The sequence below is a fragment of the Hibiscus syriacus genome, unplaced genomic scaffold (assembly GCF_006381635.1).
Source record: "Hibiscus syriacus cultivar Baekdansim isolate YM2019G1 unplaced genomic scaffold, ASM638163v2 tig00110450_pilon, whole genome shotgun sequence".
NCBI classification, from domain to species: domain Eukaryota; kingdom Viridiplantae; phylum Streptophyta; class Magnoliopsida; order Malvales; family Malvaceae; genus Hibiscus; species Hibiscus syriacus.
The window spans coordinates 1,338,190-1,410,278 of NW_024062743.1; the positions used below are offsets into that span (position 1 = coordinate 1,338,190).

General features: G+C 35.7%; 1 pseudogene; it reads right to left on the reverse strand.

Annotated features, from left to right (window-relative positions):
- Positions 1-9,402: 9,402 nt before the first annotated feature.
- On the reverse strand, positions 9,403-44,813 carry LOC120126122 (annotated as a pseudogene).
- Between the last annotated feature and the right edge of the window lie 27,276 nt (positions 44,814-72,089).

The following is a 72,089-nucleotide window of genomic DNA, read 5'->3' on the forward strand; positions in this document are numbered from 1 at the left end:
AACGGTAAATAAAGACATTAGTAAATAAAAATATATAATAGTTAAAAGATTCAATAAACCACTAACTTCTATAAATCACATTTCAAGACATATAAAATAAGCATATAGCACATAGGGAACACATTAGAGGATCTAGTTATTGTACTTGGTATTTATCAGGTAGGAAGCCACTAAATTTCTATAAACTGATTGAATTTTAGAATGAAATCCCTATAAAAAGAGGATTTGATAGCTAACACATTCATCAGTCATTTACGAAGTGATTTATGAAGATCATAGTATTCAGATATATCAGCAGGGTATTCAGAAATTATTGCATCAAAATTTATTTAGGATTCAGACATTCCTAAAGTGATTCCATCAATCATGCTTATAAGGGTATTTTAGTCATTTGATTCGTGAGAAATTTGATAAATTAGTTTAATAAGGGTATACAACAATTTTATAGAATTCCATAATTCAAGTATCTTAATAGGTTTTCGATTCCAATCGCACTATACAAATCCAAGCAAAGCGATACTAATCAAGTATGTATATAGAGAAAAATTCACGACTATTCATTTCTTAAAACTGACTGCACTGTAGAATCGAACTGATCACCTTCAGAACCATCTTTGGATGGATCATGATAATACGAACAAGTATTTAAGTGGTATTTAAATACTTCTCGTATTATAACAGTATTAGGGATGATGGACCTACTTAGGTCGTACTCTATAAACCTCAAGGGCATTTGAACATTTAAAACTTCATTGGTATCTTCAGAAATTATTAAAAGCATTCACTTAATCCAAGTCATGAGCGTATTTAGGTCATTTTTGTATTCTAGGTTGATTTATTCATTTTGGAGCTTGAGGGTATTTAGTAATTCCAAGGCGTAGAGGTACTTTTGGTCATTTTACACTTTAGGGCGTATTTTGGTCATTTCCTTCAGTCCATTCTTTCCATTTAATTCAATTTTTGAACAATTCAAACATAAATAGTAATCATGATGTTTTAGTCTTTAGTTGTTTACTGATAAATAAAAAATTCTTGGTCTTGTACCTTCTCGATGTTAAGATCTGATTATCAATGATTTTCCAAACAGATCAGGAATTTAACAGGTGAATTAATAATTTGTCGGATTAAATATGAATTCTCAAGGTATTTTCACTATCAGGGTCAGCCTGGACCAATTTTACCTCATCGGGGTAATTTTGAAATTTCTAAACCAGGTGATTTCAGTATTCAAACTTTTAACAAAAATAATTAGAATTTAAAGATTCTGAGGTTTATTGCCTTATTGATTAATCGATGAACCTAAAATTATTTCTTATCAGTGTTCTAGTGTCTTATACGTGTCATTTGAATCTTATTCAGTTTAATTACTTTTCATCGCATTTGGATAGAGTTTAGAATATTTTAATTTCACACATGTAACCAATCATATTCATCTATGCATTAACCAATTTCGACATGTTCCATAAAGCAAAAATAATGTAATATTATATTACCTCAATTTTTGAGTCATATCGGTTAACCAATTAATCTCTATTTGATCACCCTCGAAATTTAATTCTACGCCCCATAATGTGTCAGATACATTGTAAAACCAATTACATTAGAAACATAACTTAAACGTGAAAATTCATATTGAATTGGGAGATAAAATTTCGAAAAACAGCTTACTGAGTTTGAATTTGGTGAAACAGACATCAAAAATGGACTCAAAACGTTAAAAATATAAAATGTGTCTTTTTGGTAAAGTCAAAGGTCAAACTATCAAAGTCAAAGTCAAAGGGGCTATAGTCAATGGACAGGTCAACGGCCAGGTCAAAGTCAACGGTTCGGGTCAAGGATAACGGGTTAGACCGATTTCATTGACTCGGGTTGGTTCGGGTTGACTCAGACGTTTCAAATCAGTTCGGGTTAGTTCGGTCCACCTGGATCATTCTAGAAGGTTTTTCTGGGCGAGGACGAGAACCATCCGCATGCGGCTGCGCATGGCAGCACTTGATGACGATGACGGATTGGGAGATGGCAGCCGACTACTCCGGGAGCTTCCACATACCAAAATCTATCAAATTCAGTCCAACAATTCAACCAAAGTCCATTCAATCACGAAATATATTTAAACGGAGTGAGATCGGACTTACCCGTATAGACGATGGGGAAAACAGCAGCGACGACCCAAGGGATGGGTTTTGAGCGAACGGTAATGGAGAGTCTAAAGACGCCACGGTGCAGCCAATCGGTGGATGAAACGGAGATATCGAGGGAAAAAGAGGCAGTGATAAGAGGGTTTTTCTCCCTCGTTTAGAGATGATCGGTGACCGATTAGGGCAATCTAAGAGTCTGGGTAATACATTATTACCTCTTTAAGCTTTGATAATGGAAAAATGCATGGATGTTTATGATTGGATTATTATGTCTGTTTAATTATGGATGGATTCGAACCAAATATAGTTTAACAAGAAATTATGAGAATACATTGATTAGGTAAAATTACGAAAATACCCTTATAATGTAAAATGACAAGAATTAACTCTGAAAGTTGGATAAGAAGCTTTAAAGACATATTGATCTGATGAAACTACTTATATGTTATAGAAAATACTAGCTTTGCTTAGAAAATATGGATAACCGATTTCTAAACCAAAGATGGCTTGTACAAATTACTAGAAGTTTGATAAGGAATAATTTCAAGTTCAAAGATTAACCGGGAAAACAATTAACCTTAGGATCTCCAAATTATATTATCCTTGTTAAGAGTTTAACACCGAAATTATCTGGTTAAGAAATTATGAAAATGCCATTGTGAGGCAAAAATAGTCCAAATTGACCCTGAATGAGAAAATACCCTGAGGATTCTTACTTAACCGATAAAGTACATATTTAATTGTTAAGATCTTGTCTTTGTACAAAAATTCCTGATATTCCGTTTGTAAAAAAAAACTGAGAAGGCACTTAACCTGAAAATCTATGAGTTATGAGTAAACACCTAAAGAATAATTTATCGAGGGTTCTCTTTTGTCAGAATTGTTCAAAGGGACTGAAAAAAATAATAAGTTTGAATTTAATAATAAGATCGAAAGGAAGGAATTTATTGTAATACATTGGATCTGTAAAATAACCAAAATACCCATAGAATGAAAATGACCAAGAATATCACCAAGTTCAGGAATGATTGGATATCCTCGATCTCTAAAATGAATGGAATAATATTGAGCACCAAAATGACCAAAATCCCCTAATGATATGTCAGTACATGAACAGCATAATATCACTTGAATGCGTGTTCGTTTTCTCAAGTTTGGCTCGATGATAATTTTGGAAGTACTCAGCTCAACTCTAGATCGTATTTGGTACTAAGAAGTGAATATTCGTTAGACAAGTCAACCACAAAGACCAAATTGAACTGAGCAGAAGTACAATATGTATATGAAATTCAGAAATGTCTAAATTACTCTGGAAAACCCTGAAGTAACTGGAATGGACTTGACTGCTAAATGAGCTAAGTAACCTCAATGACTGACGATTAAGTAAGTGATTTGGATAAGTCTGGAAACTCTAATGAGTTTACATAGTGTACCATTACTATGGGTTACGGACCAAAAATCAAGTACGTCAGCATTTCCTGATATTGAGGAAGTGTGGAAATGAAATAAAGACCATTGGAAGATCTATTCAACGATGATTCCAAAGATAGTCCATGGATAAGAATTTTTTGTATTAAAGAGTACATACCCTGAAGGGTAATGAATTGATCAGTCAACAAGTATCATTTCTAGGAGTTGTTCGATAATCCGATCTATCGACTTAGATTGTAATGTTCTGAATCTTTGTCTTTTCCTTATCAGCTCAAATCACATTCTGTATAACTGATGATTTCGTCAGTTAATGAACTCTTCCAATAGTGATTCTAACTTCCTGCATTCTATCGGTAAACTGAATATCCGTGTTTCTCTGTCTGATAAGATTATCCATTACCTCTGAATAATATCTATAATCACTATTGTGTTCCCTAATTACATGAATGTTTTATCTGATTTTCGATTTGAATTTTGTTTTGATTTCTGATCTGATTTCTGTTCTGATTTCTGATCTGGATTCTGTTATTATATCTGATCTGAATTTTGTTTTGATTTCTGATATCCGTTTACTGACGGAAAAATGTTTTATTTGGGGGTATTATAGGAGGAAGTATTTCTGCAGGTTCCTCGTCTTTGTGCTCAGGGCCTTACAGGTTGTGTGGGTTGGGTGTATGGTTCTGGGGAACCTACACAAATAGATTGTGAAAGGATAGGGGTATTGTTAGGTTTTTAAAAATATATTTTAAAAAGATTCGTATCTTTTCACTGGTTTTACGGGAACACACTAGATAACCTATTCTGATCTCCTAAACTCAGTCATCCAAAATATTTCTCTGAACTGAAAGCTCAATGTATGTTACTACCTAATATATTGTAGGATTTCCACTCAACATAAAGATTTGTAGATTCTGAACCGATAAGGAAATATATATTTATTTGAATCTGCACGTTCTTCAGCATCATCAGGTAGTTTTGTATTACTGAGCTTTCCAAAGCTCACTCTGTTACTCACCTTTTCAGGTTAAAAGAATCGCATCAGTGCATCTATCGACATCAATAAAGAAGTACTTCCGGCGTTGGTTGAGAGTATGGTACATGGATTAGGGGGTATGTAATTGTATTTTGTTTTATATATATGAGTCTAAAAATCTGTTTTATTTCTAAATATTGATAAATTTTATTTTTTATTAATAAATCATTTAATGAGTTACATGTTTTGACAAAAGTTTTAAATTTTTTGAGATTTTTACAGTGGGTCGCTCGGTGGCCTTAATGTGACACTCTAGATCGGATCGGGTTACCCGCATCAGTCTGAGGAAAATCACTCTGGCTTCACCAGAATTTCAGAGAATTGATACTGAATGTTGGATTTCGATACTAAAACCGCTAGCGCCTCAAAATCCACTTTTATAAGTTCTAGGACACTCCAAATTACTTACCACTTTTCTAGTAGTTCAAATTAACAAATATTTAACATCAAATTACACTCATCATGCACTTGTTAACCCAACACAAACTAAGTGCAGGTTTAACATACCAAATCAACTTATCTTGCATCATACACGAGTTTATTAGCATATAGTCATCACAACCCATATCCAAGTGTCACCTAGACACTTCATGCAAGATTTGTATGTACATTTTATATTCTAATAAATCATGAAATAATCTTATTCATGTATTAGTTAATGGAGTCAATCTTTCATGCGACTCAACATATCAAATTAACATGATTCATGCAATATGAAATCAATGACCATATCTTTTAGCATTCAAGAATCATTTCATACTAGAGTGTACTTACCTTTCACTCCCATGACACACATATGACTTCACAAATATAAAATCATGCACTTATAACCAATACATCAACTAAATGATGTTTTGTCTCTCTATTTGTTTGACGTGAATGGATATCTAAAATGGTACAAAAAAAGTATTTTATTTAAATTAATAAAATGGCTTAAAAACCTCATTTGATATTTGATGACGCCTAAATGATGAATCATCAACTAAAGGAAATTTGGTAAATTAAGAATATGGTCCTTTAACAAAAACATACACTTAAAAGGGTTTCTAAACTTTACTTGCTTTCAAATGCTAATTTTACACTTCTTTCTTTTGGGTCCTTATTCATAAAACTTCAACATTAACCCATATTACTTTAGAATTTATTTCAAACTTAATTGTATTTATTCAAAAGCTTGATTCGAATAAAATAAACATAATTTTTCAATCATCAAAAATAAAAAAATTACTAGATTGATTTTAGGGCTGCTACAGGTTATTCCTTTAGTTTCAGGTACAATTGGCATGTCAAAAGGTCTATAGCAATTCTTTACGATTTTTTAAAGACTTTATTCTTAACGAGTATGATGAATGTTTTATATAAGGAATGTGTGTCCCGACAATGATAAGGGATTTTATTGTATTTCTATTGTATCAATACTTGGTGAGGAGTTGAGATTTGAGTATCTATAGACTACTAATAGACCATCAAGCTACATTTACTGAAATGTCACCCATTGTTTTACTTTGCATGTGATAAATGGAATATTACAAATGTCATGAATGGTCATTGAATGCTATTCCTACTAATCGAGAGGAAATAATTGATGAACTTTTGTATTTTTTTTACATTTTCGCTAACAACGATCGACAAAGAGTGGGGCGTAGTTAACACTTATGATTAGTTATAGAAAATAGGTAAATAGAATAAATCTGGAGGGGTAAAATAAGAAAGAAAGAAAGAAAAGTTTGGGATAATTAACCTTTTCCAAATGACATCAATTTTGGAAGGTTCATTTTATAAAAAATGATGTTATTTTAGACATGACTCGATCAAGTGGATCTAAAACTATCACATGACTCGATGGGTTTTTTTGTCTCTTAACTAACAAGCTTCGAGATCAACATCATCGCGCCGACTTTCCAACACTCGTAGGAATAAGAAACCAGTGAGCAGAGCACGTTGGTCATTCTCTTCGGTTTTCATAGATCCGGGGGTGAAGGTGATTGTTTCAATTTTGGGGTAGATCTCAAATAATTCTCTCAGTTGTCACGTTTGTTCATGCTCACTGCACCAATTGTGACCGGTGATCCTCTATAAGAAAGGGATAATCGTGAGAAGGAGATATGTTGTCTAATAGTAGAAGGCTTCGTTATCAATCTTGGTCAGGGGTATTTATAGTGGTCTTCAATTGACAAAGCCATATATAGGGCTATTAAGAATATTCATAGGTTAACAAACTCAATAGATTTAATAGTTAAATCTTAGATTTTGCCCTGATAGATCACGTGAGAATGTCAGTAGTCCTGTTTATAGGTTTTTTATCCATTTAAGCCTATTTGAAGGTTAACGGTATTGTTATATTCCCGGAGGTTAGGGATCCTTTAGTAACTATAGCAAGCGAAAGGGTCTAACTAGGTCTTTCGGATGGTAAAAAGCTAGCAATTTATAAAAATCATCTTCAGAAGTATAACATAAAAAAATATTATTTTAATTGAGATTAGATCAAAATTAAATTATATCATTAATATATCAGGTGGGTTCAAAATGACAAAAAAATCATCAATCTCGCTCCATTGTCATCCTAAACTTAAAAGATAGTTAAATTTAATATTTAAATTCAATTAATGTTTTGGATTGAAACGTACTTTTTTAAGCATACAAAAAACAAAAATATATCTTTTAATTATAAATAAACTACAATCAATTTTTTAAAGTAATAGAATAAATATTTAAGCATAAAATATTAGTGAAAAATATTTATATATTTTTAAAGTTTTTATATAATATCAATGAAAAATTAGGGTACATATTTAGTATCCAACTATTATTTTTGTTCCACTTTAGTCACTCGAGTATTATTATTTTTAAAATATTTATATAATATTGGATGGGAACACAAAAATTTCAGTGTAAGCACAATAAATGAAATAAATCACTAATGGAAGAAATTTCGTGTTTCGAGATGAGCACATAATATACATGTGCATCCGTTATTGTCGATTAGAATGTATTGCAAACCGATTCAAATTTAGAAAAACATGTTTTAAAGCTGTTAAAATTTGAACCGGGTCTATCAATAGAATGAGTAACCTGAACGTGTCGAATCTTGATTATTCAAGAATTTAAAAGACACCTACGAAGAATTTGCATTCCTATGAATCTTCTTGTCGCTTCATGAGGGAATCTAAGTTTACTAGTTGATTTTATTTTGATTATCCATTAATAAAAAAATAGTAACAAAACAACTGAGGTGACATTTTTTAAAATAAAATTTTCAATAAAAATTGTAGCCAAATAGATAACTAAAATTGCAAACAAATATCAACTTATTGAAACTATAATTTTCAAGCAATCAAACACTACATCATAAACACGAGCACTCTAAATAATTGTCAAATAGTGGGTTCTGTGATATGTGTTGATTTTTCATGTTAAATCAAGACCGTTGAATTAAAGTGACTAGATTATGATTTTTGGAAAAGTGCAATGGAAAAGATGGAAACTAATAAAACATTATTTTATATTTACATGTTGAGGTAAGAAATGATGTCATGATAATGGAAAAGTGAAAATTATCATGTTTCATTAATGGTGGTTGAAGGGGAGTGCAAATTGATGATTTAAAGATGAATTTTTATGTTAGTGATGCTATAGAATTGTTTTCAAGCTTGTATAATGATTGGAAACACTTAGAATCCTACTATATAAGATTCGACCACAATAGAATTCAATGGGTAAATATTGAAGTTGATTAGTTTATGCTATGGAAATGATTAAGATTGAATGGAAATGATGTTAGGAGCTTGAAATCATGCTTGAGCCAAAGTAAAAAAAAAATTAGAATGGATATAAGAATAATTCTTAAAGCTTTAAAATGTGATTTGGACCAATTTGAAAGTTTTGAAAAGTATAGGGAATTTTTCACACATTTTAGGAAATTAAAGGTCTAAGATGCAATTTTTTTAAAGTTGATGTGATATGCTGGAAATGAATATCAGAATGTCGATTTTGATGTTAGAAGGATGGATTTGGATCGATTTAAAAGTTTGTAAAAGTTTAGGTACCGAATTGCAAAGTACATAAATAATGGAAAGTTTGGGTTTGAAATAAGAATCGTATTAAGGTTGATATATTAAGCTTAAATGAATTATTTGGATACTTGATTATGTTATTTGATATTTGAATTTAAATTTAATGGCAATGGATCATTTTGAATAAAATGGAAAATTTTAGGTGAATTCTAAAACAATTCATAATTAGTAGTTAAAATGTGAAATTGAAAATGTTATTTCAATTAGTGATGAATATGGATAAAAAGAGACTTGAATGTTCAATATGAAGTGTTAAGGTCAACATTGATGTTGTGACATGAAATTAATATCGAATGAGCATCGAAATTATTTTAGGAATTTATTGTAACCCCCTAGACCCGACCTAGATGGTCGGCCAGAATCTAGACGGTCACATATCGTATTCAGAGATCATTTTCAGATTCAAAACGCAATTAAAATCCATTTTAGTAAATAAATACAATTAAAGGTAAAATACGAAAAAAATATAATCGCAAATCTATATACATATCATCAGAAGTCCGTACGAAAATATGTTCAGAACAAAATATCGATATATAGATACGTATAGATCAAAGTAAAATATACAGTAATTCAAAAACTAAAGAATGAGCTAAAAAGCCCCACCGTGTTCCTTAATATGTATAAAATATTCAGACAAATAATTTCGTAAAATTTATTTTATAAAAAAATACTCTTTAAAACATGAGCACTACCCCATCCGAACTCCCCAAACCGAGTGAATCGCCTAACTTTTATTTGTAGATATGCAATTCTTGCGTATTTCTCCTTCTTTTCCTGTTAAGACATCCATATTCCCCATTCGACTCATGAAAAGAGCAAACAATTTCCTGAAATCTTCAAGACCAGCAGCGAATTCTTGAGTGATTTGTTTGGTATCTTCACCATAGAGTAGCTGCTGATCAACTCCGATGACAGATTTGCTGGCCAACACTCTGGAGTAGTAAGAGTTGGTGAATGAAGATGCCTGGTTTACGAACACCAGTGGATCGGTTTGGCCCTTTCTACGTTGGGGACACAACTTTCTCATTTCTCCCAAGGATAATGGCTTCATACTTGGATCTGGCTTCCCTGTGTTGTTGAAGTTGTAAAGCCTGTCCACAATGAAGCTGCAGTGTGTTCTCCCCATGGAATGTGCTCCTGGTATCAAAGAATGGTGACAAGTCAAGTACATGAAGAATAGGGATGTGCATGGGTCGAGTTGGATCGGGTTTTCGACCATCCGACCTGACCCAAAAAACACACCTTTCACCCAAAACCCGATCCGGTCAGGTTTAGGGAGATTTCACGTAATTCAAACTCGACTCCTTTTGATAAAAAATCTAAACTGACTCGACCTGAAATAAATAAATTTATAAAAATATTAATTTTTATAACCCATAAACCGATGCGGTTGGCCCAATCTGATCCGGGTGTCACATTAGGCCACCGGAGCGACCCACCGTAAAAATCTCATAAAAATTATTTTTTTATTAAAACGTCTAAAATCATAAAATCAATTTATAAAAAAAAGTAAAATTTATCAGTATTCATAAATAAAACATATTTTCACACTCGTATATATAACAAAATACAACCTACATGCCCCCTAATCACCTGCACTGTACTCCGCAAGCAACACCAGTGGAACTCTCCTACTGAAGTCTATAGCTGCACTGATACGATTCTTTTAACCTGAAATAGTTTGTAACATAGTGAGCTTTGGAAAGCTCGGTAATACAATACTGCCAGTTGATGCAACAGGACATGAAGATATATGTAGAACAATAAAATTTCCTTATTGAATCAGACATATATAGGTTTTCGGGATAAGCTGGGGTTCCACTGGTAGTTCATCGAGTAGAAGCCACGAAGATTTCAGTTCATAGGAAACATTCATAGTATCAATTTTCAGGAAATCAAATAGGATGTCTAGTGTGTTCCAACCAAAACCAGTGAAAAGATATAAATCTTTTCAAAACAGTAATTGTTTACAACATATTTTCAAAATCATAGTAGACCCTCCAACCGAACACCGTTATGCAGTTCCCCAGAACTGCATTCATAAGGGTTTACCCTAAGCACACAACAAAATGAGCTAACCTAAGGGAATGCCTTGGGGCTTGAGAGCCTACCAAAGGTTCACCTTAGGTCCGTAAGGATTTACCAGTTAGATCAGGGCTGAACCTCTATACTCCAGAATCCTACCTATATAAAAATCCAGTAAAAATCATTTTAATCGTAAACCGTAATATATGAATCGTGATATAGTCATATGTCATAACCGTGATAATGAAATAAATTGTATACCTGACTCCACCTGTACGCCATAAGTAGTCCTATGATTAACCCAAGTGAGTGCCTTGGGGCCAGAGAGCCTACCCAAGGATCACCTTAGGTCCGTAAGGATTTACCAGCTTGATCATAGCTATACCTCCATACTCCAGTCTACCCAGATATTGTATCAATAAAACAATTCAATTAATAACCAATGAAACAGGAAATCATAGTTCATAACTCAGTAAATTCATGATTCCTTAAATCATGAACAATTCATATTTTTCGGTGAAAACCAAAATCGGAGAACACATACCATGTTGTCATGGTTCATAACCTAGTAAATCAATAATTTCATTAAAACACATTTCAAAACATATAAAATCATCATGTATTACACTTGGAACACACTAGAGGATCCAAGTATTTTTCAGAAGCACATAATAGTTAATAGGAAAACGTGAAACTTATATACTTTGATCGAATTCCAGGAACGAAGTCCAATTGAAGCAATCGATTGCAAATGGATCTAATCAGACATTTAAAGTTGATACTTTAGAATCCCGCTATGATCCAGGTGCATTATGAAGGTGATCATGAACCTTTATACAAAATAATTCTAGATTCAGATTTACTGAGAGTAATTACATTACTCAACAATCAGAGATATTCTGGATTATGAATTGAATTATCAGGATTTTAAGTCCAATTGAACCAAATGGGGTATTCAACATCCTTTGCATCTGAGTTACTAGTGTGATCAGATATGACCAAAGTAATTTGAGCTGGTAAGGGAGAAACGAAGATTTTGGACATTTTCATTATGTGTCAATCTATCGGATTATCGAAATAACTCGAGCTAACAACTCTCAAAACTAATGCATGACGACCGATCAATTCACTGCCCTTCCAGGGTATTCACTTTTTAATACCAACAATTCTTGACCATAAATCATCTTCAGAATCACCTCTAAATAGATCTTAAGGAGACAAACATATATTCCAATAGTCTTTATTTCATTTCTACATTGCAACAATATCATAAATTATTGACGTACTTTAATTCATGGTTCATAACCCTTAGAGACAGTACAACATATAAGATCGTTAGTGTTTCTAGACTTATCCAAGTTATTCACTTAATTCAAGGTCATCGGGGTACTTAATTCAATTAGTGTTTAAATTTATCCTGGTCGTTTAGGAGTTCTGATGTACGCTGATCTACACGCTTTGATGGAAGAGAGTAGATAGCCTTATTGTGCCCTGATCTAGGATTGACAAGTACTGATGTCCTTGAATTATAAGACTGGCAACAATGAAATTAAGAAAGAAAAATTATATTAATGGTGGAATTAATAAATGGATAATAATAAAAATAATGGAAATAGAAAGAAATAAAATAAAGATAGAAAGGAGATGGATGCGGAATAATGAAGTTGGTATGGTCTTGTTGAAGGATGTTGATGATGGTTGATGATGAAATGAAGATGGTGGTGATGTTGTATCTCAAGCATGCCAAAGATGAAACAATGCTAAGGAGCATAATCCCGATCTTCACAAACTTGCTTGAGGGGTGGTGATAGTGTCTTCAACCCACTAGATATTAATCTAGGAATTTTGGAATCAGGATGGAAGGAATAACGCCACAAGTATAGGAATTATACTTGCTTAATCGATAAAGTTCACAAAGAACTTGAAGAGAAATTAACTCACAAGAGTAATTTTTATATATGATATGAGATTAGTACAAATGATGGCAAGCCACTCTATTTATAAGAAATGAGAGGGCTTGGCCGAATGGTTACATAACTATTCGGTTGATACATGACTTTTAATGAAAGTACATAATGCTTAAAATGAATGATTGAGTCCTTTGGGTTTCTGATGGTTCGACTAACCCTTCTTGAAGGGGCTTGATGATTCGGCTAAGGATGGGAAGACATCTCCCTTAGCTGAATGGATATGCTTGTTCATCTTGGTTCCATTATTCTCCCCTTGGCCGAATAGTGATGTATCTCCTCATGTTTGGCACCAAAGGCTTTCATGTGCATGGCATGTGTGTGGCCGAAAAGGCATAGAGCTCTATCTCATGTTTCTTGATGATTTAAGCCTCCAATGGTTGCAATTTCTTCACCAGCATGCTCTTAGATGAAAAGGCATCTTAATGGGCAGCATCATTCATGAAAGGTCACAATGTTTGGGAAAGGTAATCCTTCATGTTTGAGCTACTTATGGTGTGAATGAGCTAGAGGTGAGCTGGCCATGGGTGACTTGTAGCATGGTGAAAATTATGGTAGCTCCTTATGAAAAGGTACCTCTTGAGGTGGCAATTATTCACAAAAAGGTACGATTTCACAAATTTTGACATAGGACATATTTGAAGTGTCCCAAGAGGTGATGATGATGGTGCAACTCCCCAGCTGAAATTAGGTCATCTTGTAGCTCAAATCTCCAGCTCAATTTAGCTATGAGCTCACGACCTCCGGACAACTTTTCACCAATTGCTCCTTATGATCTCCTAATCGTTCTAATGTAAGATTCCTTGTTGTTGCATTCTCCATTTAGCTCCAATGTAGCTCCCAAGTGTTGGCTGAATATGCCTACATGCATAACATAAAGAAATAAACTAAGTATATAAACTTATATAATGTATAATATAAGAATGTGAACTATAGTATATTATAATAACATATATCTCACATATTAATGGTTAAGTTATCATCATAATAACTATAGATATAAAATATATATTTGAAAATAACTATAAAACATTTGAAATAAACATATATATGTGTAAAGTTAGAAAATTTCTTCCCTTGTAAGGGTGGAATAGCCATTGTAAACATAATGTTGAATTGGATCACATCAAGTTCCCTGAATAATGCGGCCGTTTCCGTAAATTTGAATACATACAATACTTCATCCCATTTAACTTGCTCAAATAATATAGTTTTATTAGTATTCGAGGTTGATTTATTCATTTCAGAGCTTGAGGTATTAGTTATTCCAAGGCTTGGATATACTTTAGGGGTATTTTGATAAATCCAATATAGACCCAGAATTAAAATCGATGAATTTAAGCGTCAAGTGAATCGAGATATGAGTTCTTAGGTCGTCTCCATTATCATAGACATCCATATTACATTTTACTTTTTAAGGGTATTATCGTAATTTCATTCAATTCTGTTAGTGACATTACTTAATATACTTAGGCTTGAAAGTATTTCAGTTCCATTAAAGTTTAGAGTACTTTGCTCATTTGCTCACCGGAGGTTAATTTCACCACTAAGGAAAGTCTTGGTCCTTTTTCAGTATAAGGGCATTTTCATAATTTTACCCTTTAGGGTTATTTTGGGTAACATATTATCCAAATATTCCTGATATTTAACCTTAAAATAAATTAATCAAAATTCATGGATCTTGAACCGATTCATTTATTATTGTATCACTTAACTTATAATTATTTTCGATTGATCTTCTAATTTCTCTTTATCGACCCATCTGAGTCTTATACCGTGTTCTGTCCTTATTCCAATTTACGTCTGAGTCCAATGATAATTAAATACATCTAAAGTATCAATCAATTTCTTTCATGCAATTACCACCAATCAATGAGTCCGAGAAGCATACAAAAAGTAGTAGAGTATTACCTCGGTTTCTATACCATATCAATCGACCCTTAAAACTCCATTCGATCACTCTATAACTTGAATTCAACGTCCAATAATTCCTCGGATACAAAACAACCAAATTTACGCCAAAAATGAACTTAACTTAGAAACCATATTAAATCCGAAACTAAATCTCTGAAAAACGGATTACCATGTGCAATTTGGAAAAATATACTTCATATTCGGACTCAAGACGTCAAAAAACATAAAATAGGGCTTTTTAGAAATTTTGACTTTTTTGGTCAAAGTCAACGATCAACAGTCAATGGTCAAAGTCAACGGGATGAATCGGATGAGTTGAATCAGACGGGTTGACTCAGACCGAGTTGACTCGGTGACTGGACCAGACCAGGAGGGTCAGGTCAAGTTGGGTAGGCGGGTCGGGCAGACCTGGTTCTAGAAATTTACTTGGACACAAAACAAGCCCCACTCGCAAACGGCACGTAGGCCGCATGACAGGGATGGCGGGCTCGGGGTGAACGGCCGAACGCTCCCTGTTCGATCCTAACATCCAATTCATCAAAAATTAATCCAACATCTATTATTAAATACCAAAACCAACCAAAAAAAAAGACCCAACTTACCCCAACGCGATGAATGAGGAAACAGTGGTAATGGATCGACCCAAGGGTTGGGTTTTATGCGGGCTAAGATGGGAGCAAGCTAGTGCAGGCGGTGAGTTGAGCCGATCACTGGTTCAGTTGGAATAGTGAAAAACTAAGGTGCGATTTGAGGATTACTACCGCATATTCAAACCTTGATTGGCGACGAACGGTAGTGTGTAATGACATAGTGTTGCTTAAGTTATGGTCGTCGATCGAAGACGCATCGAATGTGGGTGGTGGCGATGGTCAAAGATGGTTGGATGCACTGAATAGGTGTGAAAAGGGGATGGATGGCTAGGGTTTGAGGTTTAGATAAATTTGGTGAATTTGGGTTCTAATTTTGGGGGAAATTGCTCGATCGGGGGGGAATTAACCGATTTTGACTTCAACAAAGAAAAATGGTTTAATTCGAGTTTGGGTCCCTAAATTTTCATCAAGTTGCACCGTAGTCATCATATTAAAAAATCTTATAATTGGACCCCTAAATCGGGGTGTTACAATTCTCCCCTCCATAAAGAATTTTGTCGTCGAAATTCACATGAAGGCACATATATGCAGAAATGAAATTTCCATCAATTCTTCCATATCTTCATGTAGCTTTTACAAAAGTACATGTCCTTTACAAATCTTTAACCAGATAAATATGCATTTCTGTCAGAGCTCTACCTCATTCCAATAAAAGAATCATAAAAAAATTATCCTCGTCGAATCAATTCAACTTTGGCAACGAGGTTAGGTTCATAGAGTGGTTATATCTCCCAATTTTATTTCTAGAGTCAGGTCAAAATTTCTCGGATAAGTAACTCTCACATTACTCGTGAGGTACTGACCAAACATCTTTTAACATTCGATTGGCCGATCTATATAGAAATATTTGACACAACCTAGGCTCTTGTAAAACTAAATGTAACCCCCACGAACCGATGAGGTTAACCTGATCTGATTTAGGGTCTAAAATTAGGGCCACCAGAGTGACCCACCGTAAAAATCTCTTAAAACTTAATTTTTTTTCATTAAAACATGTAAAATCATAAAATAAATTTATAATACAAAAGTAAAATTTATCAGTATTCAGAAATAAAACATATTTTCAGACTCTTATATATAATAAAATACAACCTACATGCCCCCTAATCACCTGTACCGTACTCCGCAAGCAACGCCAGTGGAACTCTCCTATTGAAGTCGATAGCTGAACTGGTACGATTCTTTTAACCTGAAATGGTGAGTAACAGATTGAGCTTTGAGTAATACTATACTACCAGTTGATGCTACAGGACATGCAAATAAATTTAGAACAATAAAATTTCCTTATTAAATCTGACGTATACAAGTTTTCGGAATAAGTTGGGGTTCCACTGGTAGTTCATCGAGTAGAAGCCATGAATATATCATTTCATAGGAAACATTCATAGTATCAAGTTTTCAGGATATAGAATAGGATGTCTAGTGTGTTCCAACCAAATCTAGAGAAAATATATAAATATTTTTAAAACAGTAATTGTTTACAACATATTTTCAAAACCATAGTAGACCCTCCAACCGAATATCGTCATGCAGTTTCCCAGAACTACATCCATAAGGGCTTACCCTAAGCACACAACAAAGGATCCAACCTAAGGGAATGCCTTGGCCTGAGAGACTACCTAAGTTTCACCTTAGGTCCGTAAGGATTTACCAGCTAGATAAGGACTTAACCTCCATACTCCAGAATCCTACCCATATAAAAATCTAGTAGCAATTAGTTTTAACCGTAAATTGTAATATCTAGATCATGATCTATTCATATGTCATAATCGTGATAATGAAATAAACCGTATAACTGATCTCCACACGTACACCATAAGTAGACATATGATTAACCCAAGGGAGTGCCTTGGGGCCTGAGAGCCTAACCAAGGATCACCTTAGGTCCGTAAGGATTTATTAACTTGATCAGAGAAGTACCTCCATACTCCAGTCTACCCAGATAATGTCTCAATAAAATAGTTCAAGTAATAACCAATGAAACAGGAAACCATAGTTCATAACTCAGTAAATTCCATGATTTCTTAAATCAGGAATAATTCATATTTTTTGATGAAAACCAAAATCGGAGAACACATACCATGTTTCCATGGTTCATAAACTAGTAAATTAATAATTTCATTAAAACTCATTTTAAAACATATAAAACCGTCATGTAGTACATATGGAACACACTAGAGGATCCAAGTATTTTTCAGAAGCACATAATAGTTATTAGGAAATCATGAAACTTATATACTTTGGTCGGATTCCATGAACGAAGTCCAATTGAAGGGATCGATTACATATGGATCTAATCAGACATTTAAAGTTGATACTTTAGAATCCCTCTGTGATCCAGGTGCATCAGTAAGGTGTTTAGGAACCTTTATATAGAATAATTCTAGATTAAGATTTACTGAGAGTAATTTCATTACTCAACAATCAGAGATATTCATGATTATGAATTGAATTATCAGGATTTTAAGTCCAACTGAACCAAATGGGATATTCAGGATCCTTTGCATCTGAGTTACTAGTGTGATCAAATATGACCGTAGTGGTTTGAGCTGGTAAGGGAGAAACGAAGATTCTTGAAATTTTCAATTTGTGTCAATCTATCGAATTATCGAAATAACTCAAGCTAACAACTCTCAGAACTAATGCATGTCGACTGGTCAATTCAATGCCCTTATAGGGTATTCACACTACTAGAAAAACCCCTTTAATGACGCTCATTGCGTGTCATCTATGGGTGCAGATGACACACATTTGCCTGTCATTGAAGCCACCGACATAAATCTCAGATGACACGTAATTGTGTGTCATAAATCTATGACGCGTATTTATGACACGTATTTATAACACATATTTATGACGCTCATTTATGACATGCATTGAGCGTCATTGAAGCCCCCGTCATAAATAAAGATGACACATATTTGTGTGTCATAAATTAATGACACACATGTATGACTTACATTGCATGTCATTAAAGCCCCCGACATAAATTAAGATGACACACATTCGTGTGTCGTGATTGTATTTCGTAAATATATATATATATATATATATATATATTGTAGATTGACAAATAATCAAACTAAATCACATTTAATGCCACATAATACTAAATATATATATCATATTATATATAAGCAATCTATTTTCATACAATATATTCATATTAAGTTATCAAAAATATTGTAATCATATGTCGATACAAAATATCACGGTATAATAAAGTTTGCCACATAAGATACCCATTCTTTGCGAATATCATCTATGTCATCATCCGTGTATTCTTTCTTCCCATCGCCAACCTAAGTAAAAAATATGAAATAAGTATATAATTTATACTTATTTAAAGTTAAGTATATAACTATCAAAGAGTACTAAAATGACCAATTTTCCATATGCATTATTTGAAGCATATATAAAAATAAATTTTACACATTTAATTAGTAAAACTTCTCATATAAATTATATACATTATCACGACACGAATTCACAGTTTTTAGTCTTGCTAACAAGTACTAGCATTAATTTGTTTAGAATAGCATCCTACTTCAAGTCCATATGATAGTTGTATGACTAATGTGTATGTATGATATGACAGTTGTGTATCAGAAAAGTTTGCTTACATTCTTATTGCCACATATGATATGATAGTTGTATGACTAATGTGTATGTATGATATAAAATGACTATTGTTTTTTCTTTTTTAATTTCGGTAAAATCCAGAACAAAACAAAACAACACAACACAATGTGAACTAGACAAGCTTACCTTATTCAACTTAGAAGGGAGTCTCAATCGATTCATTCCAAACATCTGCACTTCCATTAGAGGCGTCTTCAACACCATCTTCCATTGAAAGTCTAATATATATACTGTATGTGAAAATCGGTCCCACTCTGTCAATATAGGGTTCTCACACACATGTTTGTTTCGATACAAACAATGTTGTTATCCGAAACTTGCATAGAAGTATGATGATTTGCAATTTTGGTAATGGTAATATTAAAGGAGCTAACGTAACACATTTACCTGACGAATTAGGAATGGATCACGAGTCTTGAAGGCCATGAATTTGTTAAGATTAAAAAGGATGTTGAAAACACTTCTAGAAAGTTTAGAGCCTTTCAGATCACGCAATGTGACATCGCTCTCATCCTGCAAATGTGACATAGTTGAACATGTAAACATTCTATCTTCATTTGTAGTGTATAGGAAGGAGCATTCAGTGAAAAGTGCTCATATTAAGGAGCATTGCAGTATATCAAGTAAAAGTGCTCATATGAAAAGTACATGTATATATAGTATAGAAGATGAGAGATTGTAAAGTGAAAATAATCAGTATCAGATAGAATGTATTAAGCATGCATCCAAAAGTAATTACTTATTCCAAGCCAAGTCTCTACGTCAATCAAGTTTCCACGTTTCAACTCCCTAAGAGTAAGGTGACCATTCTGAGATCTATTCATGTAGTAATATATTCTGTATATTACAGTTTCATCTGGTCATGTGAAACAAAATTTATCATAACAAGTAACATGAGACAAAATTTGCTACATATTTGAAAGTAATAGAGCAATCTAACCTTGCAAATAATTGAAAAACACAGAAGTAGTAGTTTGCGCTAACCGTTTGAGCAATAGTAAACAACCTATATAATGGACAAGAGCCTGGCATATTTAGACATGTATTCTTTAAGTTGAAATTCATGACTTGGTTTAAGATAGTTTAGTTTCACTTTCAGTCACAATATACACAATATGTTTTAATGTAAACCCTCTCATATGCTCGTTAAATTGTCAATAATCAGTCCCAATTATAAACAGAAAAATACATGATTACTCAGAATTAAACTAGAAAAAAAAGGATGAATTTTTAGAACTTGGTGCAAATTCATCATCTTAAACCTACACATTTTAGAAAATGGAAGCATAGCCATTGAAACTAAAGACTACAATGAGAACTATGCTGCCAATCTTTCTTACTAACGATAACTGACCAGCATTATAAACAAGAATGTGAATCCCTGTTTCATCATTTTAGCTAAATAGTAAAAACGTGAAAAGATGGAAGTTTACCCTCCATGTCCTTTAATTCCGAAATCTTCAGAAAATATCAATTGTACACTTCTAATAAACTGCCTCGACCACAATGGTTCAAAAATAAGATTGGAGAACAGAAGAACCAATAGATTTTCCACAAGTTCCTTTCCTAGATAGTGATCTATCATGTAGAAAGAGTATCAATCAGATCAGATTGAGGTTCAAATTCTTTGCACATCAAGCCCAAATGAAGGCAGGAAAATTGTACCTGAATATTTGGTCCTCATTTAGGTATTGTTTTAGCGCTTTTGTTAGTGCGACAGAAGCTTCTGAATCTCAACCGAAAGGTTTCTCGACAATGACCCTGGTCCAACCATTACCAGATGAAGCTACTGTGCTTGCACATTTTACGGTATCGATAAAAATGTTTGGAGGGATAGAAGATAAAAGAGGCGATTAGAAACCCTCTCGCCTTGCACGAGCAGTTTATAGTCACCAAAAAGAATTGAATTTTCACATTATGATAAGAACGACCAAAAAGAACTGAATTTTCACATTATAAATAAGGTGCGTGCAGAATCCCCTATGGTACTATTTTGAAGAACACTTGCACTTAAAATACCATTGCATGGCCTATAACTAAAAAACGGTCGAAACTTGAAACTCTCAATATCCACAAATACATTCAATTGTAAAGAGATTATAAATAACAAGTCGGCATTAGCTGACTATTCCCGTTAACCGGATCAAAAATTAATTACCTCATGCTCCTTGAGCTTCTTGTCCAACTATGCAAAATTTTCCCCGGAATCATACTGACCAGAGTGGTATAAACATCTTTTAAGAAATTCGTCCATCTTTTCACTGCAATTCTCCCTGGATTTACAAATCACACCCATTTATAAGTTCAATAATCAATTAAAAGAAACAAACAATGAAATCTGCAATCGGATGCCTATGAACTTGAAGTTGCAAACAAAATATAGGAAAACAGTTCACCTTTTATCGATCCTACAAGTAAGGGTCTTTCTCACCATATTCCTTAGTTCCGCATCAGTCATCTTACTCCTCGAATATCCATAGATGGTAAAGTGTTGCAACAAAATTAACCCACATTTTTTCGAGCACAAATTAAGTTACATCAATCTCGGGATCAAAGTTTCAAGTAGTTTAGAAGACGATACTAATGCGAAACAGACCTCAGGAAGACAACCTTCATAATAAAGTGCAAAAAGTGTAGGGAATATCTTTTTTTTCGCAAGATCCCCGGAAGCTCCGACCACCGTGATACTGAAAGTCGTCTCGTTTTCATTGATATCAAAACCTGCTTTTTCATCCCATTCCTTTGAAGATGTAACTGACAACAAGTCGCTTTTTGATTTCACCATAGGGGTTTCTTTTGCCACAGGTGACACTTTTGTTGCCACTGCACCTAAGCATGTAAATAATATCATATACATACATACATGCATACTGTAACAACCCGACTATTTACAAAATAATATTAATTGAAATTGGAGGTAAATTGTGAAAATGGGTGAAATTAAGTGACTAAAGTATAATTTATGAAAACTTGTATGTCATTTTCGAAGTAAAAGAAATTCAGGGACCAAACCCTGAATTTCCCCTAAAAGTGTCGGCAGGTTTGGTTATAACTTAACGTGTTTTCTGATTTCAATCAGAAAACACAAAAGCTTTTCTTAAACTTTCACTCCTCCCGCACCTCGACTTTCAAGTCCGATTCTGACGCCGTTCGACATCCGATCATCAAATTGAAACCACCATCGTGTTCGTTATCGAGTCAGGAACAATCCCCTTAAATTAATTGAAGCGAAACGCTGCTAAACGTCGGGAATTTCAAGTCAAAGCATCGACGTTTTTTTTAGCTCTATCGCCGAGAAAATCTCAAATTCACCGCCGATCGTTGCTCAGTTTACGACACCTCCTGCACCATCGTGTTCCTTGTGTCGTTTCGAGTCCACCGGTGTCAACCTTGTCCGCCGTCGACGGCGGCGCGTGAGGAGGTGGTGCAGTCAAAGATTCGGCCGATTTGAAATCGAGCTCTCCGCCGTTCAAAAATTTGAACCGATCGTTGTAAATATCTCGAAATCGCTCAAAATAATTTTTAGAAATTTTTCCAGGATTTTTAGGGCCCCAGAGAACGCCTCACGCGCCACACGCGCCGCCGTAGGGAGAGTGGCTGCTGGAAACCGGTTTAACCGGTTTTCAACCGGTTTGACCGGTCCGAACCGGTTTGACCGGTCTGAACCGGTTTGACCGGTCTGACCCGACCGACCCAACCCGACCGTTGACCTGACCCGACCCGACCGTTGACCGTTAACCGTTGACTGTTGACTTTCTTTGACCAAAACTTAAAATGGCTTTGACCGAGCATTAAACGACCGTTAATCTTTTCCGAGTATACCTATCCTGATAGTTTTCGACGTGCCGAATTCGTTTCCGCTGTCCTTTTCGTCAAATTCAAACCCGAATGGCCTCCAAATCGACGGTCAAATGGTTGACTTTGACTTTGACCAAGAATCTGAATTTTCAAAAAGTCATACTTTATGTTTTTCGACGTCCTAATTCCGATTCCGCAATCCGTTTGGCCAAATTCAGACTCGAAATACCCCAAATTGATAGTCAAACCCGAAAAATGCTTCTATACTTAAGAAGTCTAGTTTTGAACAATTAAATAGGATTTGGGACTGATAGATTATTATTGTTTGAAGGTACAAGAGACTATCCAGATCGTTCGACAGCTCGACCCTGCTCTTCTAGATCAGTTAAACCACGTGTGCCATTATTCACGCGTTCGAAAACTGTAGCAGAGCGTGGTGAAACCAACAATCAGTAGATTTGCTATTTGAACCTATTGTTGAGGTGTGTTCCCTACTTATTACTGAACTGTTTTATTGGTTTTAATATGTGGTACACCGAATTCATTGGTTATTGTTTTATGGATGCACCAATTTTATGTGACAATTTATGGAATATGGCTGCTATCTAATTTTTGTTTTGAAATGGTATATGATTACCATGTTTTTGGATTTATGGAATTTATGTCACGGTGCAATTGAATTTTGGAATTGAATTACGATGGAATAGCTCTGATCAAGCTAAATGGGCCTAATGTGACTCTTGAGGGCCCCAAGATGTTTCATTAGGTTGGCTTTCCTTTGCTGTGTGCTTAGGGTAAGCTATATGGACTTATTGACTTGGGCTTAAGGATACAAGCTTCAGAGCCTATCCTTAAGTCGGCTTTCTTTTTGCTATGTGCATAAAGTAAGCTATATGGAAAATAATTTTGGGAACTACTGATGGTGTACCAGAAAAGGGTTTAAACTATGATTTTCAAAAGTTAAACTCTTTTACGAATTTGTGAGATTACTGGACTATGATTTGTACCTATTGTGATTTTATGGAAATGTTGGGACACACTGAGCCTAGCTCACCTTTTGAAAATGTTTCCCCTTTCAGATACTGTTGGTTAGATACCTCGGTTCGAGCACTTGGAGGATCAACATATCTCTTGAAGTAAATCAGATTGTAATGTTTTTATCTTGCAAGTTGACTTTATTTTAAAATATCGGATTTTATAATGATGACTCTTTTGCTATTACTGCTCGGTTTAATGTGATTTTGAATTTGAAGACATGTTTTAAATTAAATTATTATTTATTGGTACTATATTTACGGGTTGGATTTTGATAGTATAATTTGTTTATAATTTCATGTTATTTATAATGTGATTTTATATTGATGGAATAACGGTTTCGGAAAATGTCTTTAATAATTATAATGTGATCCACTAGACTTAGTCGAAACGCATAGGCCGGGTCTAGGGGGTTACATTTATTGGTATCATAGCTTTTGGTCTTTAACCCTCGGACTGTGTATGAGTCCACATTGAAAATACAGTTTTGAAATATTTTACAAAACGAGTTACTAAGGCCATGTCACAAAGTTATTAAGATTTTAACTATGTTCGAGACTCCAAGTGCTTATCTAACCTTAAGTTTATCTTCTGTAGTAATCTCGAGATCTACCAAAATGAGTGCTAGACGTGGTCTTCAAACTAGTCGTGGATGAGGTCGAGTGGCTAGATTTGCAGATCCGATTGATGAGATACGAGTAGATCCCCCACCTCCAATAGGTGATCTTGCTCCTACGACCCCAACGAATATGCCACCTACCGATGGTATTGGCATGACTACACCGATCATAGGAGCAACCGATATTGAGTCAGAGTCTACTGGAGTTGCATTGGATGAGAATTTTAGTAGACAGTTTCTGTAGTTAATACAGGGAGCAGTTAGAGCTACTGGTGTTGTATCTGAGGTTCCTATTTCACAGACGTTGATTGCCAATGGAGTTAGAACTTTTGGGGGACAGATTGGTGGAGCTCCTACTGAAGCTGAGGATTGGCTTCAGGATACAGAGAGACGCATGGATCAGTTGGGTTTGGACTCAACTAAGAGATATCTGGGTGTTGTAGCAATGTTAGATGGTAATGCCTACACTTGGTGGGAGTCAGTGATCAGTAGTGTTCCTACCGATCGTTTGACCTGGAATTTCTTTAAGGATCGCTTTCGGAGTCATTTTCTGGAAGAGCGCTACTTAGCTCAGAGACGACAACAGTTTCAAGACTTGGTTCAGGGAGACATGACTGTTTCTGAGTATGAGATCAAGTTCTTGAAGTTGCTGAAGTATGGATTCAGTATGGTACCTACTGAGAGAGATCGATGTCGTAAATTTGCCCTTGGACTCAGATACGAGCTGCGTAGACAAGTTGTAACCCATCAGGATGAAATATTTGATGTGCTGGTGGGCAGAGCCAAAGATGCTGAAGAGGTGGAGGTTTTAGCTTCTGGTAGAGAGCGTGTTGATCAGGAACGATCTAAAAATTTTTTAGGCCCGATGGAGTCATCAGCACAGTCCGGGAAGAGGACTCGTACTTCAACCCCTCAGAGAAGCAATACACGTTTCAGGCCTGCAGCATCCTCACCGTTAGTTGGCAGTCGAAGCGGTTACTCGTCGTATTATAATGGGCCCCTTTGTGAGTATTGTGGTAAACAACACTCAGGATAGTGTCGTAAGAAGATGGGTCTTTGCTATCAGTGTGGATCTAGTGGTCATTATCGGAGGGATTGTCCTCAGCTAGTTTCGTTTGAGCAGACCACTACCCAAACTCCTGTGCGTTCGTAGACTACAGTACAGACCCCAATTAGAGATTGTAGTCAAGGAAAGACTCAAGGATCAGCGTCCAAGACAGACAGTAGAGCCCGACCTCAGAAAAATAGAGGTCCAACAGCTTCTGAGGCTAGACAGCCAGCTTTGGTTTATGCAACTAGACGTCGTGATGACAGAGATGAGCCTGAGGTTATTGTAGGTACATTTACTATTTATTCTACCCCATACTTTGCATTATTGGACAATGGCTCCACTCACTCCTATGTATCGAGCTCAGTATCTCGAAACCTTCAGATTCCGATTGAGAACACTGAAAATACTGTTACAGTTACAAGTCCAGTAGGACAAGCGGTATTAGTGAATAAAGTATTTCGGCATTGTCCTCTCGAGGTTCAGGGAGAAATTTTTCTCGCTGATCTTATGGAACTTCCTTTAGGGTAGTTCGATCTAATTCTTGGAATGGATTGGTTGAATAAACACAAGGTAAAGCGGGATTGCGAATACAAGCGGGCTACTCTGAAGACTTCAGATGGTCGGACTGTTGTGTTAATTGGTGAACGGCGTGGTTATCTCTCCAATATAGTTTCAGCGATGGAAATTGATCGTATGATCCGGAAGGGATATGAGACCTTCGTTGCTTGTATTTTGAACACCAAAGGTGCATTGTCCACGATCGAGGAGATTCGTACAGTTAGCGAGTTTCTTGATGTTTTTCCGGAGGAGTTGCCTGGGTTACCTCCTGACAGAGAGGTAGAGTTCGAGATTGAGACTTATCCGGGATCTTCACCTATTTCTATGGCACCTTATCGTATGGATCCAAAGGAACTTAAGGAGTTGAAAGTCCAATTGCAAGAATTATTCGATCGAGGATTTATCCGACATAGTACTTCACCATGGGGAGCTCCAGTTCTATTTGTGAAAAAGAAGGATGGGTCGCTAAGATTATGTATTGACTATCGGAAATTGAACAAGATGACGGTCAAGAATAAATACCCATTACCCAGGATTGATGACTTATTTGATCAATTGCGAGGAGCTACTGTATTCTCTAAGATTGATCTTCGTTCGGGGTATTATCAATTGAAAGTTAAAGGATCTGATGTTGCAAAAACGGCCATTCGCACTAGATATGGTCATTATGAATTTTTAGTGATGCCTTTTGGTTTGACGAACGCTCCTGCAGCTTTCATGGATTTCATGAATCGGGTGTTCCGACCATATTTGGATCAATTTGTGGTGGTCTTCATTGACGATATTCTGATCTATTCTCATACTGAGGCAGAGCATGACGAGCATTTGAAGATCGTTCTGCGGACTTTGAGAGAGCATCGTCTATATGCCAAACTAAGCAAGTGTGAGTTTTGGCTTCAAGAAGTTTCGTTTCTGGGGCATATTATTTCTGCGCGAGGTGTTCAGGTCGATCCCAGCAAGATAGAGGCTATTATGAATTGGAAACGACCTAAGAACGTATCTGAGATCCGCAGTTTCTTGGGCTTGGCTGGTTATTATCGACGTTTTGTTGAGGGCTTCTCGATCATTGCTTCTCCTTTGACAAAGTTGTTAAGGAAGAATGTGCCGTTTGACTGGGGCGAGGCACAACAGGAGAGCTTTGAGAAATTAAAGGCGGTTTTGACTCAAGCACCAGTGTTGATTCAACCAGAGTCCGGGAAGGATTTTACAGTGTATAGTGATGCTTCACATTCAGGACTTGGTTGTGTTTTAATGCAGGAAAGTAAGGTGGTGGCTTATGCATCCCGTCAGCTGCGGCCGCATGAGAGTAACTATCCTACTCACGATTTAGAGTTGGCAGCAGTAATTTTTGCCTTGAAGATTTGGAGACACTATCTTTATGGAGAGAAGTGTTACATTTTCACGGATCATAAGAGCTTAAAGTATCTTCTGACCTAGAAGGAACTTAATTTGAGACAGCGTCGCTGGTTAGAGCTTCTAAAGGATTATGATTGCGTGATTGATTACCACCCTGGTAAAGCTAACATTATAGCGGATGCTTTGAGTCGAAAGACGGTATCGGAGTTGAGGTCTTTAATGGCCAAGATGAATTTATATGACGATGGCACTTTGTTAGCAGAATTGCAAGTTAAGCCGACCTTGGTTGATGAGATCAAAGCTAAGCAGCCCCTTGATAGCTCCTTGCTTTCCATCTTTGAGCAAGTAGAGCAGGGGACAAACTCAGATTACGCAATTGATCAGGATGAAGTTTTATGCTTTAAAGGTAGATATTGTGTGCCTGATGATGCTGAGTTGAGGCAGACTATCCTTACTGAGGCTCATAGTAGTCCATATGCTATGCACCCCGGAGGAGATAAGATGTACCGGAATTTGAGAGAGAGGTATCATTGGATTGGGATGAAGAAAGACATATCTGACTTTGTGGCTAGGTGTTTGACTTGTCAGCAAGTTAACGCAGAACATCAACATCTATCAGGTTTGTTACAGCCTATCAAGATTCTTGAATGGAAATGGGAGCGTATTACTATGGATTTTGTTACTGGCTTGCCTATGACTCCTTCGAAAAAAGATTCAGTTTGGATGATTGTTGACAGACTTACAAAGTCAGCTCACTTCATTCCTGTGCGAGTAAATTATACTTTGGATAAGCTGGCAAGATTGTATATTTCTGAGATTGTCAGATTGCATGGTGTTCCATTATCTATTATTTCTGATCGAGATCCAAGATTTCGAGATTTTGGAAGGCGTTGCATACGGCTTTGGGAACAAGATTGGATTATAGTACATCCTTTCATCCATAAACTGATGGTCAATCTGAGAGAGTAATTCAGATTCTGGAGGATATGTTGCGGGGTTGCGTAATCGATTTTCATGGTAGTTAGGAGAACTTTTTGCCGTTGGATGAATTTGCTTACAATAACAGTTATCATACCAGTATTCGTATGGCACCCTATGAAGCACTCTATGGGCGTAAATGTCGCACTCCGATCTGTTGGACTGAGTTGCGTGATAGGAAAACGTTGGGACCTGAGTTAGTGCGAGAGACGGAGGACACAGTCAGATTAATCCGTGACCATCTGAAAGAGGCATTTGATAGGCAGAAATCTTATGCAGATCAAAGAAGGAAGGATATACAGTTTGAGGTGGGAGATCAGGTCTTTTTGAAAGTTTCACCCTGGAAGAAAGTATTGAGATTCGGGCGTAAGGGTAAATTGAGTCCAAGATTTATTGGACCATTTCGTATCTTGAAGAGGGTAGGACCTGTTGCATATCAGCTTGAGTTGCCTTCTGAGCTAAGTCGTATTCATGATGTCTTTCATGTATCAATGTTGAGGAGATACCGTCCAGATCCAGGTCACATTATTCAGGTTGAAGAAGTAGAGCTGAGACCTGATTTGTCATATGAAGAGGAGCCCACTCAGATCTTAGAGAGATATGAACAAGTTCTTCGGAATAGGCGAATTCCAATGGTCAAAGTTCAGTGGAGTAATCGAGGCCCCTCAAAGCTACTTGGGAGACATTGGAGTCAATGGAGGCTCAGTTTCCTCAACTATTCTCATAAGGTAAATTTCGAGGACGAAATTTCTTGTAGAGGGGGAGAATTGTAACAACCCGACTATTTACAAAATAATATTAATTGAAATTGGAGGTAAATTGTGAAAATGGGTGAAATTAAGTGACTAAAGTATAATTTATGAAAACTTGTATGCCATTTTCGAAGTAAAAGAAATTCAGGGACCAAGCCCTGAATTTCCCCTAAAAGTGTCGGCAGGTTTGGTTATAACTTAATGTGTTCAATCAGAAAACACAAAAGCTTTTCTTAAACTTTCACTCCTCCCGCACCTCGACTTTCAAGTCCGATTCCGATGCCGTTCGACATCCGATCGTCAAATTGAAACCACCATCGTGTTCGTTATCGAGTCAAGAACAATCCCCTTAAATTAATTGAAGCGAAACGCTGCTAAACTTCGGGAATTTCAAGTCAAAGCATCGACGTTTTTTTTAGCTCTATCGCCGAGAAAATCTCAAATTCACCGCCGATCGTTGCTCAGTTTACGACACCTCCTGCACCATCGTGTTCCTTGTGTCGTTTCGAGTCCACCAGTGTCAACCTTGTTCGCCGTCGACGGCGGCGCGTGAGGAGGTGGTGCAGTCAAAGATTCGGCCGATTTGAAATCGAGCTCTCCGCCGTTCAAAAATTTGAACCGATCATTGTAAGTATCTCGAAATCGCTCAAAATAATTTTTAGAAATTTTTCCGGGATTTTTAGGGCCCCGGAGGACGCCTCACGCTCCACACGCGCCGTCGTAGGGAGAGTGACTGTTGACCCGACCGACCGACCCGACGCGACCCGACCGTTGACCCGACCTGACGCGACCCGACCGTTGACCGTTGACCGTTGACTTTAGACTTTCTTTGACCAAAACTTAAAATGGCTTTGACCGAGCATTAAACGACCGTTAATCTTTTCCGAGTATACCTATCCTGATAGTTTTCGACGTGCCGAATCCGTTTCCGCTGTCCTTTTCGTTAAATTCGAACCTGAAGGCCTCCAAATCGACGGTCAAAGTGGTTGACTTTGACTTTGACCAAGAATCTGAATTTTTGAAAAGTCATACTTTATGTTTGTCGACGTCCTGATTCCGATTCCGCAATCCGTTTGGCCAAATTCAGACTCGAAATACCCCAAATTGATAGTCAAACCCGAAAAATGCTTATATACTTAAGAAGTCTAGTTTTGAACAATTAAATAGGATTTGGGACTGATAGATTATTATTGTTTGAAGGTACAAGAAACTCTCCGGGATCGTTCGACAGCTCGACCCAGCTCTTCTAGATCAGTTAAACCACGTGTGCCATTATTCACGCGTTCGAAAACTGTAGCAGAGCGTGGTGAAACTAGCAATCAGTAGATTTGCTATTTGAACCTATTGTTGAGGTGTGTTCCCTACTTATTACTGAACTGTTTTATTGGTTTTAATATGTGGTACACCGAATTCATTGGTTATTGTTTTATGGATGCACCAATTTTATGTGACAATTTATGGAATATGGCTGCTATCTAATTTTTGTTTTGAAATGGTATATGATTACCATGTTTTTGGATTTATGGAATTTATGTCAAGGTGCAATTGAATTTTGGAATTGAATTACGATGGAATAGCTCTGATCAAGCTAAATGGGCCTAATGTGACTCTTGAGGGCCCCAAGATGTTTCATTAGGTTGGCTTTCCTTTGCTGTGTGCTTAGGGTAAGCTATATGGACTTATTGACTTGGGCTTAAGGATACAAGCTTCAGAGCCTATCCTTAAGTCGGCTTTCTGTTTGCTATGTGCATAAAGTAAGCTATATGGAAAATAATTTTGGGAACTACTGATGGTGTACCAGAAAAGGGTTTAAACTATGATTTTCAAAAGTTAAACTCTTTTACGAATTTGTGAGATTACTGGACTATGATTTGTACCTATTGTGATTTTATGGAAATGTTGGGACACACTGAGCCTAGCTCACCTTTTGAAAATGTTTTCCCCCTTTCAGATACTGTTGGTTAGATACCTCGGTTCGAGCACTTGGAGGATCAACATATCTCTTGAAGTAAATCAGATTGTAATGTTTTTATCTTGCAAGTTGACTTTATTTTGGTGACATGGACCTTATTTTAAAATATCAGATTTTATAATGATGACTCTTTTGCTATTACTGCTCGGTTTATTGTGATTTTGAATTTGAAGACATGTTTTAAATTAAATTATTATTTATTGGTACTATATTTACGGGTTGGATTTTGATAGTATAATTTGTTTATAATTTCATGTTATTTATAATGTGATTTTATATTGATGGAATAATGGTTTCAGGAAAATGTCTTTAATAATCATAATGTGATCCACTAGACTTAGTCGAAACGCATAGGTCGGGTCTAGGGGGTTACACATACATATATATTATGGTTAAGCATGTAACATCTAGCATTAAATCTAAACTAGAAAATTGAAAATCAATAATACATGGAAGTTCATAACTATTCTCGTTTAAGAAAAACAACAAAATAAGTTGGATTCAAGCTAATTAATAGTCAAGTTAAGACATTTCCTCAATACAAACAGAAAAATGCAGATTCCCCAGAATTTTGCATGCATTCAAAAGAAGAAAACAACAAACAAATTGAAAATTAGAAACAAACACAAGCATGGGACTAAAACTAATAAGCTAATAACTTTTCTCACGTAAAAGAAAACAACACAACTAAATCAACAATATATTGTGGTTCAAGAAAATTGATAGTTAAGACTTTCCCTCAATCCCAAACAGAAAAAAATGTAAATTCCCCAGAATTTTGCATGCATTCAAAAGAAGAAAACAACCAACAAATTGAAAACCAACAACACACACAAGCATGGGACTTAAACTTATAAATCAATAACTTTGCTCGTGCAACAGAAATCAATTAGCATGGGACTTAAACTTATAAATCAATAACAAATTGAAAGTGCATCAAAACTAAAAGAACCCAGATTACGAAGTATGTTATTGGTGCAAACGCGAGTCCTCCGAAGAAACCGAGAAGACCACCGAAGAACGGAAAGTAATCCCGAAGAACATCGTTATTGCTGCAATGAAAATATGTGATGCATGAACTTATGTTCAAGTAGGTTGAAAGAATCAAAGAGTTTTGGTTTTACTTACCAACATAAGAATTGTGAACAATGAATCGGAGCATTTGGGAAGGTGCGAACAATGAATCGAGGGGGGAATGATGAAAATAATGGGGGAAATAAAAAGACGACTTGTACAAATGACACACAATTAAAAGTGTACTCCGTGTTTTTGCAATTTTTTTAGATTATGACTATTACATATGACACACATTATTGTAAGTCATAAATCGTTTATATTTTAAAAAATATGACATTTTTTATGACACACATTTTTTGCAAGTCATAAATTAGCGTGTGTCATCATTCGTGTGTCATTAAAGGTATATTTTCTTGTAGTGTCACTCTTTAATACCAACAATTCTTGACCATATATCATCTGCAGAATCACCGCTGAATAGATCTTAAGTAGACAAACATATATTCCAATGGTCTTTATTTTATTTATACATTGTAACAATATCAAGAATTCTTGACGTACTTTAATTCATGGTTCATAACCCATAGGGACAATACAACATATAAGATCGCCAGTGTTTCCAGACTTATCCAAGTTATTCACTTAATTCAAGGTCATCGGGGTACTTAATTCGATTACTATTTAAATTTATCTTGGTCGCTTAGGAGTTCCTTGAGTAATTCGGTCGTTTTCGCAAATTCAAATACATACAATACTTCTATTCTATTTCACTTGGTCAAATAATATAGTTATATTGGTATTCGAGGTTGATTTATTCATTTCGGAGCTTGAGACATTAGTTATTATAGGGCTTGGATATACTTTAGGGGCATTTTGATAAATGTAATATAGACCTGAAATATAAATCGATGATTTTAAGGGTCAAGTGAATCAAGATATGAGTTCTTAGGTTATCTCCATTATCATATACATCCATATTGCTTTTTACTCTTTAAGGGTATTATCGTAATTTCATTCAATTCCGTCAGTGACATTACTTCGGATAACTTAGGAATTAAAGTATTCCAGTTCCATTAAAGTTCAAAGTATCTCAGGTCGAACAAGCGGGTCGGGCAGGCCCTATTCCAAAAATTTCCTTGGACTCAAAACAAGCCCCGCGCGCATCCGGCGGCACGTGGGAGCTCGTGACAACGACGGCGGTTCGGGCCGGACGACCGAACACTCCCTGTTCGATCCCAACATCCAATTCATAAAAAATTAATCCAACATCTATTGTTAAATACCAAAACCAACCGAAAAAATGACCCAACTTATATATAGAGAAGAATATTATTGAAATTATCCCTAAACATAAAGGTATATTTATATTATTTTTGGTCGGATTGGATCGATTATTTTTCACCCTAAACTCAAGTCAATCCAAACTCATAATCTTTTAAGATAACCCAACCTGATAGGGTCTAGTTGGGTTGGGAACCCGTGTCTATCCCTAATAAAGAATTCATGCATACATGGACAAACTCATGATTTTATGTAAGAGGGGAGAGATTTATAAAACTTTTAGGAGAGCGAATTTATAAAATTTTAGAGGACGAAAATATTTTCAATTAAAAACAAAATGAAATTACCTAAAATTTATAAGAATTTAAAATTTTTAGGAGTAGATAATTGTCGGTTCTCCTTCTATCCACCCCGTCGTAAACCCATGTTATTCATATGTGTACTGATCTTTACCTAATAGCGTAATCATGTCCAACACATTCAAGCGTTTTGATATGAAATAAGCGAGAGAAGTTTCCCATCAGATGGATGGAGAAGGGAGATCCACCGATGCTTTGGTCGATTTCAGCCCATCCCTTCGCCCTGTGAGTACGGGATAAGAAGGTGCTCCTGCCTACTGATACGTACCAACAAAAAATAACGTCCGAAATTTATATGAATGTGACATTTTAAATTCGATGATGACTTGTAAAATATATGAATACGGTATAATATAAGATCATGGTTTTCAGAACCGGACCGGTTAGCGAACCGGTCATGCTATCGGTTCACTGATTCAACCGGTCGAACCGGTCCGACCGGTCGGAAGAACCGAACGACATCATAATTACTTAAAAAATTAAATAAAAATACCAAAAATATTTAATAAAAAATAATTTTTTATATCACAAGTCATATTCAAAGCAAGTCATAACATATATAAGTTAAAAACCATAAAATCAAGTGAAACAAAATGATTCAAATTAACTACAACATAATATTTAAGGTAAAACATATTAAATAATAAATATAATTATATAACTATAATTAAAAAATAAATTTGGGGTTAAAAAATCATAACAAAATGATATTGTTTGGTTTAATTTTTTTTTAAACAATCTCACATGGTTATGAAACATAGAAGAGCATCCCAAAAGTCTAAAGAGAAAATATGAGAACAAAACAATCTCACATTGCTAAGAAACATAGAAGATCATCACAACTAACTTCTATAAATAATAGAGGTAATTTGGCATTCAAAATCATAGAGCCTTTTGGTGAGCATTGAGTGAATTATTCTTTCACTTCAATCAAGCTCGAATTTTAGGCTTCAATCGAGCTTCTAAATTTTTTTTGAGTTCAAGCCTTTTTGAGTTCAAGTTTCAATATTATATTTCGAGTTTGAGTTGAACTTGATAAATTTTAGCTTGTGAGTTTGAGTTGAGTTGAGCTTACTTTTAAAGTTTTCAAGTTCGAGTCGAGCTCAGCAATACTCGAGTTCGACTTGGCTCGTTTAACAAACGACGTTGTTTGGTTTAATTTAAAAAAATATTCCCGGTTTTTTTCGGTTTTCAGCCAGTCCGATTCGAACGGTTCAACGGTTCAGGCCGGTTCACTAGTAGCGGTTCAACCGGTTTAGATTGAACCGGACTAAGCAACAATTCCCGGTTGAACCGGCCAGTCCGGTCCGGTTTTCAAAACAGAGTAAGATGGTGCTTTTGTTTTATTGATACCAAATGAACAGCATTTCTGGTGGCGAGGCTAAGAATGTCGGCACATGAGACGACCCCGGGGCATCGAGATTCAAGCACTGTCTTGATCTTGTCGATAAGCACGAACCCTCCCAGTCATCGGTTCTGTGGTGCCAACTTCTCCGAATCCGCCCCATCTAAGAGGATTGAAGCATCGCACCCCTAACAATTTCCAACAACAACATGATTTTCCAATTGCCTCTTTCAGTTCATCCATGATGGATGTTGTAACTCTAAAGAAAAACAAAATATAAGGAAAAAGAAGAGAATACATACATTTACTAAACAATCCGATTACTGCAACCAAAGAAGCTTAGGTGCAATAGTTTTATCCCTCTTATAGAACAACTCCACTTGGTGCCGAATATAAATTTCTTCATCATTACATGTATTATGCACTTTATAGTAATGCCAAACCAGCTTCATCGGCTTCTGCAGCGACGATGCCGCCTCGATGTGGATGACATATGTCATGCACCACAAACTCAGTAACGCAAGAGCAAAAACAGGGAACCGAACCTAAACCCGAACCCGAAACTTTCTCTTCTCATATTCTCCCTTTTAGCTCTCACTTTAAAACATAAACCCTAGCCAAGCTTGTACATCTCACAGCATGGGGTAAAGCTTATATAGAGTCGATTTTTTCGACTTGCCACACGTCTTCCCCAACAGTGCCGAGTCGGATCAATTAGGGAAAAATATATATTTTTTGATCTTATAGAAATTCGAGCCCTTGTATTAGGCATCGTATGAGTGAAGCAAATGTGGTTGTTCACATGCAATAAGGTGTTTTAAGTATTCTCTACTTTATGTTGTTTGTGACTTGTGAGAAAACTAAGTCGGTAGCATGGAACGCGAGTGCCTGTGATTTTAGAATTGGTTCTAGGCTTTATTTGATTTAATTAGTAATAAATTTTTTGTGATCCAAAAACTTTTTATGTATCCAAAGTTTATTTCAAAGAAAAATAAAAATTACTCTCTAACCAATGCTAAGAATATAAAATGCTGGGTACAATTTTTACTAATTTAATAATACGTTCAAAGCTCAAATTTTGATGCATTTTGAGCTTTTTGTTATATGATGGGATGGAGAGAAGATGCTGCATTAATTATTTCATTGTAATTATCATAGGATTTTATTGATGTCTTTTAAAAAAATGATTCTATTGATGATGTTAATCGTACCATCCTAAATTTTTATGCTATATTCTACTTTAAATTGTTATTTAAATGATATTTCAATACATCAGATATTAAATCTATTATTAGACAAAATTAATGATGTTTATCAGATGAGGTATGAAATGTTATTTTAGTGGTAGAAGTATTAAAATCAAGGTTAAAGACTAAATTATAAAGAATATATAAAGTATGAGGGTTTAGGACTCAATTTGATAATATTGTCCCCAAACTTACCAACAAATAAAAGTTACAGATTTTAGTCCTTATATGATAGATAATAATAATAATAATATGACTTTTGAATTTATACGGTCCAAATTGTACAACTTGAAAAGATTTAAAATTAAATTAAAAGTTGAAATTTGATATTCAAAATGTAATTAATGGATACAAATTCCATTAGTTACGAATAAGAGATGATTACAAGGAAAAGTTAAAGAATAAAAATGAAGATATTTTTAAAATAAAAAATAGGGTTTGTACTGGTAATGTGTACTAACTAAATGAAATATATATTTTCTTTTTTCTAGATATTTATAGGAGAATGCTAAAAAAAGAAGAGAATAATTTTTTAGAACTCCTCCATTTTATAAGCGCAGGGAGAAAGGAAGAGAGAAAGGAAGACAGAAAGGAAGACAGAAAGGAAGAGAGGAAAATAATGATTTTGAGTAAGTTTATATATATATATATATATATACTAAAAATGAAATATTTAGAAGGCTAAAGTGTTGAAGAAAATAAAGATAAAAAGTTTATATTTTTATTTTTTTCATAATAAGTTATAAAATATTGAATTGTGATAAGTTAATATTTAATTTTATACGATATGATTTATAAAATTATGTTTATTATAAGTAAGAAGTTAAATTAAATTACGTTATAAATATTGAAACTGTTCATAATATTACCAATCTAAATGTGTTGTAAATGAAATCTGTAAAATTATTCATAATATTATTAATGTAAATGTGTTACATGAAATTTTTGGAAATGTTCATAATGTTACTAGAGTAAATATGAGATATATATACGTTTGTGAATTTTCTTCACTATGTCGGTGTAAATATGTATTATATAAAAATTTTAAAATGTTTTTAACTATACCAGTATAGGTATGTGTACGTGAAATCTTTGATTATGTTTATATTTATGCTAATAAATTGGTATAGGTATGTGCATGTGAAATCGATGAATATGTTTATATTTTTGCTATTATAAGTATGCGACTTGTGAATTGTGAAATCTTAGAAAATACTTATATTTATACTCATATAAGCATGCATTATAAGCATGCATTATTTGAAATCTGTAGAAATATCTTTATATGGATGAAAATGATAATGAAATTTTGAAAACATGCATGATATGAATATATGGTGATTAAAGCATACTTAAAACATGTTCATGATATATGAAAGTGCGCTTTATGAACAATTATGATCATATGGATATAACCATGAAAGTATGTATGTAAATAACATGAAATATAAAATTTATTATTGGAACAGTATTGCACTTTGAGGTGATGGTGTAAGGGGGTAAGGGAATTAGGAGAGTGGTGGAGAAATGGAATACAAGATGAAATATAGAACAAAATACAAAATAGAGTGTAGAATGAAATATAGAATTATCCAAAAAAAATAAAGAAATATAGAATATAGTAATGAATGAAGTATATAACATAGTACAAATGGATTATAGTTTCGTGAATCGAGATGGTTCAATGCGTTATATTGTTAAAACAGGTTTGTTATGATAGTTTAACATTGTTTCACACACGATATATGACATATGAATATGAAGTTAGTTAAATGTCACTGCATACATGGTATATGATCATTGTTGCATACATGATATATGATAAACAATATACGATCATTGATTGAATAATTGTTGGATTAAAATCCATAATTATGGGCACATACATATAATGCATATTTTTATCATATAATATGATATAATTTAAGTGATCAATTATGTTATAAAGTCATATGGTATTATAAGTATCATGGAAATAAAAGTGTAGAAACTATTAAAGTTGTATTTATATTTGATGAAGGACAGAGTTATAAGTACATATAATAATTGATTCTTAGATAAATTATATAAAGGGGTTATGATCCCTAGAAAATAGACAATCTTGTACTCTTATCATAATTAAGGGAGTTCTATCTTCTTGGAAGATCACAACCAATGAAAAATTTAAGGGTTTCAACCTATCAATTAATTCATGCACGCTTCCGCATCTAGTATTATTTTTCTTGATGAATGAGTATGATTAAATCCTGATTTTTTTATATTTATTTATGGTTTTGTTCTAAAAAATGGTATCAACACCTCATCATGTTGAATCATTCAGAATCAACTTATTTTAGGGTTTATAATTTTTGCAACTAAAAAATTAATATAATTCTTATAAAATACGATATTATAACTTTTAAGGTTTATTTTTTTGCGGGTTAATATTCCTGATTGTGATTATCAATGGATTAAAATTTTTGTTTTTGTTTGATTGATGAACGACAACCTTTTTAATTGTTTGGTGCATATGTGCATTAATTTTGATGCATAATTCAATTGCTTTTAGATTCCTTGTATGTTTTCTTTTTTAAACTGTTTCAATCTCAGTTTCTTTCAATTTCGTGTGCTTTATTTTCATTTTTATGGAAATATTATGTTTAAAGAATAATTATAAAGTTTCTTCATAGTTTCTGTTAGCAAGAAAGTACAAAATTTCGTAAAATATATTCTTTGTTTATTTCATGATTTTAGCATAATTTAGTATATGGATTTGGATTTTTCATACTACAACAATTACATCTTTTTATCACAATTATTATATATATTTGAATTTGGTATTAAACATATATATTTTTAATAATATGGAAATATATATTTGGTTTTAGTTTTGGTTTCGTGTATCAAGTTTTGGTTTGATTTAGTGAAATAATGATTAAGAAATTCTTGAGGCATTTTTAAAGATTTAAGTTTTCAGTTTCTAGTAATGTCTTTTAGACAATCTTATTATAGGTTACATCGAAAATTATGACTGGGTAAAAAAATTCAGTTTTGGTTTTCAACTATTATGAATTATAGAATATATATTTGATATTGATATATTTGATTCAGTGTGATTAAAGATTTAACTCACTAGTTGTTAGAGTATGCCTAAAGACCAATCATGTGATGATTGTATTGACATATTTTCTTTACCATATTTATTGAATAAAGACATTACTGTTATTTTCTTTTGTTATATTTTTGTGTATTAAATAAACTAAAAGATAATCATATCCATATTCGATTCAGTGTGATTATTATGAAAGGTCTTAGTCTAGTATTATTATGGGCATGGACAATAATAATATGTTTGAGGCTAACATGTTGATTGATGACAATAAGTTGTCATTGACATAGAGATGTTAGAATCAATGCATGAATAAGTTGTTAGAGAACGACAAATTGGATTGAGCCACTATGAGCATATGTCTTGGATTATTATATGACAGACACAACATTTCTCATGGTGATGACTATATGTATGATCCTTGGACTTGAGATCATCATTATCACAACATATATAGTCGTATGTTTTGAAATAGTTACACGTGTTTCTTAACTAGTTTCACTATAAAGACTAATGTTGGACATATGGGTATGAGTGATCAATATAGGATTTGTCATTCCTACATAATTGGAAACATATCAAAGGTCACTTGATTTAGCGAGACTAGAAATGCATGTCCATGCTCGAACAAGTTGATATGAGATAATACAAATTGTTCATTTATTATCGTCTACTCTAGATATCAAGAAAGATTAGATGTGTTATACAAGTGTGACTATTCTAGGACTTGTGCCTATTCTAGATATAAAGGACAAAAGGATATAATACATAATGAAGTTAGTCACGAAGAGGCTATGTCGAATCTTGACTTCGTGTAACTTAGATGGCAATGATACATTGCTAGATGTCACACATTATTTGTAATATTAGAATGGTTATAATAATTACTGCTTATGTTACAGGAACCTATAATTAGAGAGTACGTCTAAGCCCTTGGAATTATGAGAAAGAATTATTTTTGGAGATATGTAACCCGTTTGTAGTCTTTGTAACTTTTGGTATTTATGTTACAAAGATGAGTTGTATAGGGATATTGGGAGAGTGATTTTGGATACTCTGGGTTTTGGTATAGATATCATATTTTAGGATACATATATAATGTATTCAAAGGTTATTTTAGTTTCTTTTTTATTATTCGAATAGTAGCCCTTTGTTTTTTCTTTTTTTTTTATCTTTTCATGTGATTTTTTCTGTTTTTGAATCCCACTAGATTTTTTATTTTCGAATCGAAAACATGGCTTCATCTTTTCCCTAAAAACACTAAGACACACGTATATACATATATATCGAACAAAAAAAACAACCAAAATCGATTTTATTTTATTTATTTTGAGCCTAATCTAAATCCTAGCTAGCCAACAAAAATAACTAATAAAAAAGGTGGTAAATCTATCTTACTGGGGTATCTCGGAGCGTCGCCGGAGTCCATGGGTGCCGAATGATTTTGGAGGGTTTTTGCATGATTCGGGGTTGTTTTGGGAAATTTTAAGCTTCGGGCTAGGTTCGGAGTGGGTAAATATATCTTCAATGAATTTTGAGGTTATTTTAGTGTTTCGACGACCAGTTCGGCGGCCAGAGCTGGACGATGTCAGCCCGCAGTGGGGAGAACAATTTCAATTTTTTTTCTTTTTTCTAGGTTTCGGTTATAATGAATGAAAACAAAAAAAATTTGGCTTATATATAGGAAAACGTTAGGGGTAAATTTCATTTTAAACACTTGCAACTTTGCCATGTTTTTTCATTTTGGTCTATGTAGGGACGAAAATTAATATTTTACCTTTATGATATGCACACTTTATATTTTTGGTTTATTCACTATTTAGTTCATATTATTTTAACGCATTTTTGCATTTTAGTCTTGTAGGGATTGTTTTGAGATTTAACCTTTTTATGCCTGATTTTTTTTATTTTTTAGGGTTAATGTCCTTTAGGACCCTGTAAGTTAGGCGTGTTTTTACATTTAGTCATGCTTAGTGACTCTTTAATTTTTTTTAAAAAATTCATTGATTGATTCTGTAATTTTTTCTTTTTTATTTAACAGTTTATTTTTTAGGCCTAAATAAATGGCATAATTTCTTTTAGGTCACTGCAGTTTACGCGTGTTTTGTAGTTTAGTCACTAGTCTTTTTTTTTTATTTGTTTCAAATTAGGCTTTAAATTTTAAATTTATTTTAGCCCCTTTGTATGTTTAATTGTAGTCTAGTAATTTAAAATTTATGCAATTAGGTCCTTGTACTTGTGTTTATTTTATTTTTTATTCTATTATGTTTTTACAGTTTTTTTATTTGTTATTATTGTTATTTTATTATTTTAATTATGTTTATTAATTGTTTTAATATTTCATAGCTTTATTTCTTAGATTTAGTTTTAAATTATATTAGCATTCGAATCAAGCTTTGCAATTAGGCTCACACTCTAGCTTAATTAGGGAGCAATTTGAGTCGAGTTTTCGCATGAGATGCCTGATTACTCGAATCGATTGCTCGATTCTAAAATTGATTAATAATTAATTTTTTCAAACCTTTAGGTTTAATAATTTAGATAAAAATTATCTTTTAAATTAGTCCTCAACTTTAGAAATTGTTAATTTAGGTCCTTAAGCTTTTAAATCTTTTAGAACTCGATATTTTAAATCTTGCATTTTAATCCCTGAATTTCGATTAGAATTTTATTATTTACATAATTAATTAAGATTAATATTAAAGCCTCTATCTTAGGCTTGATTTCACATTTAGTCCTTTAATTAGGTGAATTCTTAATTTGGTCCTCGCTTTTTCTCGAGGTTTCAATTTAATTATTAGAAGTAATATGTATTAAAATTAATTTAAGGTAATGTTAGAACCTCTACTTTAGGATAGATTTCACGCTAGTCCTTTTAATTTAGGGAATAATTCGAGTTGGCCCTCGCCTAAATACTCGATGGACATCTTGATTATTCAATTCGATAATCGATTAAAATCAAATAGGATTAATATTAGAGCCTACATTTTTAAGTTTGGGCCAATAGTTTCCTTTAATTTCATAATTTGACACTTAAGCTAGAAAAGGCCTTTAATTTACCTTAGCTTAATTAGGATTAAATAAAAATTTTTTGATTGCATCCGTAATGATTTTCCACATTTAAGCTTGAGAGCAAATGCTATCGGTCTCAATAAACGAATACCCATTTCAACTTTGCATCCATAATGATTTTAAAATTAAATAAAGATCGAACTCAAAACTACCAATTTTAAATATAGGGTAATCAACTAGGTACCAATTTTTGGGTACTTGTGGGGGTGCTAATCCTTCCCCACACATAACTGACTCCCGAACCCGATTTCAGGATTTTCACAGACCTTAAAACTTGGTATTTTAATAAAAATAAAATAGTTTATTAAAATCACCCAGTTTTCATGGTGTCCCAATCGCACCTTAAATGATTGGTGGTGACTCCTCACATTTCAAAGAATCTTTTCAAAGTGAAAACCCTCGAGTCGGTTGTTTTTCCCAGCCATGGTGAAAAACCGTGTCGATAGCTTGGCGACTCCACTAGGGACTTTTGTTTTTAAAATAAATTGAGAGTCGAGCCACGAGTTGGTTACCTATATTTATTATTTTGGAAATTACGAGTTTGATCTTATTTAATTTACGGTTTTTTATGTTCTTTCAAACGAAAAAATAGATTTTCTCTCTGGTTGAAGCTTACACTTTCGTGAAATTATTTAAGACTGTTGTATATCATATCTCTAAACCCGAGCTTAAACCCAGTTTACCTAAGTAGAGAGAAACGTCACACCTCATAAGAAGCATTAGGTTTTCTTGTGTTCGTCTGATAAAGTATCTCTGGAAAGCATCCTAAATATCCTATCCGGATATCAAATATGAGGTACACTTTTAGTGGTGTGATCCCCTGAGCCGAATCCAATTCGCAAGTCTGTAATGGGCCAGAATCGGAGTCAACCTTAGTAGGTTGTGAATATGGCTTGGGAACCCTTTGCTAAAGCTCAGCCTCATATAGAGAACTTAGTAAACCTACCCCGCTAGATCCATGTGGACAAATGTCCGCGAATTGTGACTACTATATATGATCGTAAAAATATGTTCAAGTATACACAATCGAAAAAGTAATACAGTGACGAGTGAGTATCGTATCCACATGGATTGGAGGAAATTGATAAGTTCAATCAAAGCAATTAATTACTTTACCTAAGTATAGTTAGTGATGATATATACAAATGAGAATGTTGTGGCAAGATGAAATGAATGTTGAGGAAATGGTTTGATGGTGTGTTGTGAAGACAAATGAAGATGTTGTGGCAAAGTATATTGTGTTCGGTGCAAACAAATGAAAATGTAAAGGCAAAACAAAATGTAAATATTGGATGTGATTATCAGGACTTTAAACTCCTTACACGACAAGCTACTATGGAAATGAATGATAGGAGTCACTTAGGAAATTTAAGTCTACTCCTCATAATGGTCTAACTTCTATGCCTTATATGCCCGATAGAGTTTACTAAGAGTGTCCTATGCTATCTCCACTTAAGGGACTCGACAGGTTGAAAATGGTATGGAAAACCTATTGGCGTTAGCTTAATACATGTATCCTATTTGTCCAAATAACAGGATATGCCACGGCAATACCTTTTAGCGGCAACACTAACATCTAACCTCTCGATCACATACTACTCCTTTTAGTCGGCTGAAATCCTAACCTTATCTCTAAGGGCGGATTATGCTTATTAACTACCTAGAACCCTTTGCTTATGTGGTTCTTCCCTAATTTCTCTCGAACACTAAGGATCTGCTACTTAGTCATTCTCTCGAACACTAAGCAATTTCATAAGGAATGGTTACTCTCACAACTCCTACAACCTTAAGGCATTAAACTTCATAAACAAAATAGATAACAACATACAAAAACAACCATTCATTAAAGTAAAACTTAAATATCCAAAATGAACTCCCACCAAATAAGACTAGTTCATGGTGGAGTTCGAGTGTTTCAAGCATAAAGCAAGAAGTTAATTCATTCCATACAACCCAAGTGATATAAATGAAAGTAAGCAACAAAGGAATGAGGAAAAGCCTTTGACGTGCACTGTCAGAGCTTCCATCGGCCACCACGGACTGCCTCAGCTCGCTAGCTCCCCTCGGACACCTAACACGCCACTCCCTGTAGCTTGTTATAGGAGGAATGCCACAAGTCAAATAGGATATGTAGAGAAATGAGAGACATTTTTCCTCCGAATTTTATAGCTTAAGGTGGCGTGTGTAAAGTCTTTTTTTCATGGTGGTTTCATCTCCTATTTATAGGGGAGAATAAACCTAGGATTTTATGTTAAAATTGATATGATAACCCAAACAATCTTCATTCACTTGAGGGGGTGAGCAGATTTGGCAGTGGTCCCCTCCAGGCAGCTAGTTTAGTACCCAACAAGATCAGGCTACAGTAGGGCGTGGTCCAGTAGAATCAGCAGCAGCAGCGCGTGGTCCCATCCAAGCTGATGTCTTTTCTCGGGTGATTGGTGGTAGAGGACACGTGAAGATAGGGACAGTTGACTCTGAAAAAAAACTTTTTTCGTCTTGTTCACTATCGATATGCCAATCAATTTGGAATTTGCATTCTTCTTAGTAGTCTCATCATGTCATGGCACTTCCCTTTTTCTTATCCTTGCTCCCAAATCCTGCACATCACCAAACAAGCACCTTCCCATAACGCAACACCAATTACAAAATAAAATACCGCGATAAACATATTTCTACCATATGCAACTATATGATCCTAAATGCATCTATATGATCCTATATGGGCTCTTAGACAGTCAATAATTTAAGTGAAAAGGTCCCAAATCTGACCTTTTTAAGGAGTTATCACCCCCCCAAACTTAAGCTATTGATTATCTTCAAGCAATGGATAGTATTAAGCAAAATAAAAATAACATCGCAAATTCAGAAGTAGAATAGTTATATGGGATAGAATTTCATCCCTCAGAACATTTGGCTTCAACATGCTAGACTAGTTTAAGAAATCAAGCACTTCCCCTAGGGCAAGATCCTTTGTGTGAGTGTGTGCGTGTTTGTATCAAGTTCATGCTTAACAAATCTATAAATTTTTTAAAAAGCACCTCGTTTTTCCATGACATTTACAAGTTTTTCTCCCACATTGTTTTCTTTTCTTTAATTAGCACTGCTACGAGGGGAGTCAGCTCATCACACCTAACATACCACAATCTAGGTGAAAGGGAACATACCTTCCACCCTGAGCTAGTCAGGTAGAGTCAACCCGTGACTATTTTTATCCAGTCATATGCCATAGCTGCCATTTATTTATATGTAGTTTCCAGGTAATGCCATGTCATAGCGGAGTTTCCCTCTACAGATATGTCAAAGCATTTATTCGTAATTTCATCATTCATCATCAAAATTTTTTATGTGGGTTTTTCATAATTTATAATCAAATTTTTATTCCAAGGCATTCAAGAGTTCTTTTATAAAAAAATTTCTAAGTTTCTTAAGCATGGAAAACATACAATCGTGTATTCAAAGGTTCCAAAGAAGCAAGTCATAGAGTTGGTTCTATCATCCTCAATAGTCACGAGGGATGGGTTAATCGAGGGTGTTGTGTCCGATGTAGAGTTCTGAGCCTCATCATTATAGATTAGAGGGGTGTGTGAGCTCCGAGATGCATAACCCTCAGCCGCACCATGATGTCTACTATAGAGTAGAGAGTGGATATACGACTATCCTCATTGATGCATTAGACTTGATAGCTTGAGCATATATTGAATAAATTCAGTATAATCTAGTTGTTTGTGTGGCATTGGGCTTGTAAGCTCAACGTTTGGAATTTATTTCCTTACGTAAATTAGTAGGAGGAGCATACGAGGAGCTTTCGAGTAGCTGATATCCAAACTGAGTGCAACAGAGTATGTCTCGAGTATTATTTAGAGGTCATGTATATTTATAGACCATGTTTGAATAATTAAGTCATAAATTATTCTAAGAGTTGGTCTGTGTATTTTGATCTATGTATTTTGGGAGCTCCTCATGTAAAACTTTATTTATACTTTATGGATGGATTTCTTATTTGAAATGGTAATTCTTAAATGATCGTTTCATAAAGAAGATAAGAAAAGAAAAAAAAACTTGGTCATCCACTCTGGTTGTTCCATGTGCCATTCTAATCGGTTGATTGTGAGTCGTACTGGTTTAGGGTGTTACATTTAATGATATCATTTCATATGGTTTAGATGTTCCTAGGACCTGTGGGTCAGATTCAATAAAAAGTCTATGAGTATACATGCCTCTAAGGATGTGAAGTGTACTTTTGCGTCTGAAATAGTGATAGTAACTCCTCGTACTTTCTTAATTTTAGAGTTTAGACATAGATTAGAGGCCATGACATATTCAGAAGGGTAGGAATGAGGGTATAGCTCCCTTGAGGGTGATATTGGTGACGAGTTCGTCCTAGAGACAAAGTTTGAGGAGCCTAGTGACGCAATGGTCGATGAGCCAACTTTCTTTAGGGATTTGACCATGAACCTGAGACGTATAACTATAGCCATTCCCAGTACACATGCTACCCCACCTACCCAGCCAACTCCATCAGCCCCTCCTACTGTAGCACTATAGAGTCCCCATTTGAGAGGCTCTAAATGTACCAAACCACAAACCTATTTAGCATAAGAGATTATGATCCTATAGTTATCGAATAAATGGCTGAGAGAGACCTTTAGGACCCTTCCTCATACACTCACCCTTGAGGGTATACTAGAGTGTGTCACCTCCTTGTTGAAGGGTGACACGATTGAATGGTGTAAGAGAATCAAGATGTCATAGGATCCGAAACGACCCACTTAGGATTGTTTCTTGGAGGAGTTTATTTAGAAGTACATTGGAGAGGCTCATATGGATAAATTGAGAGACCATTTACTCAATTGCAAAGGGTGACTAATCTTTATTTGAGTGTGAGGTAGAGTTCATCTGTCTAAGTTGTTATGCACTCAAGGCAGTGTTATTTGAGTATCATCGCTACAGGTGGTTCAAAGAGGGCCTCTGCTTGGATATTATTATCTATTTGGTTGTCGACCCATCGAGAGTGTTCGCTGCGTTAGTCCACCAGGTGAAAGCTATAGAGAGGGTTCTTGGAAGGAAGGTTACAGAAGTGGAAGTTACTTCTGATCAGGACAGGGGAGTGGCAGAGTCATCAGGACCACCTTATTTATCTAAGAGGGTGAGGGATTATCAAGGGTCTTGAGGGCCAATCTGATTTGTCTAGTAGGTCACATCAGAATGTTAGAAAAGGAGGTAATAGGTCAGATTATCATAGGAAGTTGTTGTCTACCATTTCAGTGGTTAGTTTTAGAGGTTCATCGAGGGTGGATTTTCAACCCATTTGTTCTACCTGTGGCATGAGGCATTTCAATTTGTCCAGTAGGGGTGCAAGGTTGTTATCATTGTGGGTCTTTAGACCACTTCATCAAAAATTATCTTAAGGCACGAGACGTAGCTCCAGTGTTTATCCAAAGTCAAATCCGTCAGTTATGAGGGGTTGTAGTGTTGTAGCTGGACATGGAGCTAGTGCTAAGCCTAGAGTCACATCTAGTCAGTATACAATCTGAACTCAAGAGGATTGTGATGCTGCCAACGTGGTCTCAAGTACTTTTACAGTATTTTCCATTTTAGTTACCACCCTAGTCAACCCAGGATCTACTCATTCTTATATTTTTTATAACCTAGTATGAGATAAAGATATTACGGCCGATAATCTTGAGATAGGGGTTCGAGTGTCTAGCCCTCTAGGATTAGATATTTTGCTGGAAAAGGTTCATCGTAGATGCCCCATTGAGATTCAAAGTGAGACTTTTTCGGAAGATCTTATGGAGTTACCTTTTAGAGAGTTTGATTTGATTCTGGGTATAGATTGGTTGTCCAAGCACAATGAAAGTTTGAGATGTAAGCTTTGACTACTTAAACATAGGAAAGATGATAGGTCTAATATCATGATGGTTGACGGGAAGTCCAAGGGTTCCAAGATCATGTTAGCCATTAAGGCGCAAAGGATATTGGAGCAAGTTTGTGAAGCCTTTTTTATTCACATAGTCAACACAAGAGTTGCAGTTATGATATTGGGGAACATTCAAACTGTCATAGATTTTCCAGATGTTATCTAAGAAGTTGTCAGGATTACCACCGGACTGAGAGTTAAAGTCAATATAGAAGTAATGTCAAGATCCACTCTGGTGTCCATTGCTCCCTACCGCATGGAACAAAAGGTATTGAAATAGTATTTCATCTGTCCAAGTAATTCTCCTTGGGGAGTGCCAGTACTTTTTGTTAAAAAGAATGAAGGATCAACGAGGTTATGCATCGATTATCATCAGTTAAACAAGTTGACCATCAAGAACCATTATCCTCTTCCTACAATCGATGACCTCTTCGTCCAGCTCAAGGGAGCGTGTATGTGTTCTCCAATAAACATCTGAGATCTAGGTACTACCGATTAAAGCTTAAGGAAGCAGATACAACAAAGATGATGTTCGTAATAAGATATGGCTATTATGAGTTCCTTTTTATGTTGTTTGGACTCACCAAGGCTCTAGAAAAATCGAGTGTTTCACCCGTACTTGAATGAGTTATTGGTGGTATTCATAATTGGTATTTTGGTGTACTCACAATCGAAAGAAGAACACAACTGACACCTTCTGTAATACGTCAAATATCAACCTAGTAGGTTCGAGTCTACCTAATAATTTATTTAATAGATCTATTATAATGTTAGGGTCCTTGGGTTTGAATTTGAGTTTGATCGGGTAAGAAATTAGCCTTGTAAAAGATAAAAAGAGATTTTTAAGCTTAGAAAGAATATGGAAGGACCTAGATTGTAATTTTACCATTGAAAAAAGCATGTTTGATTTAAGGTGATTCTTTCCTATTTTATCTGAGTTTTGGTGGTGAGCCAAAAAGGCTCAATTCTTTTTCATCTTCTCTTATCTTCTCCCTTCATTTTTCTTATTCTATTTCTCTCCACTCAAGCAATAACAAAAGAAAAGTGCTTCACCTTTTCTTCATCCCCTTCTTCAATCCAAAAGCTAGAGGTAATATTCTTAATCTAGGGTTCTTAAGCTTCGTGAAAAGCTCACCATCTTTTTCAGTGGTGGTTTTGAGCTTCATGAAGGTTCTAAGAAGGATTTAAGCTCCAAGAGTTTCTTCTAATTTTTCCATTTGATTTCGTTATGTTATAGTTGTTATTTAACAACTAGTGCGCTTTGTTTTCTTGTTGTAATCATTTTATGGCTCTTGGTGGTGCAAGAACCCCCATAAAGTCAAGAAGTTGACAAGGTTAGTTTTTGGAGGATCTAGAAAGGTTTTTGGGTAGCTAAGAGTTAAGATAACACACTATAACTCTTCTTTACATCTGGTATGGTATTTAAATGAGTGTTCTTACTTGTATGGGGTAGGAAGACCATGTCGGGTTTAGGTTCTTGATTTATTGTTATTGATATTTTGGATGTTATTCTAAAATAAAAATGATGTATAATGACTTCATATAACTTCCATAATCTTTAATAAACAACTTAGGCCTTAGAATAATTGTTTGGGGGTAAGTTTGGGAGTGTTTTCTGAGCAAAGCAGTGTATTTTTTAGCAATTGTATTGATATTGTTTGTGTTTGAGGTGAAAATAGGGTTTTCTTAGGCCTCGATATCGATACTAGATTGTTCGTTTCGATATTGGCCCCTTCATATTGAAACTGAGGGTTGCAGTATCGATACCAGATTTTCAGTCTCAAGACCAGGAGGTTTCCATAATGAAAAACTGGTCTCCATACCAGAGGAATGGTCTCGTACCGAAGATTCAGTATCAATCCCAAAGGCTTAATATCAATACCTAAAAAGGCCAAGTGACTTAGTGAGGTCGAATAGACTCAACAGTGAATAATGTAATATCAATTAAGGTCGGCATCAAGCTCGAGTGTGGAACATCACTAAATTACCCTTGGAGCTGAAATTACCAATTTACTCTTATAAGCCTCATTGAATGAAATAACGTATACGAGTTACTTGCGCATAAAGAGAGTATATCAGTCGTCCCTCAATTCAAGGGTGAATGGAGGGAAAGCATGATGAGATTAACTAGAGTGTCACCACTAGTTAACAAACCTTAATCGAATGTCAGGATAACAAATAACCCAACAAATGAATACTAGTAACACGATTCTAGTTTGGTTATACCAAATGTAGCCCTTTTGATATGCATGATTGGTCAGTTGGGTTCATGAAGCATGTACAAATAATACATGGTAAATTCTATATTTGATGTTTGTAAGCATGAAATGTTACTTTTTTACCCTTAAGACTTCAAATAAAACTCTAATGACGTTTGCTAGCCTTGGTAGAGTGTATGGGTGAGTTTTGAGTCTGATTTTGTGCTCAGAACAGAGTATTTCAGTCTTTCGGTGTCGATACTATAAGAACAGTACCCATACTACCTTTCGTGAAAGACGAAAATATGGTTATTTTGTAAAGTAAATATCGATACTTTATACAGGGGTATCGATACTCGGGGGCCAGTATCGATACTCAGAGAGTCGATATCGATTATGAGGTATTTTTGGAAGACATCAAAGCCAAATTTGGTATCAATACTCACAGGAGTATCGATACCCAGGGTAGAGTATCGCTACTCCCTATAGGAATATCAATACCAAGGTATTTTTCAAAATAGCAATCCTAATTCTGGTATCGATGCTCAGGTGAGTATCGATACCGAATGGGTCAATATCGATACTGTTGGTACAATATCGATATCTACGATGATTTTTGGAAATTATGGCTCAATCGGTTTGGGTGTTCAGGCTTGGGTGTTTTGGGTTCTCTTAAGCGTCAAGTATTCGATACAATTGACACCTATAAATCAAGCAAGTTAGGATGATAGAAGATTTGGCTTTATGTGATTTTTGGGAAACGGCTATGACACTTGAGTTATTGTAGCATTATGATTATCGTCCTTTATTTATGAATATTTGGATATTATCTCCTGGTACGCATCCGACGCATGTAAATTTTGGGTCGTATTAGTATGAATTCTAATGCACGTAAATTCCATGATCATATCTTATGCTCGACTAGGTTCGGGATGTGAGCTTCTAATGCACGTAAATTCTCTTCCTCACCCCAACCTCTTAGGTATCCGAGATAGATTAGGGTTATAAGTTTTGATGCACATAAATTTTTGTTCTTACTCCGAAGCTATCACGTTCTAGATAGGCTAGTTTGTTATTTGAGATGCACGTAAATTCCTCTGACAACATTGCTAGACCTATCTCATGTTTGTTGATATGCTTCTATATACTCATTAGATGCTAGGTAAGCTAGGGGTGTCTTCAAGATATGCATGTAAATTTCTCCGATCATACCACTAGGTTACCTCAATATGTTTTTGAGTGTATTCACATGCATGTATTTTCATTTGTTAGCATGGTCATTTAATGATGGATGTAATAAGTAGAGGTATTGTATGACATAGGGCTTGTGAGCTCAGCGTTTATAATCTATTTTTGTTCATAGGTTTTAGGTTTCATGGAGTATGATGGGACAACGATATTATAAGAGTCTCAGCGGAGTACCAGAGTATAGTGATGACGACCTAGTGGGTATGTAGGTCATGATTTGAAATGAGTTAACTTATAACATTTTAATTCTTTATTTTCTTTATTGATTTTCTAAATTTAGGAACCGCTTTTGTAAATTGTTATGATTTCATAGGTTGTAAAAATATTTAAAGTGAGTAGGGTTTCAAGGAAAGATTTTTGGGTTAGCCACTTTGGCGGTCTTGTGTCACATTCGAATCTGTGGGATTTGGGTGTTACATTTAGTGATATTAGAGAGAGTTTAGTCGGTTTTAGGTTCCTGGTCGAGTCCTACATGCCCTCAAAGTTGGAAATTGTACTCGTAGATTGAGAATATGATATCGTTCTGCATTACCAGTTGGTAAGTTAATATGATATTCTTGACTAATAAAAAGGTAACAAAGGTAAATCTATAAGGTAAAATATATTGAGGTAATTAATTTAAGAATAGGAAACCTAGTGAGTTTGGAATATCAGGTTCTAAAATATGACAGGAAAGGTTTAATCTCTCATAGTAAATATAGCTAATTAAGTACTTTATTAATCTATGGATAAAGGTACTCAAATATAAGTGTAGAAAGCGTTGGCATAAGACAAAAAAAGGGAGTTTGTACCTCAGCAATAGATATGTGTGGAATGATGATCTCATCAGAGTGATGAGCGATTCATTAAAATAAGGGTCGATCAGATTGTCATCTTTTAATTAGCTTTATGCACATAACTGAGGTTAGGTTTTATCCTTCGAACATGTTTGAGAAATCATACTGCATAGAGAAAACAATTATACACCCGCCAATATTTCTATTATAAGTTGAGATTCCTTTAGGACTTCATTTTTGTGAATGCTATTCTGCTAACCGAGCCATTGTGGGGGTAAATGTACATGTATTCCTCTAAGTTAATAACCCGTGAGGAGCAAATTTCATAAAACTTGTATGTCTTCAAAAGAAATATTTTGTTCGATTCTTATAGACTGCAGGTCCTTAATTACATGTTAAAGGAGACTCCTTATGATGGATATCTTCACAAGCTTTCCAAATTTTATTCCTTATTATGATCATGTCATGTCATCAGTTAATTCCATCAATGGTGTTCTTATATGTTTCGATTGAAATCTAGTGTCATCAAGTAAACCATTTCGTTAATGAAATAAGTGGAAGTCTCCTTGGTTTTCAAGATTCTCTAATTAGATCTTTGAGAAGTATTCATATACAGGCAAACAAATCTTTTCCTTGCTTTGATGAACGATTGTCTTTTCAGCCTTGCTAAGTGAATACTCTGACAGTCCTAATATTATTCCTCAGTTATATGTCATGAGAAGGCAAGTGGTCGTATTAACTATAAAATCATCATATTCAGCTCTAAGAATAGTTGATAGTGTGATAATCTATATGTTTGTTAATATGAGTTTTGTTATTGTGGTAACTTATATATTAGCTGCCAAGGGACTCATTTGTCCAAAATTTGTGTCATCTCAAATTTTTTTAAAAATCAGACCTTTGTGTGTTTAGATTCTTGCAAATTGTGCACCATAAAATTTCTCATATCATGTCGAATTCACTCAGATTCAAGTTTCCTTGACCTCGAATAATCCCTACTCATAAGTTATGAAACGATATCCCTTTATCCATTCTCGATAGAGTCTGACATTCAAGCTAGACCTTAAAGTATATTTTAAATTCTCGGAATAACCCAGAAAGTGAGTATTTATCTTTGTGAACTCTTTGGATGCTTCGCATGCTTTGTTGACCTTCTTTTGTTAAGTATCATATGTTCTATTACATTCTGATGATTTAACCAACTTTAATTTTCATCAAGTTATTATAAATATTATTTTCAATTTCACCAGAGGAAAATAAATACTTGTAAGCTTCTTCACTATTCCATGCTATACTTTGTACAATCCAGGTATGGTAAAACTCCCCGATCATATTGGTCTATACCTTGTTGTTAGAATTTTGTTCAACCTATATTTGATATTTCCTTCAATTATGTCAGCCTTATTTCCTCTATGATGTCTTCATTCGAGCCATAGTATCGTGAAACACACTGGAGAAATATCCATGAATCAAATATTTCGTTTGTCTCAATTTGATAAAATTTAATCAGTATGTTGAATCTCTCATGCATTCCTAAATCCATGGTGTAAGAGACAAATTTGTTAAGGTTTGTTGATTCTGTCACCGTATTTCTTGGTCAAAATGATATATATTAAAAATATTTCGCTTAAGTGTATATTCCTATGAAGAATACTTATTTTCTTCGAGGATCTCATTGTAAAAAGCTGATCGATTAGGAATTTTTGGACTTGTTTGATCTAATATCTTTTGATCCTTTAAAGGTGCAGTGATTTTTAATGATGTGTTTCGAATGTAGTAGAATGTGTTTAGTAAAAGTCTTTTGAAGGACCTAAGGAATCACAAAGCTTGTGCAACTCGAATGCTTAACTAGCAGTTTTGTTTAGGAAATTTGGAGGATAAAAGTTTCTTTTATGAGGCAAGAGTTATAACACCCCGAATATCAGCCTAGTATTTTCAGGTAGACCCAATGATTTATTAAATATATTTATTATAATGTGAGGGTCCTTGGGTTTAGATTTGAGTTTAATCAGGTAATAAATTATCCTTGTCAAAAATAAAAATAAGTTTTTTAATATAAAGAAAAAAATGGAATGACCTAGATTATAATTTTACCATTGGGAAAAACATGGCTAATTTGAGGTAATTCTTTCCAATTTTAGTCGTGAGTTTTGGTGGTAAGTCAAAAGGCTCATGTCCTTCTTCGTCTTATCTTTTCCCTTCACTTTCCTTCTTCTCTTTCTCTCCACCCAAGCAAGAACAAAAGAAAATAAGCTTCACATTTCTTCATCTCCTTCTTCAATCCAAAATCTAGATGTAAGATTCTTAATCTAGGGTTCTTAAGCTACGTGACATCATCTTCTCCAATGGTGGTTTTGAGCTTCATGAAGGTTCAAAGGAGGATTTAAGCTCCGAGTGTTTCTTTCAATGTTTCCATTTGATTTCCTTATGTTATAGTTGTTATTTAACAACTAGTATCATTCGTTTTCATGTTTGAATCATTTTATGGCTCTCGGTGGAACAAGAATGGTGCAAAAACCCCCATAAAGGCAAGAAGTTGACAATGTTAGTTTTTGGAGGATCTAGAAAGGTATTTGGGAGGCTAAGAATTAAGGTAACACACTATGACTCTTCTTTACTTCTTGTATGGTATTTAAATGAGTGTGCTTACTTGTATGGGGTAGATAGAGCATGTGGGGTTTAGGTTCATGATTTGAGTGGGAACCGCCAAAGAGCGTAACTGAGTTGCACAGTTTCTTAGGTTTTACCAGCTATTATCGTCGATTTCTAAAGGGTTTTCAATGATAGCAACCACAATGACTAAGTTACTCCAGATGGGAGTGCAGTTTGTGTGGGATAAGAAATAGCAGAGCATATTCGAGGAGTTGAAAACCATTTTGACCCAAGCCCCAGTCTTACCCCAACCCGAGTTGGGAGAAGAGTTCACTGCGTTTAACGATGCCACATTAAATGGCCTTGGTTGTGATTTAATGCAATATGGAAATCTGGTAGCTTATGCATCCCGTCAGCCTAAACCTCATGAGTAGAATTACCCTACCCAAAATTTAGAGCTCGTAGCCGTAGTGTTTGCGCTCAAATTTGGAGGCACTACCTATTCAGTGAGAAGTGCCACATATTCAATGACCACAAGAGCTTAAAGTATTTGCTTACCCAAAAAGAGTTAAACCTGAGTCAGCGTAGATGGGTTGAGTAACTAAAGGACTATGATTGCATTAACGATTACCACCCGAGGAAATAAAATGTTATAGCTGATGCGCTAAGCCGTAAGTCAATTTCAGAGTTGAGAGCCTTGTTAATGCGCCTAATTTTATCTAGTAATGGGGGATTGTTAAATGAACTACGAGTAGAGCCTGCGTTAGTGAGCTAGGTCTAGAGATTGTAAAGATTAGATAGTCGTTTAAGGGTTCGTATAGAGCAAGTCTATCGAGGTGAGGTCTCGGGGTTTAAGTTACGATATAAAGATGTGTTGTTCTTTAGGGGTCGTTTATGCAAACCCACAATTGAGAAGTTGCATAACAAGATCCTTCATGAAGCCCATTGAGGTCCATTTTCAGTCCATTCGGGTAGCAAAAAATGTACCAAGAGCTTTGACCCCTATATTATTGGTTGGGCATAAAGAGAGAGGCGTATAAGTTTGTTGCAAAGTGTCTAGTGTACCAGCAAGTCAAGGTAGAACACCAAATTCCTTCGGGGATGCTCCAGTCGATTAAGATACCGCAATAGAAGTGGGATAGAGTAATTATGGATTTTAGATCAAGTTATCGATGACAAGGTATAAGCACGATATAGTTTGGGTGATAGTTGATCGGCTAACCAAAGCCGGCTCACTTTTTCCAGTTAGGATGTATTTCACCCTAGAGAGGTTAGCTCAGCTCTACATCTATGAGATAGTCAGGTTGCATGGAGTTCTCACTTGGATCATTTCAGACAGAGATCGTAGGAACACCTCCCGATTTTGGAAAGCTCTCCCCGAATCTTTAGGCACCAAACACCATTTTAGCACTGGTTTCCAGCATGAGACAGACGGTCAGTTAGAGCGCATTATTCAAGTTCTTGAGGACATGATTAGGTCCACTGTTTTATATCTTGAGGGTAGTTAGGAAGACCATATATCATTAGTAGAGTTCACGTACAATAATAATTACTAGTTCAACATCTAGATGGCCCCGTACAAAGCTTTGTATGGATGCAATTGTAAGACTTCTCTTTGTTGGACCAAGCTTAGTGAAGGGAATTTAGTGATCCCATATTTGATCGGGGAAACCGAGAAATGTTCAAGTTAATTAAGATTCGATTAAAAGAGGCATCGAATAGGAAAATGTCGTAGGTGGATTTAAAACATAAAGATATAAGTTTACTGTGGGTGAGAATGTATTTCTCAAGGTGTCCCCATGTAAGAAAGTACTCCATTTTAGACATAAAGGAAAGTTAACCCTATTTTTCATAGGCTCGTATGAGGTGCTTGAGAGAATCAGACCAGTAGCCTGTCACTTAGCTTTACCCCCATAATTGGAACGCATCCATAATTTGTTTCATGTTTCCATGCTTAAAAGATATTGTTCTGACCCTTTGCATGTCCTATCAATAGGGAAAGTCGAGTTTAGTCCTGACATAACTTATGAAGAGGAATAGATCTGAATTTTATCAAAGTACGTGAATGAATTAAGAAGTAAGAAAATCCTTATAGTAGAAGTGCTTTGGAGGAATCATGGGTTAAGGAAGCTACTTGAGAAATAGAGGAAGACATGCAAGTCCATTATTTACATCTTTTTTATCCAGGTAAATTTGGAGTGCGAAATTTCTTATTAGGAGGGGAGAGTTGTAATTCCCCAAATTTTGGGTTAGTAGTTCGACTCAGCCCGACACCCATAAGTCAAGCCCAATAGACCTTTTAAAATAGTTGTACAAAATTAAATTGGAATTGGGCTTAAGTTTGGACCAAGAGTTTAAGGTATGTGAAATTTTAATAGGAGATAAAAGAAGAGGGACCAAAAGTGCAACTTACCAATCTCTTAAATAAAAGGATAAAAACCCTTATTTCAGGTGATTTCACGTGTACCAAGCTTACCCAATACTCTTTCTTATTTTTCATTTTCTTTTCTTCTTTTTCTTCCTCTTTCAAGCTTAAGAGAAAGGTGAAGACTTTAAATATTTTAAGTTTAGTTTGTTTTAATCAAGGTAAAATACTAATCTCTATCATTCAAGCTTCAAGTTAAGCCTCATATCTCTAGTTTTGGTTTTGCTTTCATAAAATGGGTTTTTGGGAGGTTTTAGAAAAATCAAGTTATTTTAGCCATTTTTGGTGGATTTGAGTTGTAGTGTGTGCTTTTATCTTTTATCCAAACACATAGTTTAACTAGTAATTCATTTTCTACCTTGTTTAGTGAAAGTGGTAGGAGAGAGTTCAATAGTAAGGGGAAAGAAAATATGACTCCTAGTTTATTTAGGAGAGGCTTTAGCAGTAAAGAAATTAAGGTAACACATTTACAACTCATTCACAACAATTGTGGGTAATTACAAATGCATTCTAGTTTAAGAGATGAGTTTGAAGCATGTTGAGAAGTTTAATGGTAGTTATATGTTTTAGTGTGCCTTATTTATGACACTTAATATCACATAATAATTAATAATGAGCGGGGACCTCAATAAAATAGTTAGAGAGAGTTTGAGTGTCAAATTTGTGCCTAAACGGGGCAGCTCGTAGCGATGGTATATATACCGTAAGAACATTATCGATATCGTTCATGTTTCGGGCAAAAAGTTTGGCAGTTTTAAAGAGATATTATCAATACTCATTCATATAGTATTGATACCAGGGTAGGAGTATCGATACTCCCAAAAGAGTATCGATACTGGGTATTTTTCAAAACATTGAATCTAAATTCGGTATCGATACTCAGCCAAATATCGATACCCAACACCAGAATATCGATACTCAGCCTGGGGTATCGATACCACCTTACCCAGATAGTCTTTCTCAGCATGGAGTATCGATGCCATAAGGAGGGTATCGATACCAAGGTTTGGTATCGATACTGAAGGGTTAGTATCGGTACCCACGAGCATTTCTTGATAAATTATCCAATGATTAAGGGATTAAATTAAGGATCCCAATACACTCTGAATAACAGCAAATAAGACTCCAAGTGAGAACTGTAATTTATATCAGAATAGTAGAAACAATAACCGCTAGTATTTCATATAACTAGCTTGTTTGAATACTTGGGAAACGATCAGGGTACCTGGGTTACTTTAGTAAGTGATACTAGTATCGATGAATAGAATTAGTATGGATACCCTTAGGTAGTGCTTGAGGCACTGTAAACTGACTAACTAGGGTCGAGGCCCAACACTCGCGAGAGGTGGGTTAGTCAAGGGAGTTGTGTCTAATGTAAACTTTTGAGCCTTATCCTCTATAGACTAGAGAGTTTATGAGCTCTGAGATACAGAACCCTGAGTCGCACCATGATTTCTACTATAAAGTAGAGAGTGGGTATACGAGTATACTCACAAACACATTAGACTTGATAGCTTGAGCATTTATTGAACAATTTCAGTATGATCTAGTTGTTAATGTGGCACTGGACTAGTAAGCTCAGCGTTTGGAATTTGTTTCCTTATACAGATTCGGAGGATGGGCATTCGAGGAGCCTTTCAAGCAGCTAAGATTCAAACCGAGTGCAGAAAAGTACTTCTCGAGTATTGCTTTAAAGGGCATATATATTTATAGACCTTGTTTATATAATCGAGTCATAAATTCTTTGAATAGTTGGTTTGTATATTTTGATCTATATATTTTGGGAGCTCCCCAATGTAAAACTTTATTTATACTTTATGGATGGATTTCTTATTTGATATGTTTTTTTTAAATGTCTGTTTCATAAAGAAGTTAAGAAAAGAAAAGAAAATTAGTCAGCCACCCTGGTGGTTCCGTTTGGCATTCTAATTGGTCGACTGTGTGTTGTACTAGTTTAAGGTGTTACATGTAATCTTCGAATCATATTCAATGCTTGTAGTCAACAATATGTCTCTACCAGAGGAGGAATTGTCCATGTTGAGTTATAATCTTTGTGAAGCCCGTAGGATTTTGGATGCTAATTTAAAATACAAAGTGTGTTTTGTTTCTAGAGTTTGTAATATTGTGGCACATATTTTGGCTAATGAGACTCTTCGTTTTATAAATGGCTTGTATTTTGACTTAGTTTCTCCCAAGATTATTATGTATGTTGTATCCAATGATTTTTCTTCTGCTAATACAAGATCCTAGGGAACTCTTTTCCCCTTATTGGTCTTAGAATGGGTTTTTAATGAGGCTCGTTTTCTTTCAAAATAAATAATTTCCATTTGTGTTATTGTAATACCCCAAATATCATATTAGTGACCTTATTGAAAAGATTTAAAATTTGAAGACTTATTTGTATAAATGATAAAAAGATAGAAATGATTAGAACAGTGTTTAAGACCAATTTGTATAAATGAATGAATATTTAGAGTATTTTCGTCCTTTAAGGAGAAATGAATTTAAAATACATTCCTTAATATGGATTTTAGGAATAAAAAGGGAAAGTAAAACTAAGAGAATTATCTCTATTCTTTTTCTTCCCCCGTGCAAGGACCATCCTCGATAGCTAAAGGTAAGATTTAATTTCACCAGCTCTTCCTCTTGTTTTTGGGTTGTTATTGGAACATTGAGTATTATGGAAGCTTAGTGAAGGGTTAAGTAAGATTAAAACTAGGAAATGATTGAAATATTTGAGATTTAAGAAAATAAGTTTTTGAAGGATATGTTGGAATATGAGTTTTTACTGATGTTTATTAGTATATTTAACTTGTCAAATAAGTAAATAAGAGATTAGAAACTTTAGATATGAGTAAAAACATGTGAGATAAAGTGATATGATTCTTGACTTGAGATGTTCTATGGAGATTTTGGATGTTATAAGAGATTAAATAAAGTAAAGTTAGTTGGGTTAAGTAAAGAAGAGTTTAACATTATTGTTGAAGGTAAAAGTGAGAGATTAAAGGGGGAAATGTAGAAAAAATCGGGCTGAAAAATGGTAAATTTGGGTAAGGGTATCAGTACTGATAGAACAATACCGATACTATAGGCTTAAATGTGTAGAAAGCTGACAAACAGTTGTTAACTTCCTAAAAAGGCTACTTTTAAAGCCTTTTTCACTTAAGTTATTGTTCGTTTAAAAGTTCATTTTAGTCATTTTAGGATCATGTAGTTGCATTTGTGGTGGTTGTGCTATTTTATTTCTTAATGGTGATGTTTGAGGGAAAGGTGTAGTTTGTCTATGGTGTGCAGGGAATAGCAAGAAAAAGGATTCTTTGGGAAGTAATGCCGCGGCATCACACGTTGCTAAAGCAGATTGAAATGCCTTGGCATTTCCGGCGCAGAAAAAGACAAAAAGATATTTCTGCATCAGGACAGCTGGCACTGGACAACTGTCTCTGCACGTGAAGGACTGTTGTAACCGCCTGCCAGAGCTGCCAATGGACCACCGCCACTTGGAGGATAAGGATCATGCACAACATGTGATTCTAGGGGTATGAGGGGTATTTTTCACCCAACAAACTCATCATTACCCCTAGATATTTTTTATTATATATGACACCTCATGAGAGAGAGAGAGAGACAAGGGACAGAGAGCACACGCATAGAGCAGAAAAATCACATTTTTATTTCTTCTTCCTTGGGATATTCCTCCATTGATAAAGCTCCAAGGAGTGGTAAGCTAGGCATCGGAAGGAGCTAGCGAGCTAGGTGGTTCGTTGGTGGCTGAGAGGAGACCTCCGGTGGAGCGTCGAAGGCTTCTTCTCACTTCCCTTTTGCTGCTATTTTTTTATTAATTTGTGGGTTGTTGGAACGAATATTTTCATGACTTTCTGTTTGGATATTTCGAACCCCACCATGAACTAACTTATTTGGTGGTGGTTGGTTGAACGATTGTTTAAACTTTATTTTTTAGGGTATATTTAAGTTTATTTTGGGTTCTTTATTTGCTTTGCTTATGAATGCTTCACCATCTAGGCTTGTAAGAGGCATGGAAATGTCCATCTCTTAGATGAAGGTTAGGTATTCGGAAGAATCCTAAGCTAAAAATACTTGTAAGTATTCGGAAGAAACGCAAGATAAGATCCTCATAAGAAATGGGTTATGGTATTTTTAAGGGGCTTTGAACCGGCCTAGGAATATTATAACTTAATCCCTTAGATCTCGGAAGAGACTAGGATAGGATTTCAACGACTAAAAAGGGTGTCTTTATCAATAGGGTAGGCTTTCCAACATCGTTGAGTGAGAGCAGATGCCTTGGCATCCTATTCTGTTATGTTCCTTTGAACACCTTAGGAAAGCCCTGTCGAGTAACTAAAGACAAGATAGCTTAAATATACTTGAGAAATAAGTTTAGCAACCTTAGACCAATCCTTACCATTCATTTCATTGGAAGCTTGTCACGTGAGGATTATTTTCTTCTTATTTATTTATCTTTTTATTTGTTTTACCATTTTTCATTGCCTTGACATTTCACCATACTCAATATTAAACATCCATCATTGCCACTGCATTTCCATTTGCTACACCATCACACCATCAATCCACATTCACCAGTATACACATTTCCATTACCGTGACATTTGTATATATCAAGACTAACTATACTTAGATAATTTAGTGCGTTGCTTTGGTTAGACTTTTGTGATTGCACCCAATCCCTGTGGAGACGATACTCACTCATCATTATATTACTTGAGCGATTGTGTATACTTGCACATTATTTGCGTATATTTTATAGTACTCACAACACGCGAACAAGTTTTTGGCGTCGCTACCGAGGATTGGCAGCCTGAAGTTATTTTGTTTTACCAGAGCATTTTATTTTGTTTTGCATTTTTATTTTTGTATAGTTTACTAGATATTTTTGGTTTATTTTTCAGGTTTATTTAGTATATGCCTAGAAGAAATTCTGAAGAGCCTTTGGAACCAATAGAACCTGAGATTGAAATACTCTTTAGAAGAAGAAGACGTGCTCAAGAAAATATGTATCAGATTGGAAACCAAGGCATTGGTCAAGATGACGGAAATCAGAATGCTGCGGCATTAAACAATGCTGAACCAGCTATCAGGCCTCGTGTTATTCGAGATCATTAAAATCCGATGTTGGATGATTTGAATCCTGGGATTGTGGTACCCGAAATTCAAGCTGCACATTTCGAGCTGAAACCAGTCATGTTCAACATGTTGAATTCCATTGGGCAGTTTGGGGGTATGCCAACTGAAGATGCCAGGCAGCACATTCGCAATTTTCTGGAAGTTTGTGATTCTTTCCGCTAAAAAGGAGTGCATGAGGATTTTCTGAAATTAAAGCTTTTTCCATATTCATTGCGTGACCGAGCAAGGGCTTGGTTGAGTGGTGTACCAGCCGGTTCGATGGAATCATGGGCCGATCTTTGCAAGAGTTTTTTCTTGAGGTACAACCCACCGAATATGAATACACAGCTAAGGAATGAAATATCATCTTTTCGCCAGGGCGATGACGAATCCATGTATGAGTGTTGGGATCGTTACAAGAGTTTGGTTCGAAAGTGTTCAAATCATGGTTTTGATGATTAGACTCAAGTAGTCATGTTCTATAATGGAGTCAATGCACCCACGAGGATGTTACTGGATGCCTCGGCAAATGGGACATTGCTGGACAAATCACCTACGGAGGCGTTTGCTATCTTGGACAGAATTGCTAACAATTATTATCAATTTCCTTCCTCAAGACTTGGGAGTGGGAGGAGAGAACCTGGAGCATTCGAGTTAAAAGACAAAGATTCGGTGTCCGCTCAACTCTCCGCTATTACTAATATGTTGAAGAACTTACAATGTTCCACTGATGTGAAGGAAGTGAAAGCAACTAACCTGGCATGTCTGTTATGCCAAGGCAATCATCACGAGAGCGAATGCCCAACCAACCATGAGTCCATCAACTTTGTTGGTAATTACTTCGGCAGCAGCAACAATCCTTACTCAAACACTTATAATGCTGGATGGCGCCAGCATCCTAATTTTTCATGGGGAAATCAGGAGCCCACAATGCTAATCAACCTACTAGGCAGCAGAACACAATGAGCCTCAAGGTTACCAAAATGCTATGCCATGGCATAATGCTAACAAAGGGCTTCATCTTCAGCGAGCATAAGTTCCTTATAAGCTACAATTCAAGAATTCATATCTACTACGAAGACAATGCTGCAAGACCATTCTACTTCAATTAAGAATCAAGGAGCTTTACTTCATAGTCAAGGCGCCTTACTTCAAAGCCATAGCTCGTCTCTGAGAGCTTTGGAAGGCCAAGTTGGTCAGATTGCTACGGCATTGCAAGAGCGTCAGCAAGGACGTTTGCCAAGTGATACTGAAGTTACTAAAGGGCCTGGAAAAGAGCACTGCAATGTATTAACTAGAGTGGAACACAAATCAATCGACAAGTCAAGGATAGTGGGCCACAGCATGATGATTCTAATCCCACTACTGAAGCTGAATTACAAGATGATAGTTTCTGAGAAGGAAAGGATGATTCTGCCAAGGCACCAGATTCTGATGCCAAGGCAAAAGAAATTCTATTCCTATAGCTAAGGAAGCTAGACCTCCCCCACCCTTCCCGTAAAGATTGAAGAAGCACAATGATGAAGTTCAGTTCAAGAAGTTCGTAAACATTCTTGATCAGCTCCATATCAATATACCTCTCTTGGAAGCTGTTGAACAGATGCTGATGTATGCCAAATTTCTGAAGGATATCTGTACCAAGAAGAGGAAAGTAGAGACTGTTGCCACGGCAATATAATTTTTTATTTTACAACTTGCCGACAAATCCCATGTTAAATCGGAAGGGAGAGTCGAGGATGTCATAGTAAGGGTGGACAAGTTTGTGTTTCCAGTCCACTTCTTAATTCTGGACTGCGAAGTTGATGCCAAGGCACCAATCATTCTGGGAAGACCTTTCCTAGCCACTGGATGTATCTTGATAGACTTGAAAAAGGTGAACTCACCATGAGAGTGGCTGATCAGTGTGTGACTGTCAATGTTTTTAGAACGCTCAAGTATTGATGACACTGAAGAATGCCAAGGCATTTCTGAATTGAACTCAGTGATTGAAGAAGAGACTGAACATCTTTGCCAGAACAACTTCATTCAGCTAGCAGAAAATGAATATTGGGTGGATGATGAAAGCTTAGTGGAGTCCGACGACTTTTCAATTTTGGAGGAGCAATCTAGCTTAGTACAAGTTAGATCAGGTATGAATTTTGAACCTCTAAATTTTGATGAATTCATTTCTCCTAAGCCTTCATTATTGCATGCACCCAATCTAGAGCTTAAGACTTGCCAGGGCATCTTAAATATGTTTACTTAGGTAGCGATGAGACTTTACCGGTGATTATTTCCGCTAACCTTACTGATAACCAAGAGCAAAGTTTGTTAAGTGTTTGATGCAGCATAAGAAAGCAATTGGTTGACTATGGCCGATTTGAAAGCATTAGTCCCACGATCTGCATGCACAAGATTCTGCTAGAAGATTGCCACGGTAATTCAATTGAACCACAAAGAAGACTCAACCCTGTTAAGTAAGTGGTGATGAAAGAAATTCTGAAATGGCTTGATGCTGGAGTGATCTACCCTATCTCCAATAGCTCATGGGTGAGCCCTGTCCAATGCGTTCCGAAGAAAAGAGGCACGACGGTGTTTACGAATGAGGATAATGAGCTATTACCCACTCGCACTATGATGGATGGAGGATATGGACTATAGAAAACTCACAAAGCTACGAAGAATGACCACTTTCCTCTACCTTTCATCGACCAAATGTTGGATCGATTGACCGGCAAAGCATTCTATTGCTTTTGGATGGGTACTCGGGGTATAATCAAATTGCCATCGCACCAGAGGACCAGGAGAAGACTAATTTACTTGTCCCATGGCACTTTGCCTTTAGGAGGATGCCTTTTGGACTCTGTAATGCCCCGCAACGTTTCAGCTGTATGCAAGCTATATTTTCAGATATGGTTGAGGATTTTCTGGAGATCTTCATGGACGATTTTTCTGTTTGTGGGGATGATTTTGAACTATGCATCGGTAATTTAGCAAAAGTTCTCAAGAGATGCGAGGAGGCTGAGTTGGTCTTAAACTGGGAAAAATGTCACTTCATGGACTGCTGGATTCTATAAAAGGTTTATCAAAGACTTCTCCAAGATTTCTAAATCCTTGTGCACATTGCTTCAACAAACCAACCCTTTGTGTTGACGAATGCCTCGGCGCGTTTACTGAGCTAAAGCGACAACTGATCTCGGCACCCATTGTAGTCCCTCCCGACTGGACATCACCATTTGAGCTGATGTGTGATGCAAGTGATTATGTCGTAGGAGCTATTTTGGGGCAACGCCAAGGTAAAATCTTTCATGTTATTTATTACTCTAGCCGCACTTTAAATGAAGCACAATTGAACTACACCACCATTGAGAAAGAATTACTTACCGTGGTATTTGCTTTTGATAAATTTAGACCTTACCTAATAGGCACTAAAGTTATTGTTCACACTGATCGGCTATAAATACTTAGTGAACAAAAGGATGCCAAGCCTAGACTTATTAGGTGGATCTTACTTTTGCAAGAATTTAACTTAGAGGTGGTAGATAGAAAGGAACTGAAAATCAAGTTGTGATCACTTATCTAGGCTAGAGAACAATGAATGCCATGACACTGTAGATATCCAAGAGAATTTCCTGATGAGAAAATTTTGTATGCCACGGCAATCCCGTGGTACGCTGACCTTGTTAAATTTCTTGTTAGTGGAATTGTGCCTTTTGATTTGAATAGTCAGGCTAAAAAAGAAGTTCAAGCACAATGCAAGGCACTATTTTTGGGATGAGCCATATCTGTTCAAACATTGTGCCGATCAGCTCATTAGACGATGTGTACCTGAAGAGGAGCAAAGTGATATTTTACCATTGTCATTCGGCCCCAAGTGGAGGCCATTTGGTGGAGCAAGGACTGCTGCTAAGGTCCTGCAATCAGGCTTTTACTGGCCAACTTTTTAGATATGCCCAAGCATTTTACAAGGATGTGATTGATGCCAACGGACTGGAAACATCTCCAGACGACATGATGCCGCTGCAAAATATTTTGGAGATAGAGCTGTTTGATGTGTGGGGCATTGATTTCATGGGACCATTCCCATCTTCTGAAGGAAAATTATATATATATTGCTTGCTGTGGATTATGTGTCAAAGTGGGTGGAAGCAATAGCAACTTCAAAGAATGACTCCAAGACCATACTCAAGTTTTTGCACAAGTATATTTTCACTCGGTTTGGAGTACCTCGTGCTATCATCAGTGATGAAGGAACCCATTTTGATAACAAGTTGATTGCCAAGGCATTACTGAGATGGAGTTCGACACAAGATTGCCACGGCATCATCCGCAGACAAATGGCCAAGCTGAGATATCTAATCGAGATCAAGCAGATTTTAGAGAAAGTGATGAACCCAAAGCGAAAGGATTGGTCGCCAAAGTTGGATGAAGCACTTTGGGCGTATAGAAAAGCAAACTCCTTTGGGGATGTCACCCTTCAAGTTAGTGTATGGTAAAGCTTGTCATCTCCCGGTTGAGCTTGAACATAAAGCTTTGGGCTATCAAGCGATTGAATTTCGATGCTCAACTAGCTGGGGAGCAAGATTATTAGAACTTAATGAAATGGAAGAGTTTAGAGCACAAGCATATGAATGCTCGGATATACAAGAAAAACCAAGAAGTGCATGACCAAAACTGATGCCACGCATTCATGGGGGCACAAGTCTTGCTTTACAACTCCAGACTTAAACTCTTTCCTGGGAAGCTAAAATCTCGATGGTCAGGGCCATTTGAGGTGCATTATGTCTATCCCCATGGAGTTGTTGACATCAAGAGAATAGATAATGGGAAGATCTTCAAGGTCAATGGCCAACGTCTGAAAGCCTACAATGGAATTCCACCACCGCACAACAAGGACGTGTTACGGTTGCACGATACTGAAGCGTGCTCAGAGGAGAACCAAAATTCGATGCCTCGGCATCCAATTTGTGTCTGTGCATAAATAAAATTTAACATTCAAGTTTTTTTTCTTTTTTTATTTATTTTATTTTGTAATTAATTTTTTATCTGATTTGTAGGGACCACATTGCTGCAACCGTACAAGGAACGGTTCCAAAGGGAGGAAAGGACAAAGCATTACTTGGAGAGATATTCTTTTAATTTTTTTCTTTTTGTTTAATTTAATTTCTGACATTTCTTTTTCTCTTTCCACAGACTTGTCCTATCACATCATTACTTTTTGGCAGTTTTTCCTTCCCCATACACGCACAACCCCCACCCACTAATTTCTCTCTTAACCATCCTATCACCCCTTTTCCCAAATTTTTAACTTTTCTTTTCTTTCTTTATTTTTTTTTTTTTCATGTTAACTTTTACTTTTTCTCTCTCTTTTACTCTTCTTCCCTTATTCTCCATAGCCGAAATACATCCAAGTTTTTAAAGCTTCAAAGCTTTCTTTTCATTTTTTTACTTCAAAACTGAAAATGGTGCGCTCAAGACCAGCTCCAACCGACACGACCGCTTGGCAACAGTTTGAGAATGATGAGGCCAAGGCTCGGTTCCAAAACTTTAAGAACCGAAAACTCTTTTTTGAGTTGGGATTTATTTTTACCGAGGAAACCGATGGTTGTTTTGGACCCGATGTTATGGACATCGTGACGCCGCTCAAGTGGCAGAAGTTTGCTCGTCATCCTGGTTCGGTGAATGCCTCATTAGTTAAGGAGTTCTATGCGAACATTTCCAAGCCCAATCAACCCTCCATCTTCGTTCGAGGTAAGCAAATCCATTTTACATCCACTGTTATTAATCGTTATTTTCATTTACAGGAGGTAGTAGACGGCCATGCCATGTTCGAAGAGGAAGCCGATAGCAACACATACGGGGTCTTGGAGACACTGAGTATACTCGTCAACCGAGAACGTCTTCAGCGCGTGCCAAATTATGGAATCACTTCCTCAATAAACTCATGCCCACCTCCCACAACACTACGGTATCACTTTCACGCTTATTGCTTTTATTCTATAATGGTATCGTCGTCGATGTGTCGTATCATTCAGCAAGTTCACGACTGTTTGGGTAAAAGGCAAGTGCTTTGGTGTTTCCTAATTTAATTACCGCTTTATGTCGTAAAAAAGGTTGAGGAAAATGCTTTTGATGAAATTTACCTGGATTATCGGGCATCACTAGGGCTAGACTTCCACTGTTGTTGGGAATTGAAAATCCCAAGTCTAACGACCCTGTTCATGAGTAATCTACAGGTGCTACAGAATCCAATGCCGAGGCAAGGTTACTTGCTCCCGAGGAAGTTGTGACGCAGACTCAAGCTCAACTGCATGCTTTACACGGTGACATCCGTAATTTCTTTGGATACGTGAAGCATAGAGATGCTGTGGTGGAATCGTTATTTCAAGAAATTATTCCCCACGTCAACGGAATTTCCCTGGTTTCCCAGATGAAATTCTGTCGGCATTCAATGCCGAGGCATCTCCAGAGCCTGAGCACGATGCACCTGATCCTCCTGTTGCTGACCCTACTCCTGATACACACCGGTCTGAGACTCCTGAATATCTGCCCACTGTCCCTGTCGAAGAACACCCAGCCCCGTCCCAGCACCCAATCCTTCTCATGCACAACGTAGTGGCACCGCACCAAGACCACGCTGGACGCATTGCGCACTATTACTCCACTTCTTCCGAGTCCAGCCCAGCACCTATCCGAAAGCGCACCCGACGAGGAGCTGCTAGCACCTCCAAAGCACCACCACCACGTAAACATTGAGGTACCTCTCTTGCATCCATTTTCATTTAGTTGCATAACATATATTTTATAGTTAGTTTAGTTCTCTTTAAAGCATTGAGGACAATGCTTCCCTTAAGTTTGGGGGAGGTATTGTTCTTGGTAGGTCATATGATAGCATTAGCATAGTATTATGCCATGGCATCAGTAAATGGTAGGACAGTTAGATGAAATGTTTTGAGGATACTCGATGATGATAATTTTGTTAGGTTAGAATCTGAATGTAAATGACTGTTGAGAATGATAGAACTCACTCTAGGGCTTGATGCTTTGTGAAAAATATTTACACGATTTGTATGTTTTCTATACTTAGAAAATTTAGGAAATTTTTATGAAGGAACTTTAGTTAGTCTTGGCATTGAAATATATAGTGTTTAAAGAAAAATCAAAAACAAACTCCCTTAGAAATGAAACTGTGAATAAATGCTTAAGCATAGCTGTAGAGGGACACTCCTCTTTGCCGTGGCATTTCCTGGAACTTTCTTTAATAAATGGAAGCCTGTGCATATGAGTGAATGAAAGAAGTCACGGGATGACTCTACTTAACTAGCTCGGGGATGGAAGGTATGCTCCCTTTCATCTAGAGTGTTGGAGAGTAGGTGTGATGAGCTGACTCCCTTCATAACAGTTAAAAAAATATTCAATGAAAAGGGAGTAAAAATGTGCTTAATGATAAGTAAATGCCTTGACAAAAACTAGGGGACTTGATTAGAAATTGTCTAAATTCGCTAAGTATAGATTGGATACAATCACGCACAACACTACCACAAAGGATTTTGACCTAGGGAAAAGTACTTGAATTCTTGATAAGTCTAGCATGTTGAAGCCTATCATTCTGAGGGTTGAAATTCAATTTTGTCCTACTGTCTTACTATCGAACTTTGCCATGACATTATGCTTATGTAACTGCTATCCATTGCTTGAGGACAAGCAATAGCTTAAGTTGGGGGTGTTAACTTCCTAAAAAGGCTACTTTTAAAGCCTTTTTCACTTAAGTTATTGTTTGTTAAAGCTCATTTTAGTCATTTTAGGATTATGTAGTTGCATATAGTTGCATTTGTGGTGGTTGTGCATTTTATTTTAATGGTGCTGTTTGAGGAAAGTGCAGTTTGTCTATGTGCAGAGAATAGCAAGAAAAAGATTCTTTGGGAAGTAATGTCGTGGCATCACACGTTGCTAAAGTAGATTGAAATGCCTTGGCATTTCCACGCAAAAAGACAAAAGATATTTCTGCATCAGGACAGCTGGCACTGGACAGTGTCTCTGCACGTGAAGAACTGCTGTAACCGCCTGCCAGCTGCCAATGGACCACCGCCACTTGGAGGATAGGATCATGCACAACATGTGATTCTAGGGTATGAGGGGTATTTTCACCCAACAACTCATCATTACCCCTAGATATTTTTTATTATATGACACCTAATGAGAGAGAGAGACAAGGGACAGAGAGCACACGCATAGAGCAGAAAAAATCACATTTTTATTTCTTCTTCCTTGGATATTCCTCCATTGATAAAGCTCCAAGAGTGTAAGCTAGGCGCCGGAAGGAGCTAGCGAGCTAGGTGGTTCGTGGGGCCGAGAGAGACCTCCGGTGGCGCGTCGAAGGCTCTTCTCACTTCCCTTTTGCTGCTATTTTTTATTAATTTGTGGGTTGTTGGAACGAATATTTATGACTTTGGTTTGGATATTTCGAACCCTACCATGAACTAACTTATTTGGTGGTGGTTGGTTGAACGATATTAAACTTATTTTTTAGGGTATATTTAAGTTTATTTTGGTTCTTTATTTGCTTTGCTATGAATGCTCACCATCTAGGCTTGTAAGAGGCATGGAATGTCTATCTCTTAGATGAAGGTTAGGTATTGAAGAATCCTAAGCTAAAAATACTTGTAAGTATCGAAGAAACGCAAGATAAGATCCTCATAAGCAATGGGTTATGGTATTTTCAAGGGGCTTTGAACCGGCCTAGGAATATTGTAACTTAATCCCTTAGATCTCGGAAGAGACTAGGATAGGATTTCAACGAAAAAGGGTGTCTTTATCAATAGGGTAGGCTGTCCAACATCATTGAGTGAGAGAAGATGCCTTGGCATCCTATTCTGTTAGGTTCTTTGAACACCTTAGGAAAGCCCTGTCGAGTAAGTAAAGACAAGATAGCTTAAATATACTTGAGAAATAAGTTTAGCAACCTTAGACCAATCCTTACCATTCATTTCATTGGAAGCTTGTCACGTGAGGATTATTTTCTTCTTATTTATTTATCTTTTTATTTACTGTTTTACCATTTTCATTGCCTTGACATTTCACCATACTCAATATTAAACATCATCATTGCCACTGCATTTCCATTTGCTACACACACATCAATCCACATTCACCATACACATTTCCATTACTGTGACATTTGTATATCAAGACTAACTATACTTAGATAATTTATGTTGCTTTGGTTAGACTTTTGATTTCACCCAATCCCTGTGGAGACGATACTCACTCATCATTATATTACTTGAGCGATTGTGTATACTTGCACATTATTTGCGTATATTTTATAGTACTCACAGCACGCGAACAACAGTATCGATACAAATTCAAGTAGTGTCGATACTAAAAGGGAAAGTACCGATACCATGG